The sequence below is a fragment of the Solenopsis invicta genome, chromosome 2 (genome assembly GCF_016802725.1).
Source record: "Solenopsis invicta isolate M01_SB chromosome 2, UNIL_Sinv_3.0, whole genome shotgun sequence".
NCBI classification, from domain to species: Eukaryota; Metazoa; Arthropoda; class Insecta; order Hymenoptera; family Formicidae; genus Solenopsis; species Solenopsis invicta.
Window position 1 is genome coordinate 21105676 of NC_052665.1, and position 72089 is coordinate 21177764.

Consider the following 72089-nt stretch of genomic DNA (forward strand, 5'->3'; position numbering starts at 1 on the left):
TTTTAAGAACAGTGAAATCACAGAACTGGATGAAAAAATCTAATCCTTCTTTGTAAGCAAAAATAAAAGTGTGAGGAAATAAATTGTATAAGACATAAAAATGCTGTGTATGAAAAGTATTTAAGTATAATATGTAAAAAGAGAAAATCTAAAAAATAGAGGAAAAATTGTAGAAAAATTAATTTTTTCTTAATTTTTATAACCAACAATTTTTTTATAAGCAAATAGAAAATCTGAAAAAATTTTAAATATATTGTATATGAGATTATCTGAGAACGTATTAAATATACTGTGTATGATAAAATATAAAAAAATATTATACAAAATATTATAAAAATAAAAAATATTATAAAAATATATAAAAATATTAAAATATTATAAAAATATTAAAAGAAAATCTAACTTATGAGAAGAAAAACTACTAGCAAAACTATATTTTTATTGCATTTTATGTGTGAGAAAACAATCACTGTATGATTAAATATAACATGTTATCTTTGATTTTGATATTTTGATTCTTTTCTGATATTTGCTGATTTTTATTTGCATTCATTAATTTAAAATTGTCAATGAAGTCACGCGATTTTAGCCAACAAATCGCAGCAAAGAGCTTCTGCGCATGCATTTTGATGGTACATGATTCTCCATGCCGTAACGGTCATCATGACTCGTCATTGTAACAGTGCAGTGTAGTTGAGTCAGTTGAGTGTAGTGGTCATGGTCAGTGGTAGTGGTGTAATATTTTGCAAGTGCCGTGTTCTTGTATGTAATATTTTTACAACGAATTGGAGTATTTTGCATAATATCGGATCTCCGTGGATAAGAAAAACCCTCAAGTAATTAAAGTCTGGGTCTTGAATTTGCTTTTATGTGTAGTATATTTATTACTTGATATAAGTATAATATATTAGGAGTACAAATTGAAAACCGCTGTTTTTTGTCAAAATTTGAGGCTTGATTGTTGAAAAATGGTTACATACTTATTCTTGAAAGTATTGTCCATCGCTGGACACTACTTTCGGGCAGCATACGAATCCCGCGTCGAAAAAACTGCTCGTCTTTTGCGGCGATCCACGAATCGACCCAGTTTTTGGCCTCTTCGTAATAATGGAAGTGCTGCTCAGCCAGGCCATGCGCCATTGATCGGAACAAGTGGTAATCTGAAGGGGCGATGTCAGGAGAATACGGCGGATGAGGTAAGACGTCCCATTTCAATGTTTCCAGATAGGTTTTAACGACCTGAGCAACATGTGGCCGAGCGTTGTCGTGCAGCAACATCACTTTTTCGTGTCTTTGCTCGTATTGTGGCCGTTTTTCCTGCAATGCTCGGCTCAAACGCATTAGTTGTGTTCGGTAGCGAGCTCCTGTGATGGTTTCACCCGGTTGCAACAGCTCATAATAAATCACGCCGAGCTGGTCCCACCAAATACACAGCATGAGCTTCGGGCCATAGATATTTGGCTTGGCCGTCGATGTTGATGCATAGCCGCGGTAGCGCCACGATTTTTTTCGCTTTGGATTATGATAATGGATCTACTTTTCATCGCCGGTTACAATACGATGCAGAAAACCCTTCCGTTTTTGCCGTTGGAGCAGCTGTTCGCACGCGAAAAAACGCCGTTCGACGTCTCTCGGCTTTAATTCGTATGGCACCCAGTGTCCATGCTTTTGGATCATTCCCATGGTTTTCAAACGATGTGAAATAGCTTGTTGAGTCACGCCCAATGAATCTGCAAGCTCCTGTTGCATTTGAGATGAATCTTCATTCAGTAATGTTTCCAATTGTGCGTCTTCAAACTTTTTCACCTGTCCGGGACGCTCCTTGTCTTCTACGCCGAAATCACCACTTTTGAAGCGTTGGAACCATTCTCGACACGTTCTTTCACTAATGGAAGCCTCATCATAAGTTTTTACAATCATTCGACGCGCCTCAGCCGCAGATTTTTTCGAATTGAAGGCAAAAAGCAAAACTTCCCGCAAATGACGCTTATTGGGCACAAATTTCGACATTTTCGATCACAAAAGAATATATAACGCCGATAAAAATTCACAACTGCAATGATAAGGAATTGTTGCCAGATGCCCAACCTTACATTTAAAATTTTTGACGTTTGGCGCCAGCATTTACCGCTGACGCCATCTACTGGAAAACGGCGGTTTTCAATTTGTTTTCAATTTCCTAATATTTTACATAACCTAACTTTTTTAATTTGCATTTTTATTTCAATAATTTTTAAACGCTTTCTTCTCAAAATAGTTTATAAGTACTAATTTTTTATTATTACAAAATTTGTACTTATTATTATGATTATTATTATTATTAATAAACTTTATTAAATTTTTGTAAAAGGAAATTAATTTTCTATAACAATTAAATGATAAAGTGTAGAATACTTGTAGAATTATCAAACTTGATTTTCATACTTTGTAAATATTAATTTTTATATATTATTTTTTTCTTTGTTCCTAGGAAATTGTGGAATAATATTGCCAAACATTGAAAACAATACGAGAGCAAGCATTTCATATTTTATTGTTGACAGACCTCGCATATTTTATTTTATAAGTTGTCTCGAAGAGGTGTATGGACGGTTCGTTTTATGACCATATATAAAGTATGTAAGATATTTATTAATTCTACAAAAATGTATGTATTTTTAACTTCAAATATCTTTGTAATTATATTTTGAATTAGAGTTGCATTAAAGTAAAATTCACTTGAAAATAATATTAAAGTATTAATTGTGTACATGTTAATTTTTCTTTTAACCACGTTGCGATTGATCACCAGCCGCACTGCAGTGCTTGAACAGTAAAAAAATTCTAGTAAAAAAACCTAAAATTCACCGTTTGCTGTGAATGGATGCAGTGGTCAATTGCAACGTGATAAAACAAGACCCTTCCATATATTAACAAATTTACAAAATACTATATAAATTTCCAATCACTGCGCATTTCTTTCAAGAACTTTTTATGCTTTTAATACTTTTAATGCTAATTTATTAAAGATTGTATATGATAATATTAATTTTTAATTGTAAATCAGAAAAAAAATGAATAAAAATATTGATATATAATGCATTAAAAGTACGTAAAAAAAATGAGCAATGATTAGAATTTTTGAGTGCCGTATGCATGCATGCGAGCAATATGAGTCTCATTTGCAGAACGCATTTGAGGCTCATATCGCTCGCACGCATGAGTACCGCACGCGTGCGACCAATATGAGTCTCATATGATGACGCATCTGTCGGATGCCGTGAGCTCACACCGTGAGGATAATCTGCACGGCATGCGCGCTCCGTGAATTCACTATGCGCGCATTTTGTTATCTGGGTTTATTTAAATTTCACATTTTTGTAACGCTTTATGCTTTAGCCTATGTGAGTCAAAATCTTAATAAAGAGCATATTCAACAAAAGAAAGGTACTCGACTCATTGTCTTATGATTGTAAACTTGGTTATCTATAAAATCTTACACATAGACAATCAGAAAACTAGTTATAGCCACGACAAGAGTGGTAAAGACTCACATTTGCAAAAGTAAAATTTGCTCTTACTTAAAAAGTGATATCTTAAACTTAAGAAAGGCAGGAAGACAAAAACAAATTTATTTACAAAGTATTTAGTTTTATAAACATCTTGCAATTTATGTGTTCTTGCACAGAATATATTATATTATTGTAAAAACACTCTGAAATCTGTTACGTTACAAAAGAGTGAATTAATTTCACAACATACTAAAATATATCTGTAAGCACATGAAAACCGAGAACATGTATTATATTACATCAGTTACACCATAAATAATAATCAGAACAATGGCTGAAGGACATTTAGCCATGGAATCCGAATGCAATTAAAGATCTGCTACTTATTTTGTAAAAATAGTTTGTTGCATGCGTTTGGCCGTATTTTGTATGAATTTTTTGAAAGTTGTTGACACATCTTTTTAAACTAGTAATTCTATACGAAAAACATTCGCGTTATATATTATATATATAGCCGCGTTAGCACGCGATATATAAAATTTACAAAATAATGGCCATGACCTCTACGAGCAGAGCTTTAAGTGCATTTAATCTGATTCCATAATCAAATGCTCTTCAGCAATCGTTCTCTCTGATATTTTATAGTTTTTTAATCTTTTAGAAATTAAACCCATTTTAGCAGTCATATTCAATCACCATCCAAATGGGGAATCCAAACGTATCACGAAATATCGGATCATCGTACATACATCGAATAAGTCGAATGTCAAACATGAATCGCGTGTCGCAAAATGGCGCTACTGAAAGCTATTAAAAATTTTAATATAATTTCAATGTAATAGTTATATCTAATGCAACATAAATGCTATTTAACATTTTATATAACGACAATATAGATAAAATATAATATCTGTTATATAAGTTTTGTTATGTTGCTGTTATTTCAATAATACACAAAAATAACAAAAATATATAACAGTTGCATAAAATAGTTATATTGTACCCCAAAAACATTTTAAATTGTATTGATTGTGAGGTAACATCTGTTACCTCACAATCAATACAATTACTCCAATGCAATGTTGCAGCTATATTCAGTGTTTGCTGGGATAAAGATTATGAAATCGCTTAAAAGATAGTTGTAATATATGCGTTAAAGATTGTAATTTAATGATATTATTTCTGAAATACAAATTAATATCATAATTTAATTATATGATGCAATCATTGAATATTCTCACAAAATTTTTCCATATTCTAAATCCATAAACATCAAGAGGTTGAATGATTCAACTAGTTTCCTTTGGTAGTTACAATCTGAATATGCTTATAAAGATATGGTTACAATAAAATCCGTCTATCTTATTGATAGAATAATTACACAGGCACACAAAATAAAAAAAGTGTCACGTCCGAGAAACTACACCTGTGTATCCCTATGTATTTTGATGCCCTGCAACCGAATATGACCTCAGAAGTGCTACATCAGATAAAGATTTTTTTTATCCTCAAAAAATGGCAAAAATTTCTTCAAATTACACTATTTTTGAAGGTGAAAAAAAATTCTGACTTGATGAAGCAATTCTGGGGTCATATTCGGGGCGTCAAAGTACATAGGGATACATAGGTGTAGTCTTTTGGACATGACACTTTTTTTTATTTTGTGTGCCTGTTATTTAAAAACTTTTTTTAATTTAAAAAAATATTATTAATTTGAATGAATACAGCTAATTTTAATGTAAAACTTTTGTATAAAACGTTTTTTGATGTCTTAAATAGTTTTTGCTGAAAACCGCTTTACATATTAGGGATTATTTCACTCTTTCAAATCATTTTTGGCAGCAACTGATATTTTCTAAGACTATTTAATTATTTTACCAGCATGTAATAAAGTTTTATTAAAGTCAAAGTGTGACACTTCGCAAGATCACTTGTAAGAGCCCATTTTATGCATGATATTTGTAAATATTATTTACACTGAAAGAGTGAAGGTAATTTGGTTATTCAATTTGGGGTTAATCAATTGACAAGATAATACCAATCGATCCATGACACAGTTCGTTGAGAAGACAAAACCTGCGACGCAATGCATCATATAAGAAGCAAAATTTTGCGATCTCCATAGAAAACGTCATGCGAGTAACGTATTGTATCATAAATGTGAAGTAGGATATTTCGCTTGTAGCGCTTATTTTTTTAACAATCAGCATTGCTAATGCAGCAAATAACACCCAAGCACCAATAATAAATAATATAATTAGCCACTGCATATAATGCTTTTTTTGTTTATTTTCAATGCACCAACGATGATGTAACATTAAATTATCAAATTCATGAATTGTGGCAACAGTGCGTTGAAATGTTGTATAATGTAAGTACGATAGCAATGTTGTCAAGATCATATAGAGAGTCCGTGTGTATCGATTAATTTGCTGTAGAACGCAACCCACATTAATAGTTGTACATAGAGTGGCAAAACCAAATGCGTAATATCCTGCGGCGCAATACACACCGCACGCGATCAATAAGTACAGTATTTTCGTCACAGGACGAAAATTTGTAAATATCGATAATTCATCGATTATATATGGACAACAACCGTAAAGACACGATATGTACAATAACCATCGACAATTTTCTAGCATGGTTTCACAAGAACTGACTTTACTACGTTCTGATTATTATTCTCTGACATATAACTATGTTTTACTCGTATAGCGATAAAGTGCAGATAAATCCTTACTATATCAAACGGACACATTAGTAACAATAATGTGTTTTATCGTGTATAGATTTAGAAAATGGTGATTATTAATAATACAATCACACAAAAAAATGAATTCTTAAAGCAAAGCATAAATGCTTTAACTTAAGAATATTTTATGATTAAAATAGCGCCAAGAATAAATAATCTTCTCGCTTAAAAATAAATTATTCTTGAAACAAAGTGAAAAGATATTCTTATTTAAAAACAAATTTTACTTTAACAACATTCTGATAGGCTCGTATGCAATTTAACAACTAATTGTATAGGCCAATAAGACGAGCAAAAAGGTGTAAGTGTTTGTATACATTATAACCGTTATTTATTAGTATTCGAGACACAAATGTTTTGACTCTACGGAGTTTTCTTCAGTGTGTGTGTATTTCTTACATTATTGACGCAAAGCGCAAACAGAATCTTCAAAACAGCCTAAAGCTCTTAAATACATTAGTCCGGGATTTAAAGCCCATGGTCCAAAACTTCTATAATTGCTTCGTCGATTTCCAATCCGCGAAACAAATCATGTCAATAAATTCCGTCAACATCTTGCTTCTTGTTATATGACTCATGTAAATTAATAGACTTTTAACCGCTGATACTTTAAAAAATACACAACACATTTTTTAAAACATAATGACAATATAATAATCACGCGCGCGAACAAGGGAAATGCAGTGGTTGCAATGGATAAAGAGGACTATTTACAAAAAATGCAACTTAAGAGGAGGGTAGGGTTTTCAGCGTGAAAAAATACACTTCTTTTACAAATTAAAAAAAAAATGATTTGATTAAATTTATTACAACCTCTTGTACATTATTAAGATTAGTTTAAGAATATTCTGTACAATTTTGATGCAAAAATATTCACAAACAAGCCGGTGACAGAACTTTTCCTAGAGCGCCTTTGGAAAAAGACGATTTGCGGTGTTCACTGTATCTCAGTTGAAAATTATCTGAAATCAAAAACCATTTGAATTTAGTTTAAGTATTAATAAATCCTTCCTCCAACGGTCTCAAATAATTTTTTTTTCATTTAAAAATTTTTGCCGGCCATTTAAAGTGAAAAGTGCTATATTTCACGAAAAATTCCGCCATTTTGTAAGTAAAAAACCCCCTAAATAAAAAAAAATTCTAAAACTCACCGTTGGGCGAAGATATACAAGGTAATTCAAAATAACCTATTGGTCCCGAAGCTGGCATATTCGTAATCGAATTCTGAGACGATTTTTCTTTTTGCAAAAATTTGTCCGGAGCATAGTTTTCAAGTTACAATAAGAATTAGTTAGCGTATGACGGGTCAGGTACAAGTGGTAGACAGGGGCGGCGCGACTCACTGTTACACGCGGGTGTTTCCGTGGGGCACCTCCTGTGCTCAAATGACTGACAAAAGTACATGGACAGCACATTTCTATTTAAACTTTCTTTCTCTCTCTCTTTCTCTCTCTCTCTCTCTCTCTCTCTCTCTCTCTCTCTCTCTCTCTCTCTCTCTCTCTCTCTCTCTCTGTCACTTTAATTATGCTACATTTAACTTGTCAAATTTCGATCTGTCATCCGGCCGTCAAATATCGGGATGACCGTAAAATCTTCACTAAGTTTACATTATTATAATAAATGTACGCCCAAGAATAATAAAATTTAATGCAAATTAGATTACTTAAATGTGCACTTGCAAGTTAAAAGTAGCACTTTTAAAACGCACAAAAAGGAAAGGAGAGAGAGAGAGAGAGAGAGAGAGAGAGAGAGAGAAACGGGGGAGAAGGGGGCTTTAAACAAGTTTAAGCATGTTCACTCACGCACACGGCAATCAGCTTATTGTTTCCACGATGCGACAGTTCAATTTAAATTTGTCCTTTATCCATATCTATCCCTCGAAGTTGTTTCATATTATTCCACATTTACACTATTTACTCTGCACTTGATCGATAAACGCGGAACTACGCGACAAACCGATCGATCAACTTTATTAATTACTACTCTAATCACTACAATCATTCAATGCGTTAAAATTACTCGTAGAAACACGTGTTTACGTTACGATTACACAACACGTGTTCACTCGACGATATGAAGCAGTCGACTGGATGTTATTGGTTATGTTGTTATAAGAGTGTCGAACGATTGATTAAAGCCATAAGTGAAAACGCGGCAATTTAAAATAAAAATATTGGTTAATACAATTTACATCAATACAATTTATTAGAAAAATGTTGCAAATGCATGTTTATCAATATTTGTTAAAAATTGTATGATAGTGACTTTATCAAGATAATTATTATTCATTCTAAATATTCAAGAAATAATTTTATCAAAATCAATTTTTTCTAAACATTTTTTTTATTTCTTATTTTTGAATATTTGCGAAAACTGTGAAAATATTTCTCGAAATAAAATATTTGGTTGCCCTGAAAAGGACAGATTATCCGTTGCTGCAAGGAGATTTCAAGAATTTAATCCTTGAAGTTTTTTTTATAATAAATATTCTAAATAATTATCTTGATAAAGTCACTTACAATTTTTAACAAGTAATAATAAACATGCATTTGCCACATTTTTCTAATAAATTGTATCAATGTAAATCGTATTAATCAATATTTTCATTTTGAATTACCGCGTTTTGACTTATGGCTTTCACCAATCGTTCGACACTCTTATAACGACATAACCAATAACACTCAGTCGACTGCTTCATATCGTCGAGTGAACACGTGTTGTGTGATTGTAACGTAAATATGTGTTTCTTCGAGTAATTTTAACGCATCAAATACTTGTAGTGTTTACAGTAGTGATTAATAGTAATTAATAAAGTCGATCGATCGGTTCGTCGCGTAGTTCCGCGTTTATCAATCAAATGCAGAGTAAATAGTGTAAATGTGGTGAACTATGAAACAACTTCGAGGGATAGATCTGGATAAAGGACAAATTTAAATTGAACTGTCGCATCGTGGAAACAATAAGCTGATCGCCGTGTGCGTAAGTAAACGTGCTTAAACTTGTTCAAAGCCCCCTCCGTCTCTCTCTCTCTCTTCTTTCTATCCCTTTTTGTGCGTTTTAAAAGTGCTACCTTTAACTTGCAAGTGCACATTTAAGTAATCTAATTTGCATTAATTTTTATTATTCGCGGGCGTACATTTATTATAATAATGTAAACTTACTTGAAGATTTCACGGTTATCCCGATATTTGACGGCCGGATGACAAATCGAAATTTGACAAGTTAAATGTAGCATAATTAAAGTGACAAAGAGAGAGAGAGAGAGAGAGAGAGAGAGAGAAAGTTTAAATAAGAATGTGCTGTCCATGTACTTTTGTCAGTCATTTGAGCGCAGGAGGTGCCCCACGGAAACACCCACGTGTAACAGTGAGTCGCGCCGCCCCTGTCTACCACTTGTACCTGACTCGTCATACGCTAACTAATTCTTATTGTAACTTGAAAACTAAACTCCGGACAAATTTTTGCAAAAGGAAAAATCGTCTCAGAATTCGATTACGAATATGCCAGCTTCGGGACCATAGGTTATTTTGAATCACCCTGTATATGCAGAATGTGTGTACCAAATTTGAAATAAATCGGTCGAGTAGTTTTAAAATGGGAGTGAACACAGACTTTGAAAAAATGATTTTGAGAAAACGTGTTCAAAGTTTTAAAAGCTAAAAAAGTGAAAAAAAAAAATTTTTTTTTCAACTTACACTAAATCATCGATTCCAGCTCCATAGAGTACAATTCCTGCACTTTGATGTTCTTGGCCTCTTTTTTTTTCGAGTCTTCGCTTTATTCTGGCTTCTTTGCTGTGCTGCTCAGCTCGTATATCGGCCCTGTTGATGCGACAGCTGTCCTCCAATCTTGCGTATTCGTAAGCGCTCGGCCTGAGGCTGACGTTCATATCAGAAAGAAAGCTGAGGAAAACACCAGCACCTTCGTTGAAAGTGCATGCAGCTACATAGGCTGCAAATTCAACAATTTGTTTGCTGCCAGATAATTTTTTTGGTGGGATTCTCCAAATAAGTTGGTTCAAACTTTCGTTTGCATTTTGGGTAAAACCTCCAAGACATCTTTCCAGAAGTTTGTCCTTGCTCAAATCTTCATAAATTGGTTTTATAGCTTGGATGACATCTTCTGGAAGTGGAGTGTAATTGTGCTGGAAATTCTCCACTCCTGTTGTGGCCAGAGCTTTTTGATAAGGACACCACGAATTCTCACCGTTCATATCGTGTTGAAAATTATCGTCTGTCGACTGTTGGTGGTAGTATGTGGCCCAGATCGCATTTTTCATTTTCTCGACCAAATCACAATTATGCCTTATTGCTGCTCCGTAGTATCGACTCAAATTATCGATTACTTTTCCAATAAGTTTTTCTTTGCCGCCAAGTATTTTACTTCGCCGCGTTCTACTTGCATTTTTTCCTGTTTTCACGACTACATCTTCAGTCGTATTTACCAAATCACGTAAACATTTTCCTATTTGTTTCTGTACATGGCCTACACATTCTTTTTTATTTATAGTGAAATTTTCACCGTAAGGTTTTGCTTGCACTAAATTGCCGTAAGTTTTGCTGTCGCCGTCTTCGATATAATTGCTAATTTTTGCTCCATAATTTTCTTCTGAGCAGCGAAACATTTCGATTACTGCGCCTACTTCCATGTTACCTGATGGTCCAGTATGATTGGCATCACATTCATCATTAGCAACGTGTTGTGAGTACCACTCTTCAAATTCAGTAGTCTTCATTTTTTTCCCATAATTTACAAAATTGACAATGCAAACTACTTATGAAAATATCAATCACTTTTCCAGTCCAATAACCAATCAATGAAGTGACGCCAAAGGAGGAGCTGTAGCCTTGCTTATGCCACGTGCCATCGCCAGAAACAGTCAAAGTGTCAGACGAGTTTTCACGTGTTTTTTGCTTTTCTTCGTTTGCGGCGAAAAGGAGAAAATTTTTAGCAGTCGTTTCTACGCTGGAGCAAATCATTTTCATTATTTCCAAATAAGACGTTTTTGATACAAAATTACTTGCAATATCCATGAGACCGCAAAACTTATTATAGCCTGCTAAACCCAAGCCTAATGCACGCATTACAAAAACGAATCGAATGTTGATTTCATAGCGATGACTAGTTTTGTCACTCGACGGTATATAGCGTGGATTACATTTAGCACATTTAACCTGAATTTGAAAACCAAGACCTTCTTTTTTGCAACTTTTAAACTGAACTGAACCATCACACTGAGCATATTTCACTAACGTTGAAATTGTCGAGTAAACAAGCAAAAAATCTACAATTCTATAATGTTTTTCAACGTCTTCCGGCACGCTCGCACTGGTACTTAACTTTATTTTTTTTTATGATGCACTCGACGTACTAGTTTCATCTTTTTTTTGTTTACTTGGATTTGGTCTTTTTTTTGACCTACACAAAAAAGTTCTACTATTTCTTCGCATTGTTTAATAGAAAAGATCTTTACAAAATTATTAAATCACTGAAAACAAGTGCACGATCAAACGTTCCACAACTAACTGACGTTTGTGTTCTTATTTGATGCGCATGCGCAAAAAACCGGGCCCGTCTAACAATACTGCCAGAAGATCGAAAATGATCCTTAAGTAAATAAACTGTATACCTACTCATCAGCTACGTTCTGAACGTCCGCAGCTGTCGGAACTACAGTTTGAATGAGCGGAGACTAACTGCTCGATGACTTTGAGAATTTTGCTCGGATCAACTTGAAATTTTGGGAATATATTCTTGAAATGTTTAACTATAAAAAAAGACAAAAAAATTGATTTTTTGAAAGTGCAAAACCCTACCCCCTCCCCCTTAATGATAAAGACACGTATTCCATAGAAAAAAGGGACCCAACACCTAAATTAGGAAAAACATTAAACAATCGGGTTAAAAAATGGCATGCTAAGGGATACATATCAAAACAAAGATTCTACTCATTACGAGTAAGTGACTGCATGCTACCAAAAGCTTATGTGTTGCCAAAAATACATAAGCCTAACGCGCCTTTAAGAATTATTGTGTCGTCGGTAGGAACTGCCCTTTATCCATTAGCAGCCTTTCTGCAGAACACTATATCGGACAGCATTCCGCGAGTCCTGGGCCACGTCAAGAATAGTTTTGAACTCTGCAAATTGTTAACAAATAAAAACATACAGGATTTCGAAACTTTGCTATCACTTGACGTAACATTTCTATTTATTAATGTGCCGTGACCTTACGATTAAGGGAATTAATTCTAGATAGGAATCCATAGAAAAAAAAACCAATATCCCAAAAGATGAATTTATCACAGCGGTACAGTTTGTTTTAACGTCCACGTTTTTTACTTTTAATAATAAGATATACAAATATACGTTTGGTGTCCCTATGGGCTCACCGTTATCACCGGTAATTGCAGACATAGTGATGCAAGATCTGGAATTTAAAGTTCTGAATAAAAGTAGTTTTACCGTTTTACGTACGTTGTGTGGACGATATCGCTATGGCAGCACCCACCGAAGCGGTTATTAATATTCTAAATGAATTCAACGGATACCACAACTGTCTACAGTTTACTATTGAATGGGAAAAGAAACGTAGCCTCAATTTTTTGGATACCTTAATTAGAGTCAAAAACAACACTTTACATACTGACCCCAATCAGAAATGATCAGTCGAATCAATGTCGATTCGACGTCGATTCGACGTTGATGCGTCGATAAATGGTCAATGGTCGAAAACTAGTCGATATTTTTATCATTTTCTACTTTGTCATAAAAATTGTTTATTGAGTAATTGCAAATATTTTTGTAAAATTTCTATTGACTTTTAATCAATTTTACGTAGATCAACATAAATTGAAAGGCGCAGTATATATATTATTTTTTTATTACATTGTTTTTATGCACTAAAAAGTTGAGATATCAGAATGCGATATGTGTTCTTTTGCATACACAATTAAATCAACATATAACCTGTATATAATCTTGATATGCAAATTGTGTAGAGATGCATATATCATTTGCATGATTTAACAACTTTTTAATAACAATAACTGGATTTTAAGAATTGTTATATCTGTTATAAAAAAATAACACTCGGGAAATTTTTTTTATATATAATCATTGTATAATTATGTACAGTTATATGTAAAATATGTCCATATATATAATTATATTATATGTAATTATATACGATTTTATATAATTATATGTATATTTATTTACATATAAATACACATAACACAAATATGAATTACATGTAAATATATATAATCATATACATTTATTTTTGGACATATTTTGTATATAAAATATTTTTTCCCGGGCATTTACAATGAATATATCACTAAGCTGCACTTTTTCATACGCATATATATTTATAATAATTCTCATATCTTATAACATTTATAATTATTATAAGAATTTATCATATTTTAAATTTTTCTAAAAAGATTTTTAAAAACCTTAAATATTGTCAAATTTTATAAACTTTCTATGAAAATGTAAAATGAGAAATGTAGAAAAAAGATTTTATTATTATTTTTTTATTATTATATATTATTATTAAATATATTCCCGAAATGCGCTCACATTGATCATTATCGTGCAAGCAAGGTCAATAAATTACGACTACCAGGTGTATGCATAAGTTTTTTCCGGTTTTTTGGTAAAAAAAAAACATGAAATTTTCAAGGGAAATTAATTTTTTTTTATTCAAAATATTGGCCATCGGCTTCTACACATTTCGCCCATCTTTCAGGTAATTTATGAATACCATGCCAGAAAAACTGCTTGTCTTTTGCAGCAAATTGTCGAGCCATTTTCCAACTTCCTCGAAATTGCTGAAGTGCTGCTCTGCGAACGCGTGCCCCATTGATGCGAAGAGGTGATAGTCAGATGGCGCCAGGTCTGGGGAGTACGGCGGGTGCGGAAAGATGTCCCATCCAAGAGATTTTAAGGTGTCTTTCACTGGTTTTGCTATGTGAGACGGCGCATTCCCGTGTAACAAAATCACTTTACCATGTCTTCTGGCTCATTCCGGTCGTCTTTCGATTAATGCGTGGTTTAAATTAATCATTTGTTGGCGATAGCGTTGTGTATTAACGGTTTCGCCGAGCTTCAAGAGTTCACAATACACAATACCGCTCTGGTCCACCAGACACAGAGCATGGTCTTCTTGCCGAAGCGATTTGGCCTTGGTGTTGATGGACCTTCGCCAGGTGAAAGCCACGATTTTCTCCGCTTTGGGTTTTCAAAATAAATCCATTTTTCGTTACCCGTCATAATTCGATACAAAAATGATTTCTTTTTGTGGCGTTGAAGCAGCATTTCACAAGTTACTTTGCGATTTTCCATTTGACGTTCATTCAAATTGTGTGGGACCCATTTACCGAGTTTATTGATCTTTCCTATTGCTTGTAAACGTCTGCTAATTGTTTCTTGTGATACATGTAATGCTTCTGCTAATTGCCGTTGAGTTTGAGTTGGGTCATCATCCAATAATTCCTGCAATTGCTCTTCTTCGCATTTTTGTGGTCTACCAGAGCGCTCACTGTCTTTCACATTGAAATCACCACTTTTAAATTGTCGAAATCATGTCTCACATGTTCTAACCGATGGAGCGTGTTCACCATATGTTTCTACCAACAAATGATGACTTTCAACAGCCTTTTTTTTTGATTAAATAAAAAAAGCAATGCGTGCCGCAAATGTTGTTTTTCAGGCTCAAAACTCGACATGATCACTGAACAATAAAACAAAGACGCTAGTTTTTGGCGGACTCAACTTGTGTGTGTTTGTAGTTCTATGTTAGACGAACAAAATGACGTATGTGTCAAATTAATACGCTGCGTACTTTTTGCTGGCGCCATCTCTTAGTGAAACCGGAAAAAACTTATGCATACACCTGATATTACTATTACTATTATCGAACGGCAATGTACGGTAATATAAGTATGCATCATTTACGCTACGCTTTTAGATATGGTGCGAATTGCAATTGTGTCTCTTGAATGGTTGCGTTTTAAAGTTGAGTGAGCGCTCACTGTTATTGATGTATTCCATTGGTCTGTTTGGACATCATTTTTCTTGTTGATTTGATTTTATGTTTTAATTGTGAAATAGTTTATTCTAGTTAAATAATGTTTTTTTTATTTGCATTATTATATTAAGTACATTATTTTTCACAAATGAAAGTAAAAGCCAAAAAAGAATTTAAAGTGAAGGATAGTGAAGTATTGTATTTAGTTATAGCTGCAGCTATTAGTAATTCTCTTGCATGTAAATACAATTTTCGAAGCGATGCCAATTAAAAGAAACCTTTTTGCATATTACTGCTGTGGAAAGTGATTATAGGTGAATACATATTACTTTATAAATTTTGTTTGTGTTTTTTATAACAGTAGGAAAATACTTTGCCTTCAAATATTTCTTATTTGTGTCTAGTAATTTTACACAAAACATTTTATGACTAGGCGCAATTCATAACAAGAGACTTAATGTATCTGTTACGGATTTATCATTATACGCAGGACAATGGTTAAAGAATGCTCTATATCAAAAATAAGATGATGGAAGTTTTTGAAGACGTGATAAAAAGTTCAAAGAAACAGATGAGCATTTTTAATTATATTTTATTTGGCAAATACACATTTGCATTTATATTTTCACTCAACATTTTATTCACATACTAAAGTAATATATTACAGTAATAAACAGCAATTCGATATTACTCAAGTTCACGTTAATATCACTTGTTACAATCCCATCTCTAGATATTCCCAATGAGAAATGATGACAAAATCTACGTCAATTCGACATCGATTCGACATCAAAATGATATTATTTCAATGTCAATTCGATAGATCATTTCTCGCTGGGATTAGTATTAATTCGACATCAAATTGACATCAAATCGACTTGTCGATGACTAGTCAAAATTTAAGCCCATTTTTAAGTCAAATCGACTACAAATTTCGACCGTCGATCGACCAGTGTTATCGACGTCGAATCGACGTCGATTTGACTAATCGTTTCTGGCTGGGGACTAGTTCCATATGGACACCTTTTCATGTAGATATTTAACATACTATTCACACCACCCATTTAGCCAAAAAATAGGAACCATTTATAGCATCATAGATCGGACTTTGTTACTATCATACCCCCAGTATCACAAGAAGAACCTAGAATTTTGCATCAACACTTTAATTGATAACGGCTACCCAATGAAGTTGATTTTTAACAAAATCAACATAAAAATCAAGAAATTGATTAATACGAAATTAAATAACAGAGTTCAAGACCTAATTGATGTGCTGGACACGCTCAAGGAAAGAAAAAAGTATTTGGTCTTCCCGTACATAAAAGACGTGTCTGAAAAAATATCTACGTCCCTAAATAAAAATATAATTAGACTAAGTTTTAGATGTTTAAATAAACTAGATAAGTTTGTTAAAGCGCACAAGGACAACATAAAACAGAATGTAACAACGTTGTCTATAAATTAAATTGTAATGACTGTAACGCCTCGTACGTAAGACAAACAAAAAGAAAACTAAAAACAAGAATCAAAGAACATGTAAACAACATTAAACTTGAAACATCAAAAATATCAAAATGTTATTAACGAACACGGAATACAACAGAGTAGTTCATTCGATTGGGAAGATGTTAAAATCCTTGATTTTGAACCAAATTATTATAAGCGTTTAATTTCTAAAATGATACACATTAATGAACAAAAAAATTGTTTTAATCAAAAAACGGATACAAAGCTGTTAGACGATTGTTACAACATTATTTTGAATAAACTGGTCGATATGTAACAAAGAAAGAATAGGAAATATAATTGTAAACAATGTAATATCCCAGACAACATATGGACGTCCCGAAACATCCGATACATGTCCACAAAAGTTCTTGTAATGTCCCAATATCTCGTACGTTTATAGGATGTCCCAAGGACGTCCGAAGGACATCCTGGTTTATCGTAGCTGTAGTACGACGTCTGTAGGACATCCGCAGGACCTATTTGGGATGATTTGTAATATCTAACATATTATGGATATTAAACATGTTCCCGACCTACATAATAAATATGCATTCAAAAATAAAGATAATTTTTCGTGTTAAAATTATTTAACACAAAAATATATTTAACAAAATATACGAGGTGTGATCAAAAAGTAAGGTGACTTTTCATTTTTATAAAAAAATATTCATTTATTCATCCAAAATTATGTTATCCCCTTCAAAATAATCCCCCTCTGATACAATGCATTTGTGCCAGCACTTTTTCCAGTCGTCAAAACATTTCTGAAATGCACTTTTGGGTATTGCCTTGAGCTCCTCCAGCGATGCAGCCTTAATCTCCTCAATCGTCGCAAGTCTTCGTCCTTTCATAGGCCTTTTTAATTTTGGGAAGAGGAAAAAGTCGCAGGGGGCCAAGTCTGGTGAATACGGTGGCTGAGGCATGATGATAGTATTGTTTTTGGCCAAAAAAGTACTCATTAGTAACCACGAATTTCGCTGACACACGTGTCATACCCAAAACATCCGTTAAAATTGATTGGCATGAGCCAAACGATATGTTAAGATCATCAGCTATTTCTCTAATCGTGATTCGACGATTTTTCAACACAATTTCTTTCACTTCCTGAACATTTTCATCGGTTTTTGACGTGCTGGGGCGTCCAAAGCGAGGTTCATCGTTAACATTTTCTCGGCCCTCTTGGAATAACTTATACCATTTATAAACATTTTTTTTGCTCAAAGTTGACTCACCGTACGCCACTGTCAACATTTCAAGAGTTTTTGAATAATATCATTTTTACACAAAAATTAATACAAATTCTCTGCTCCATTATTTTCAACAGCAAAAAATCGCCGAGCACGCAAACACGAGTCTAACCTTTATGCCTCTCACATAAAAACAACACATGCTATATAGTCAAAACTGTGAACATATGATCGTGACGAGTGTACCAACACAAAAAAAAAATTTTGAAATTAGAGTATACAGAGCGCGCAAAATTCAAAAAGTCACCTTACTTTTTGATCACACCTCGTAAACATATACTATACATTTTGATAATAAAATAAGTTTTAATATAAAGTATATAAATTTTTAATAAAATCAAGAGGCGCGATTGCGTCTCGTACCAATTTAAAAAAAATAAAAGAAAGAAAAGCGAAAAGACCAAGGGTCTCTTTTACGCGAATCAGCGAGTTCAAGCATAACGAGATTAACAGATCTCAGTAATGGCTGAATCGATCAAGTTCTGAGTAGTCTCAATCGATAGCTTGGGAACGAATTGCATAATAAAAGTGTTTTTATTTTTTCTCTCCGTGCTCTATGAGCGGAGATATCGCGATGCAAATCTCTAAGTTTTCGATTTCATGTGTAAGAAACGTCATTGTTTTCATCATTATTGTCGTCGTTGCCCTCAAGAATTCTCCCTTTCACATTTTCGACACAGAGTGGCGCTGGCATACGTTAGCTGTATGCGATTGTGGTGTACTTATGGTGTATGTGGTGTCGTACTTCTTGACATTATGGCCGCCGTGACAAGTTTTCTAACCTGATTATGCGTCAATCGTCAACAATAATAATCTCGGTTCGCGGGGCAGTCCAACACTTTTTTAATCAATTCGTCCGTTTTGTCGTGTAAAACCGCGTCAATTTGATCGATTGAGTCTATTCGTCAATAGAAGGTCGCAGGTAAGTTATTATCGAGAACAGCACGTAGTGTATTAGTGGTGGTCGACGACGGGGAACGACGACGGCGACGGCGACGACGACGGCGACGGCGACGACGCGCGGTAACGACGACGACGACGACGACGGCGACGACGACGACGGCGACGGCGACGACGACGACGACGCGGTAACGATGACGGCGACGACAACGATGACGGCGACGGCGACGACGCGCGGTAACGACGACGACGGCGACGACGCGCGGTAACGACGGCGACGGCGACGACGCGCGGTAACGACGACGACGGACGAACAACGACGACGGCGACGGCGACGGCGACGGCGACGGCGACGGTGACAGCGACGGCGAAGGCGATCTAAGTGTTGACGTCGAGGTGATCCTCGAGATCTCAAAAAAGCGGGTGTGTGAAGTTGGCACCCCTATGGTACACAATCATAGTTCCGTTCAGAGTTCTGGATTATTTACAACAAAAGGAAGAGTTCTTGATAGTTTTTACAAATAGTTCTGCTATTATAACAAAAAAAAATGAATTTTGAAAAATGGGGGTGCTAACTTCACACCCAAAAGTAGCACCGCATAGTTCTGAATAATTAATTTGATGCTTTTTAAGGAGTACTAGAGTTCTCCGTATAAAAAAAACTTTTTTGATTAAAAGAAAAAAAAAGAAAAAGAATTAAAAAATGCATATCAAGTCCGAATAGTTCTGAATAGCGCATACGATTCCTTTCGATGAGTTCTAGAGTTCTCCATAGATTTTAGAAACAGATCTGCTCAAAAAAGTAAAAAAAATCGCAATTGAATTCTCGAAAGTGGTATGAAAAAAATGAAAGAAACTTCAAAAGTATCAGTTTTACATAATTTTCTCATTAAGATTTTTGATAGAACTCCGCGACGCCTATTCAGAACTCTCAACAGAACTCCCAGAACGCTTAAAAAATTTTTTTACGATGTCGACCTTGTATTTTTAAAGTTCGGAAAAATTTTTTAAGAGTTCTGGTAGTTCTGTTGAGAGTTCTGGGTAGTCCTCGATGAGTTCTATTAAAAATCTTAATGACAAAAATCTGTAGGACTGAAAACGAAAATGTTACGGACGATCGCAGGTGTGTCGATTTTATATTTTTCGAGTGTGAAAAATTTTTTAAGAGTTCTGATAGTTCTGTTTAGAGTTCCGGGTAGTTCCCGATGAGTTCTATCAAAAATCCTAATGACAAAAATCTGTAGGATTGAAAACAAAAATGTTATGGACGATTACAGGTGACGACTTCATACTTTTCGAGTGCGAAATTTTTTTTAAGAGTTCTGGTAGTTCTGTTCGCAGTTCTGGGTAGTTCCTGATGTGTTCTATCAAAAATCCTAATGACAAAAATCTGCAGGATTGAAAACGAAAATGTTACGGACGATCGCAGGTGTGTCGACTTTATATTTTTCGAGTGCAAAAAATTTTTTAAGAGTTCTGAGAATTCTATTGAACGTTTTGGATAGCCACTGCAGAGTTCTATCAAAGTCATTAAGATTTTTAATAGAACTCATCGAGGACTACCCAGAACTCTCAACAGAACTACCAGAACTCTTAAAAAATTTTTCCGAACTTTAAAAATACAAGGTCGACATCGTAAAAAAATTTTTTAAGCGTTCTGGGAGTTCTGTTGAGAGTTCTGAATAGGCGTCGCGGAGTTCTATCAAAAATCTTAATGAGAAAATTATGTAAAACTGATACTTTTGAAGTTTCTTTCATTTTTTTCATACCACTTTCGAGAATTCAATTGCGATTTTTTTTCCTTTTTTGAGCAGATCTGTTTCTAAAATCTATGGAGAACTCTAGAACTCATCGAAAGGAATCGTATGCGCTATTCAGAACTATTCGGACTTGATATGCATTTTTTAATTTTTTTTCTTTTTTTTTCTTTTAATCAAAAAAGTTTTTTTTATACGGAGAACTCTAGTACTCCTTAAAAAGCATCAAATTAATTATTCAGAACTATGCGGTGCTACTTTTGGGTGTGAAGTTAGCACCCCCATTTTTCAAAATTCATTTTTTTTTGTTATAATAGCAGAACTATTTGTAAAAACTATCAAGAACTCTTCCTTTTGTTGTAAATAATCCAGAACTCTGAACGGAACTATGATTGTGTACCATAGGGGTGCCAACTTCACACACCCGAGCCACGCGATCCGTTCCCCTACAGCGAGCACTCCCCCTCCAATTCGAGCCGCCGGCCAACTTCAGGGACGACTGTCACCCACCTCTGGCGTAATGCGTTACCTTGTATGATGAGAGATTGTCGATGGTCTCGCACAGGGGGTAAAGCATCGTTAAACAAAAGCATCATCATACAAAATTTCTTTTATCTTCTTTTGTAAAAATTGTCATAATTATTATTATTATTACTATTATAATAATTATTTCCCAGTTACTACATTTATTAATACTATTTAATACTACATATATTAATAATAATATTTACCTACAGAAAAGACGTACGAGCAATTAATAGAACTCTTGGAAACCTATTTGTGCACAAAACCGAATGTAATGGTACAATAACATCGTTTTCTTTCGTGCATTCAAAAGCCGGAAGAGAATATCGCATCATACATTGCGGAACTAAGAAAATGCATTGTGTCCTGCGAATTCAAATGCAATTGCGGACGCACAGTGGCAGACATCTTCCTACGAGCATAATTTATTCGGGGACTTCGAGCTGCAACGATTCGAGAGAAACTATTGCAGACAACAGACCTAACCTTCAAAAAAAGCGGTGGATACAGCTCTCGCACTGGAAGCATCAAAATTAAATAACGTCGAAATATCAGGAAGAAAGCAACCGAAACTGTAAATTACATTTCTAAATCTAAATTCAAAACTAAAAAACGTTCAAGCCGTCCAAAAAAGCGTGTTTATCTACAGAAAAATTGTTCAAATAGTCAAGCGCATTCAAAAAGTAAAATCGATTACTGTGCATTAGGGTTAGAAAATGTATGTATACGTTACGGGCGAGATAATCATAAAGTTCAAGACTGTTGTATAAACTACAATAGCGTAAAATGTCCTGTAGTAAACCGGGTCACGTCGAAAAGGTTTGCATTTCAAAATTATTGAAAACAAAGAACAGTAATGTACGTAAAGTCGAAGCAGAAATCCAGGAAAGTAATAAAAGCTTATATGATACTAATAGTATTAGAAATTTTCACGGAATTAGTACTGTAATTGATATTTATGAAAAATCAGCTCATAAAGCAAACGAGACAAAGAAATTCTATACAAATATATTAATTAATGGTAAGAGTCAAAAGTTCGAAGTAGACTCGGGAGCAGGATTTACCCTCTTGCCAAAAGATTACCTTGACGAGCTCAAAATATCAACTCCGATACATCCAACAGATATCCGGTTTCGCTCATACACCGGAAAAATTTTTTAACCAATAGGCGTTATGGAAGTTTTAATAGAATATAAAAATTCAAAAACAAAAGAACTCATGTTCATTGTAGCAAAAGGAACCCCACTACTTGGCAGAACGTGGATACGACATCTCAAAATAAATTTACTCGAACTTGACACAAATAGTCATTCTGAAAGTTCAAACTCGGATTCTATTTATTTTCTTAGCACGCAAAGCGATGACACAAAGAATATTTTAAATCAATTCAAAGATATTTTTGAACAAAAAGTAGAATGCATTCCAAATTTTACATGTTCCTTGAAATTACGAGATAATGCCAAACCAGTATTCTTAAAAGCCCGCGATATCTCATTTGCCCTTCAAAATAAAGTCGAAATCGAACTTAATACGTTAGAAAAGGAAGGAATTATCACAAAAATAGACTGTGTTGACTGGGGGTCTCCATTAGTAATTATACCTAAACTAGATGGTTCCGTCCGACTATGTGTCGACTATAAAATTGCAGTAAATCCACAATTAAAAGGAACCCATTATCCAATTCCTAAAATTAATGACGTTTTGAATAATTTTCGAAATGCAAATTTTTTCTGTAAATTAGATATATTTAAGGCATACCTTCACATAGGCGTCGATGACAAAAGCAAAGCCATTCAAACCATTTCAACTCATTGTGGCACGTACAAAATAAACCGATTATCCTTCGGAATCAAAACAGCCCCAAGCGAATTCCATAGGATCTTAGATCAAATATTAAATAGGCTTGAAGGAACCATCGCATATTTCGACGACATTGTTGTATTCAGCCAAACGTATGAAGAATGTAAACAGCGTTTTATTACTTGTCTAGAAAGACTCAGAGCATATAACTTACATTTAAACATAAAAAAGTGTCGATTTTTTGAAAAAGAAATTTCCTATTTAAGGTATGTCATATCAGAAAATCAAATTTCAAAATGCTCAGAAAAAACTATTTTAAAGTCACCTAGGCCAGAAAATGTTGACGACGTAAGAAAATTTCTTGGATTAGTCACGTATTATTCTAGGTTTATTCCAGATGTTTCGTCAATTACATATCCTATCCGGGAATTATTGCAAACCAAGAAGAAATTTGTCTGGTCCTCAAAATGTGAAGCAGCATTTATTAAGCTTAAAAAGTTGCCAGCAATCGCCTTTTGATCCGTCCCTGCCAGTCACGGTATCATGCGATGCAAATCCAGTAGGAATTGCAGGAGTACTGTCCCATATCATCGACGGCGTTGAAAGGCCTGTAGAATACATGGCTCGTGCTCTCACGGCGGCCGAACGGAATTATAGCCAGCTGGACAGGGAAGCTGTTGCTATCGTATTTTCAATTCAGAAATTTTATAGATACTTATATGGCCGTTCGTTTACGCTAATAACGGACAACCGTCCACTAACAAGAATTTTTCAACAAGACGCAAAGCTACCTGCTATCACATCGACACGATTACTACGTTATGCAGCGTTTCTAAGCAATTTTGACTACAAGGTAAAACATCGGAAAGCAGAGGAACACGGTAATGTCAACTACCTGTCACGAGCTCCGTGGGAATCCAGTCCGGTGATCCAGGATGAAGATGAAGAAATAAACGAACAAGTAATCAACCACATTTCAACTAGTGCAATCACAAGTGAAATTATAGCAGAAGAAACGAGCAAAGATAAAGAACTTTCAAAGCTAAGAGAAGAACTTGCCTCCGGGAAAATCTATGATCCAATCTACAACCTACATAATAACATTGTCTTCAGAGGTCGACGTGTTTTTATACCCGCTTCCTTGCGCTCAGAAATCTTGAAAGAACTACACTGCACTTATCCTGGTATATCAAAAATGAAAAATTTGGCCAGACGATACTGTTATTGGCGCAATATCGACAAAGAAATTGAAGAGCTAGTGCGCTCATGTCCAGAATGCGCAAAAATACAAAACGAGCCAAAGAAAGTTAGCCTTCATCATTGGGAAGATCCTAAAATAAATTTTCAACGCGTTCACATAGACTACGCTGGACCATTTCAAGGACATCAATTTTTTATTCTTGTAGACGCAAAATCGAAGTGGCCAGAGGTCAGAGTGACAGGAAGGAATCCAACATCTACTTCAACCATCCATTTTCTGGAAAACATCTTTAGTTCACATGGATTACCGGAGGTGATGGTATCTGACAACGCTACAATTTTTAAAAGCGAGGAATTTAGGCAGTATTGTAAAAATAATGGCATTTTTCAAAAATTCATTGCTCCTGGACATGCTGCTACAAATGGATTGGCAGAAAGATACGTACAAATTCTCAAAAGAAAATTAAAAGCCATGGAAAACAAACCAGGAACAATAACTGCGAAAATAGAAAAAATTCTATATCGTTTTCGGGCCACACCATTACAAGAAGGGAAAAGCCCATCAGAACTCTATTTAAACAGGCAAATTAGAACAAAGTTAGACTTATGGCACCCCTCACATACAAGCCAGAACTTGATCAAAAATTCAAATACAAGACAATTAAGCGTGAGAAACAGAGTGCTATCACGAGCATACGGAAGAACCAAACGTTGAGAAACTGGCTCAATAACACAGAGGCTAGGACGACTACACTATATAATACTTTTAGATGATGGCTATATCATAAAGCGACACATCAACCAATTACGGCTGTCCGGGATTCCCATGGACAACGTAGAAGAGAAATCAGTCTGTGTTAATCCAAAAATCAGGTACTGGTATCCAGTACAAGATGACGAACCGGAAGTACAACCGCCGCATCAACAAGCACAGGATCCTGAAGAGATGCCGATTCCTCAAACACAGAGCACCCAAGCGGCAAATGAACAGAACATGTCTCGAGGAAACCAGAAACCAATTCTTCATAGATCTGAAAGAATCAGAAAACCTCCGACACATTTAAAAGATTTTGTTCAGAAATAAGATTGTTTCCATGCTTCATATTTAGTTATAAATATGCGAAGTTTCCATGCTTCATATTTAGTTATAAATACCGTAAGATTTTTTTTATTTTACTATACCAAATTAGATTATGGGTTGCGAGTTCAATCCCAGGCATATACTGTTGTATATACGAATTTTTAATTCGTATTTTTCCCGTAGGGGTCTGGAGTCGTTTCGGGGCCTCCCGAGGCTGCGGAACGACTCCAGATACAGGAATTGGCGTTCCTGCGGTTTCCCGAGCTCGCTAGGGGATTTGCGGTATCTAGTAGACTTCAGACTCAGGGATCTCAGCGACCCTGGCGCCCGAGCTGACATACCGTAATCCATCACGTGCTGAAATTATGTGCGGAATGGACCGGGGGCCTGGGCTTCACCGCCTGGGCTGTGAGGAGTCAACCTCTATAAAAAATCCAAGGGTGGCGTCTGGAACGCGGGGTGCTGCGCCGTGTAACAGCGGCGCGAGGCCTCGTGCCTCGGACGCCAACATAGTGATTTGGTTGGCAGCACGCTGCTGCAGTGGAAGTGCCGGCCCGGGGGAGTCCCGGACGGGCGCTCGCGTTCGCGTGGGGTCTTTCCGGCCCAGCTCCCCCCCCCTGGATTCGTTGTCCACCGACTGCCTCGAGCTGACGGTCCCCGGACACCGGCCCGAGTAAATTTCGGGGCGAGAGTAGAGTGTCCCTCGTTAAATAAGACCCCATTTATGAATTCATGGACGACAATAAAAGTAAGTTACCGCGCAGGGGTAATTGGACACTCCATGGCCAACAAGGGGGGGGGGGCTAGTGTCTCGGGTCCCTCACTGTCGATATCCGGTGATGGGCGGTCGAGCGGGGTGCCCACAGGCTCCGCCAACCATAGGGCTACTGTGGGGAGCGGGGATTGCGACCTCGGTAACGCCCGGCCGGTGGCAGACTCGGCGCGGATCTTGCAACTGCGGGAGCGCTACGGGCCCGACGTTGACCGGGCAACTCAGGAGGAGTTGAAGAAGCTGGAGCTAATCGACAAGGAGTTGTTCAGGGACAGCAATGATTTGAGCTTCTCCGACGAAGGGAGCGTCCGATCGGAGGGTTCCTTCTCCGACTCGGACCATGAGAAGCCCGTTCCACGCTCGGGTGATGGGTGCAGGTGTTAATAAATTCAGCCCTCTCGTATTCTTCACTTGACCGTGATATACTGAAAACTGAACGGGTTAACGAATCAACGCGTATTTGTACGTACTTGAATATCACACAGATTCCTTTATTACGTAACGACTTATACATGAGACATCAGATACAGAGACGAAGATAAGTAAACCTTCTTTTTCAAAAAAGGAGTGTTGGTACACACAAAAAGTTAAAGAATCTAGACCATAGACAATAATGCCAACTCTGATTTATAACCATATAGTGACTCAAGCGCCATCACATTAATAGTAACTAGACCGCGACCCCAGCGCCATACTCTTGTGTGATTGTTAAATTCAACAGCGGGTTCGAGCCGGCCACTCAGGCCGTCGCCCCCGCCCCAGGGAGGAAACGGCCTCGCTGCCTGGTGGGCGGTCTGGAGTGGAGCCGGCCGTTCAGGCCGAGGCCCCAGTGCCTCCCACTGGGGAGTAGAGTCCCTAGAAGCAGAGAGTCTGGACATCTCGGGGTTCCACGTGATTGGATGCACGTGATTGTGCACCTAAAATGGCAGCACCAATACGATCCCTATTTAATCCTCTTTAGCCAATGCGATAACAGCATACAACACGTTCAAGTGCACACAATGATAAACATACACACACATAAAACTCACGTACATACACTAACATATTCATCACCGACATTTTAGGGGCAGATGTCCAGACTCTCTACTTCTAGGGACTCTACTGGGGAGCTTTTAGGCCTGCCACCTGGCGGACGCCGTGAGGCGGACGTCGGTGGACGAGGCCTAGGTGGCGGGGCGGGTCGCTCGCGCTTTTTGTCCTCGGGTCGGTCGTCCGGTAGACGCCGTGTGGCGGATGCCGGGAGACCTGGCGAAGACGATAGGGCGCGGCGATCACGCTCGCCGATCCGCTGCCGCTCGAGAGGAGAGGGTGGGGATGACTCACCCGGTAAACCTGCCCGAGATGCACCTACGGGGATGGGTCGGTCGGAGGCAGGGAAAGGGGAACGACTGGAGGCCCGAGGGAGCCGGTCGCTTCTCCAGCTGAGCCCGTGGAAAAGATGGTGGTGACTCCGGATATCCTGGGTGTGCCAATCGAATCCCGGGAACAGCCAAGGAGGAAGCGTGCTCGCGGCCGTCTTCGTCTGGATAAGAGCGGAACTTTTAGGTTTCCGTCTCCCGCGTCAGACGGGGCGGACATAGAAAACCGGCTCCGTTGCCGCGCCCCCTTTCCTCGGGGCCCCAGCCGGGCAAGAAAAAGAAGAACAAAAAAGAAGAAAAAAGAAATCAAAGGAGGAGAATCTGGGGGGGGGGCGCTGCCGTCTCAGGCGGGGGCCGCTGTCTCGAGAAAGGTAGGGAGGCGGAACCCAAAGTTGTCCGTGGTCTCGATCACGGTGGATCGGGAGGTCGCCTCCTACACCAAAGTAATGAAGAGGGCCAGGGGGGCCATTGACCTGAGAGACATCCTCAGGCCAGCCTTGGCTTTCGGGTTCATCTCTCCTAGGTTGGGGGCCTCCTTTGAGAGATTCCTGGCACGGAGAGTCGACCGGCGGCAGAACGTCTCGCGTCGGACATGACTGGGCGCTAGGCGAGGTTTTTCTCTCCCTTGGCGTCCGGCCCGGCCACGTAGAGCGCCATGGACGGCAGTAGGTAGGACGGGCGGCTATGATCGCTTGTCCCTGGACATGGGGTTCGCATCGGCGAAATGCCGAGAGCGGCCCTATGGCCCTAAATAAGCGGGGAGGGGGGGGCGGAACGGACTTGGCCCACTAGCTAACATATCTCAGCTGGGCCAACAAAGCCCGACTCCTAACTCGGCGAACTGGGGCGTAGGGGAGCTCCACGCTCCAACCCCCTGTGGAGGGACCGAATGTCGTCTTACGGGTTCCCGGACCCTCCACACAGTGGGGTGAGGTAAAACTCGGTGGGTTTTTAGTGGGTAGGCGAGCCGGAGCTTTGCTTCATTTCTACCACGTAAGCGCTCTGTGCCGGCGAGAGTACCCGCGTTCCGACTTCGACACTCCCAGGTCTAGCCAACCTGGGGTTCTTAAAGGATTTTCCCATCGTTAAAAAAAAAATAAAAAGATTATTATCCATCGACATACAGGACAAAATGGACGACTGATCACTGTGGTGAGAATAAAAAGATAGATAAAGTGACAGGCAGACAGTAGGAAGAACGTTCGTTCTGTCTATTAAGCCTGATTGGTTGCTGGGGCCCTTAGTAGCGTATTCACTAAAGTCAGATCTATCTCGATGATTACAACGCTGCGAACGCTGTTCATGTTGCATTTTACTAGATAAATATTAGTCAAAATAATAATTAAAATTACAATATTAATAATAATATAATATTAATGTATAAATATTGTTTATACATATATCCTACGTCGAACAATCAATGTAAACACAGATATAAGTTTTAATTGCATAAAGGCCCTTAATCAAATTAGTCGCTACTTCTTATCGTTCTCTTTCTACGTCTGCGCAGAAAGTTTTGATCTCATGTTTCGTCAAGTTCTATGTCGATGATCTATCCCCATGTGCCAGAACTCTAAGACTTCCTGATTTGATTGTATGACAAAGAGAGGAGCCCTGTTGATAGGCCCTCTCTTTCTTAGCATGCTTTCTGACGACTAGTGCCTATTCCAGTATTATTCGACTATGAATACCAGCATTAGATTTTGATACAGCCACGAAGATTTACGTATCTGAAGCGACCATGTTTTTGAACGCACCAATCCCATTCAAAGTAAAGAACTTTATCTAATAGATGGGGAGCTGGCTACATGAGATGTGACATGCTTCGGTGCATGAAATATTTAACCTGGAAAAGGTTTGATTGCTGCCAGCAAAGCGAAAGCCCGACCGTCAGAAGGCGCGCTGGAAGCTAAGTGCGTGGACGGACGATCAAACGTTTAAATTTTCCAACTACAAAAACTGTCGATGTGCACAGCTGAAAATTTACATATTATAGATATCGAGGATCATGAAAAAAAATAGTAAAAAAATTGTCAGAAGGGTAAGCGGAAGCTAAAAGGTTGTCAGAAGCTGCCAAAATTGCGAAAAATATCGAAAAATTTACATTTTAAAGAAAACTTCTGACAATTTAAATTTACACTGTTTACGTATAGAGCAAAGTATATGCAAAGTGGCAGAAGTTAAAGTAGAAGAGGTTTTGACAAAATCGGGTGCAAAGTGCAAGAGCGTATTTCGGCACGCGGCGCAGCATCGAGCGCTTTTCTTTTGATTTTCGCACCGTACATATTTTAGAGCATTTCTGACAATTTACCTGATTAATTAAGGGGAACTTGAGAAAATATTATTAAAATGTCAGAAGTCAATGAAGAAAAATTCATAAATTTAATTAATAATTTATTGTAACATTTGCAACATTCTGCGTGATTTTTATTATGTTTAAACAAAGCATATTGAAATGTTTAAATACAAGTGAAAACTAAATGTCTGAATTTTCGAGTTTTCGAGAAAAGTACGAAATAGTCGAATAGAAAGTTTTATGAGGGGATCGTTATAAGAAAGATGTATATTAGCTCTGAATGTCGTTCGGTCATTCATCTGCGTTTCAAGTATACTAATAATTTCCTTTCCATGGTCATAACTTTAATTTGTGAGTTTTGAGTCTTTTTACTAAATTTTTAGTAATCTTTATTATTTTAGTTTTTTAAATATTTTATCTCTAAAATTAACTTTGTTTGCGCTTGTATATTTTTTTGCTTTAATTTTTTCAACACTTTATTGTAAACAAACATTGACTTTATGTATTTTATAATTTTCGTATTTAAATGTGTGTTACGTCCAGGGTTGAAGAAGGATAGGTAAGATATGGAGGGAGAAAGGAGGGACGTAACAACTTGAGAATGTGCACACGAGGCACAGGCAGGCCGCGTCGATAACCTTGAATATATGGGTCAATAGGATCACAGCGGGGGCCCAATGATGAACATTCAGGGTGTTCCGCGTCCCTTGGTCCTGTTTTGAGGCAACAAATCTAATTGCTTTACCTCGGGATCGGACCTAGTGCTTATCCTAAGAGCGAGAAATGGTGGTCGTGGTTGAAAAATTAGGACAGATTAATTGTTATACATAGTTTATTCTAATGAATAATAATAAAAAATACAATGTGGACTTACTGGGCAATTTAACATTTCATTCTCATGATTACTTATTTAAATGAACAGATTGAATTAGCGTTGGTTTTCCCCTTTTACACACATATATATATATATATATATATATATACAGGGTGTCCCAGAAAGCTCGCATCCCATTATAAGAGTAGATTCTTTGGAAAATTCTAAGAAAAAAATCCTAATACAAAAATGTCGAGGGTATAATGATTTTCAAATTATTCGCGATTAAAATTTACGAATCATTGAGCTGACATTTCGCGCGCTTAGGCATGGTGACATGACAAAGGTACCACAAGGGTACCTCTTGATATTAAGATTGTCATATAAATACGCAGTGACATTTATATTAAGAAATTACTACTATAGGACACATATTTGTACATTACATATGCACAATTAATGTTTTCAACAAAATATCAATTCAATAACAAGATGTTACGATAGCCGTTGGGTTAGCTGTCAAAATAAATTCATTACCATGTTCATATGATAAGAACTTTTATGGTAACATATCGATAATATCAATAGGGAGACGAACAATTCAGCCAAAAGGTTCGAAGGTCCAATGGAGAATGGTCGCCAGATCCCAAATATGCCGGTTTTCACTATAGCACTTTCCGGCCGAGACTTGTGCTCCGCACGAGTTTAGAGGCCGCGGATCCGAGAGTCGCAGAACTCGGGCATGCAAGATGCCACGGAACTGCGATTCGGAAAAGGAATGAAGACTAGACTGCACTCTCCGCTAGAAGACGCACCTATTTATACTATTTTTTATCTATGATTCCTTTTGTCCCATCGAGGGCCGTGTGCACCACTTTATTCATTAATACACCCACGTGCAATATTTGCTTTTACGACTTTTTTATATTCCTCGGTAATTGTTATCCGAGAAAGCGGCAGGTTTGATAATTGAACTCTCGAAAGCATTAAATGTCAAAAATTCTTTGATTTGTTGCTATGCGGGTGTCGGACATTCAGAACACAAAGTGGTGCACACGTGCGTCTTCCAGCTCTCTGATTTTACTATCTTTGGTGTTTCCGACGTTGAGCAACGGTGTCACCTCAGATCTCCATAATTGGTGAATTTATAACTACTTAATTCGTGACAACTGATTATTGCCGTGAGAGTCACCGTATTCTTGGGATCGGGGTGAGATCACCGTCGCTCAGCCCATTAATTAGAATATCCGCTGGTTACGAAGGAAAAAATTGTTACTCCGCAGGACGTAACATGTGTATATCTCCGATTTCAATTGTTGTCATTGAAGAGGAAAGCAGGAGCAATTACTTATTTTGATCTGCTCGATTGTTTGCTGTCTCTCTTCTTCCCTCTCTGTTTCGATCCTTCGCTTTGAAATGACAGTTTGCTATTTGAAAACAGAAACCAAGGGAAAGCACACTTTCGTAGGGGATCGAGCCGGCAATTTGGCTTGTAACTCGGAGCCTACAACATCGCAGATTTAGTTTCTGATTTTAATTATGTACTTGTAACAAACCGCCTCCGCGCGACCTCCCCCCAACGGACCGGTCATCGTCCGCCAAACGCCGGCCGAACATCCGCCGAGCGGCAAACAAGGCGCTACGCGCCGATAAACAATTCCAAACGCGCCAATGCGTGCAGCGAGGTATCCGCGCGTCGCGGTGATCGCGCCGCGCACGCGCACCGGCCCAAACCGGCACGCGCTACGACGTGCTCGGTCGCCTCTGTCCGCCCACCACGCAACCGATCTTGAGCGGCGGGGACGCTGGCTCCGACGCGAACCGAACCGCCACCGAGCGTTCCCGACGTATCGAGATGCGGGTATAAAAGCGCCGGAGCAGCGAGATGCTGGGCTTCTTCTCCGCCGACTGTTCGGACCGTTATTCCGCCGACCGGTCTCCGAAGAAGTCTCCCGAGATAGTCCTGGGGTCAAGTGTCTTGGCCTCTGCCGAGCGTTCTCGGCGGCTACCGCTCTCACACCCGTCTCTCCTCGCCGAAGCTGGGCTCAAGCGTCTTGGGCTCAGGCAAGCGTACTTGCCCGACCGGCTTTCCTCGAAACCGATCCGATCCTACCGCGGCGGCTACAGAAAAACGAGGTAAAGCATCTTTGCCTCCGTCGAGCGTACTCGACGTAGCCGTCGCATCCTGCCTACGAGTAATACCGCGGTATACCAGCAGCGGATTTAAAGGGACGCTCAGCCGAGCGCCGCCCCGCGCTCCGCTACCGCTCCGACGACCGCGAAAGCCGTGCACGCGACCTCGCAAGGCCGATAAACACGAGGCTGCCCGGCGCACCGAAAAGAACGCCGACAACGTAAACAACGCACCTGTCGTGCGAATAACGGCAACCGCGCCGACGACGTTCCACGCGCCGAAGCCGGTACCCACCGGTATTCGCGATCGCCGCGACCGAGATAACCGTCACCCCCACGCGATACGGCCGACGACGTATCGGCGATGACGCTCGCGTAACCTCTGTAAATAATGGCGTTAAGACATTTGTATTCGTCCGTGTGCTTCACTAAATAAAACCTGTACATATTTTATACGTCAAAGCCACGAGTCTAATTCTCTCTTAACCCGGATCGTGCCCTGGAATTCCCGACGAGCTACGTCCGTGCGCGATATCTAATCAAGAAACACGGGTTGTTACATGGCGTACTTCAAAACGACAAAATGAGTTCTAAGCTGACATGTGTTTTTAAGTGTGAAGCAGTTTCCGGTAAAATTATAAAATTTACCGAAGAAAATTTGCAGCAGTGCCGCGAAAAACTTCGTATTCGTATTGCATTAAATATGAAATATAGTGACATCGTTTTTTCTGATTGTGTGGACGATGTTCACGGATACCACTCCAGTTGTCAAAAAAATTTCTTGGCAATCCCGAAAAAATATATTGAAAAATACGAAGAGCTTCAAAACACTTTCACTGAAGAAAATGCTAATCCTGCTTTAGTTGATGCAGCTTTGACATCGTTTGCAAGTATCTCAGGTAATTTAAATTTTTACAGTAACTCTTTATATTAAGTATAAATAATTTTATATAAAAATTAAATGTATTTTTTACAATACAGTTTTAATTATTTAAATATTTATAAAACTAATGCTAAAGATTTTTGAACTATCACGATACGTAGAAATTTATATGTTATATAATTTCAGATACCGCCAATATTAAACAAGGGAAAGAATTCACGCAATCTACATCGAGCAAGTGGCAAGCAGGCATCAAGTGTGCGAGAAGAAGCGAGCGACTACGATGAAGCAAATAACGACGATAACGTATATAATCAGGAAAGTGGCGAACAAATTTGTTTTTTTTTGCAATAAAAGCCCGAAAGTGTATAATTATCGGGCGGTACCTCTTCACTCATCAGTGGTCGAAAAATTGAGAAACGATATTTTTGCAATTGTGAATGAATGTGGAGATCGTGAAATGAAAAGCAAATTAGAAGCTGTAGGCGTAAATGGGACAATTTACTATCATAACCCGTGCAAAACCATGTATTTTAAGAAAAATACTATGAAACCTGCAACTGATACTGATTGGCATAAAAAAAAAAAGTTCAAGAATTAACGTACGCGGATATTTGCGGATTTGTCAAGAAAAATTATAAATAACAAAGAATGCCATTTATTGCAATTTTTAACAAATTGTTATAATCAAATTTTTGAGAAATATTATGTTCAAGAATTTGAATCTTTTGACGTTAAATATACTTCTCAACATCTTCTGGAGAAATTAGAAAAAACTTTTAACGACAAAATCCAAGTAATGTTAATTCAAAATAGAAAAACTATCGCTCCTAGACATGGCTGCGTTATTGATGACGAAACTTTTTCTCGATTGGAAGATTTTGAATTGCTATCACGCGCTGCAATGCTATTGAGAAAAAAAATTTTATTAATTGCGAAAAAACCACTGCCAACAACTTTAAAACTTAGCGACATTATTGCTGGGAAATGTGAAATTCCGAAAAAACTCGAGGATTTCATGCGAAATCTTTTGTGCGGTATCGATTCGAGAACACTAAAAAGTTCCGATTGCGCGCGTAAAGTAAACTCTATTTCGCAAGATATTATTTATGCAATACATCACGGAAGAATGAAAATCTCAAAACATAACTTTCGGAATGACGCTTAAAAGCATAACAAGTAGTCGAAAAGTCGTTGATCTCGTGAATAGGTTTGGACATTGTTGTAGTTATAATGTTATTGAGGAACTTGAGACAGAAGCTATGTCTTCTGTATGCAATGCATTCAATGTTTCTCCTGAGGATGCTATACTAGCTCCAAATTATTGTACAGGTGTTGCGTTTGATAATTTTAATCGGTTTGTTGAAACAACAAGTGGCAAAGATACGTTGCATGATACGGTCGGTATTTTTTATCAAAATATTTGCGAGATCGATAGCTCTGCATTGAACAAAAGTCAGGAAAGTACAAACACTGAAGAATATCAATCAGCTGCTAAAAGAAGAAGAAGCTTAGATCCTATTATGCCCGAATTGCAACAGTACACTAAAACACCTGTATTTCGCGAAAAATTATTACCCATTGATAGCGGTTTACGTGTAGTATCAGCCGGTAAATATGATTTTTATAAACAATTAGATATTGCATGTGTTTTATCGCATTACTGTAAAGTACCGAATACTCCGATGTGGGTTGGATTTAATCATAACATTATTCAAGATAACACTGCCAAGCAAAAAATCTCGTATCTGACGCCGATCAATGCATCGCCCACGAACCCCCCCCTCTGTCGTATACGAAACGATGAGACGAAGTCAACAGATTGCTAGAGAGTGTCAACAAACTTACATGCAAGTTACATATGATTTAGCGATTACGAAAATCGCTTATCAAATTCAATCTATGAAAAAACCGAATTTTGATGACCTTTTTATACATATGGGTGCTTTTCACACAATGATGTCCTATTTTAAGGCCTTAGGAAAATTCATCGACGAGTGCGGATTAACTCATATGATGGTCGAAAACAATTTGTTAGCTAGTGGCTCGGTAAGCGGTTTTATAAGCGGCAAGCATTTCAATCGATGCAAACAATGACATCCATTAGTTTCCTTAACTTTACAAATTTTACATATTCAGAAATTCCTTAAAACTAATCAAATAACTATTTCCGAAAATGTAATAGATTATTTAATAAAAATACAGTCAGAAAAGTTATCTAATGATGAATTGACCGATATAGAGCTTTTAGCAATCATTCAAAAGTATTCAGAATTCAAACTAGATACACTGAATGGAATGTATGGAAAGACAGCGCAGTATTATGTAATGTACATAGAATTTGTTAATTATTATTTAATGTTTACAAGAAGCATTCGCGTAGGAGACTTTGATCTATACACATTTATAATTCCTAAGTTATGCAATTTGTTCTTTATGTTTAATCAAAATAATTATGCACGTTGGCTCTTAAAGTATTATGATGATTTGTTGACAATCGAGCAAAAGCTTCCGCAACTTGCCAAAGAGTTTAAAAGAGAGATGTTTGAGATAAAGATAACGTCTAATTCTTTCTTGCGCATGTCAGTAGATTTAACACTAGAACAAATTGTAAATGCCGATGCAGCGAGAAGATTAACGGGAATAAGGCATTTTACTAATTCGATAAGTGCTCGACAACGATGGGCAAGGACTCATGGCTTAAGATCGACAATAATTTCGTATGTATTTGACCTTAGCGGATTAAAAAAAATTCAAGATACGACCTCTAGTTTGGCGGATTAAAAAAAATTCAAGATGCGACCTCTAGTTTGGAAAAAAATCAAATAATGAAAGATTCTGCTCATTTACTTAAATTTATTAATGTAATGAACAAAAATATAAATCCTTTCGATAGCATTGAAATGAGCAATAATTTATTATAAAATATAAAAACTGATCGCTATGCGCCTGAAGCCGTGGCTGATTTTCTTCTTAATGTTGAAAAAAAGGACAGGAACTGCGAGACAAATTTCTTTTCGAGTGCGCACAAGATGATCGCAGATTTGAAACTGTTATAAAGCAGAATAAAATAATGAATTTTACAACTTGTAATAAAAAGCAAAAAATAACAATCAACCTTAAAGTACAAAAAGTTCGCATGCAACGCGATTTATTCGGCCGACTGTTAGAAATTTCGATGGAAGGGGCGACAGATATAGAAAAAATGTTTTTGTTCCCGATGACTCCGATACCAACTTCATTTTGTCATTTAGATGGCATGATTTGCAAAACCGAAAAATCGACTATGATGAAAATTTTGCGAAATAACAGTGCTCTACCGAACCATATCGATGTTGTAATTGTTGATGGTTTTTTTTTAATTCACTCAATGAAAGATGTGCCGCAATCGTGCGGCAATATTTCAAAAAAAATTTTGCAAATTCTTGCAAACTATAATGCTTTATGTGTGCATGTAGTATTTGATCGCTACTGGTCGCCGTCTATAAAAGACTACGAACGTTTGTTAAGGAGAGGTTTTGACAGTACTCATGAGTACGTTATCTCTGGTCCGGATCAAGCTAGGACGCATGATTTTGTTAAAAAACTGAGGAATGACAGATTTAAAGAAACTCTTGTCCTTTTCCTCATTTTACATTGGCAAAGTAACGATGTAGCCGCTTTTATAGGCAATAAGACTATTTCATTAAATTTTATTAATTGTTATTCATTCAGCATTGTTAATGATAATGTTGTCAAAACGGAGAAATTAGATTTTTTTTGTCCTCCGCACGAAGAGGTCGACACTAAAATTATTTATCATGCGTCTAAAATAAATTCTGGTTCAACTGTTGTCGTAAAGTGCTCTGACACAGATATTGTTATTATTATGTTAGGTAATTTGCATAAAATAAAAGCAAAAATTTATATTGAATGTGGCGTTTCAAGAAGTCGGCATATTATAGATGTAAATGCACTTCATGAACTTTTAGGATTAGATTTATGCAAAACATTGCCGGGATTTCATGCATTTACCGGTTGCGATTATAATCCTGCGTTTTTTAAGAAAGGTAAAAAGCGCCCATTTCAAATACTCGCAAAAAACGAGGAGTTTCAGCAAGCGTTCGCTAGTTTAGGAGATACGAGGATCGATATAGACAATACTTTTGCAAAAATAGAGGCATTCGTTTGCAGTATGTACGGATATGAGACACACAAAAAAATCAATAACGTCAGATATCGAATGTTCCTCCGAAATTATAAAGTTAAAAATACTGATGAAGCCTTTTTAAAAGCAAATTTGAAAAGCTTCGACACTTCCTGCTTGCCACCTTGCTACATCGAGCTTCTACAGCAAATGAGAGGGGCACACTATATTGCACACTTGTGGAATAAGGCAACATTACAGGATCCAATTGAATTTGAGCCCGAAACATCAGGATGAACCTTAACTAACAGCAAATATGAATTTTTATGGTTTGAAGGCCCACAGTTGCCACCATCAGCAAAAGATGTCATTTTAGATAATCAGGATTTGGAAGGTAATTTTTGATTTGCGACTCTTCATGGTATATATGATTTACTTAGTTTATTTAAACATTTATTATTTTTAGTTGATGACGAGGAGTCCAAGTATGATAGCGATGAAGATTCGAAAAATGAAGAACATGCACAACATACAGAATATGAAACAGATTGATTATTTTAATATTTGCTACAAATAAAATTTTTTTTTCTTATAAAAATTAATATCTTTTGAGTTGACTTCTGACATTTTAATAATATTTTCTCAAGTTCCGCTTAATTAATCAGGTAAATTGTCAGAAATGCTCTAAAATATGCACGGTGTGAAAATCAAAAGAAAAGCGCTCGATGCTGCGCCGCGCGCCGAAATACGCTCTTGCACTTCGCACCCGATTTTGTCATAATCTCTTCTACTTTAACTTCTGACACTTTGCATATACTTTACTCTATACGTAAACAATGTAAATTTAAATTGTCAGAAGTTTTCTTTAAAATGTAAATTTTCCGATATTTTTCGCAACTTTGGCAGCTTCTGACAACCTTTTAGCTTCCGCTTACCCTTCTGACAATTTTTTTTACTGCTTTTTCTCATGATCCTCGATATCTATGTAAATTTTCAGCAGTGCACATCGACAGTTTTTGTAGTTGGAAAAATTACACATTTGATCGTCCGCCCACGCACTTAGCTTCCAGCGTGCCGTCTGACGGTCGAGCTTTCGCTTTGCTGGCAGCAATCGAACCCTTTCCAGGTAAAATATTTCATGCACCGAGGCATGTCGCACCCCATGTAGCCAGCTCTTAGACTATAAGTTCGTCATCATTGTAATTATAAAATTTAAAAAGAAAAACATAACCAAATTTAATAAAATAAATTCAAGTACCACTTCCTACAAAGCGTTACGCCGCTTTAACATTTTAACTTTGTACTTTCTTATTTAAAAAATATTTAATAAAAAGATATATAAATATAAGAAATAAAACGTAGGAAATGCGAGTCAGAATGCGGTAATTAGTGCGTTAATAACATGTACAATATATTTAAGATTTAGTACATCGATGTGTATACATTAATTCGGACGCGTTTCGACTTCCCTTGAAATCATTTTGAATGATGCAATTCCATTTAAATAACCGTTATGTAACGTGGTGATCGCGTTAAACAAAAGAAACAAACATTTCAAGCCCGGCATACGTTGTCTTTGACTCGAGGGCAAGAAATTGACACATCGTGTAGTCGCTTTTTCATGTACAAGAATTCAGACCAAATTTACACATTATAGTCCATCAATGTTGACCACCAAGATAGACATATAAACAATCATGCTGTAATCTGTGGTGGATCTTTGACTATATAAATATGGACTGCTAGTTGGCTCTTTTAGGCTGTAAGAAACATCTACAGCGCCATCATCTCCTAAGCGACGATTTCCAGTATTAAATAACATATGGTGTGGTGTGTGACTTTTATACGAGACAATAATAAACATTTGTGCGATAATACAATGGTAATATATTGCTTTATAAATGGTTGTAAATCAACCAAATATAAAAGTGTAAAGGAGAAACACATTCCTGTACCATTTTTTGGATAAGTTATTAGTTAATTGCATTGTAACTTAAGCTTTTACACATTTATTATTTGCTTTGAATATTAATGTTGTTATTATCTTAAATATATAATAATGTATAGTTAAGTGATGTGAAAGCTCAATAGATTAAAACAACGACATTCATAAGAGGCTAATGGGCTCTATTATAGTATTAATTTAACTTATAGAATTGAATAGATTTCCAGCGAATCCAATTTTACGAGATACATGGATAAAAGCTCTTATTACTAATGGCCATACACAAGAACATGTGGCAAAAATTTCGAATTCTGCTCGAATATGTAACCTACATTTTGCAGAAAGCTGCATTGAAAAAATTGGCTTTTTATCTAGCCGATTAAAACCAAACTCTGTGCCAACAATATTTCCAAATACATCAAAAGAAAGGTGATAATACTAGTATTTTGTATACACTTTAAATTAGTTGGAAATTCTGTTTTTGTAAATTTTTCATTTAACTATATATTATTTGTATATTTTAAATGTTGTCTCTTTAGTACGGATGATATTGAAAATACTAATAATTACGTTGATATGGAAATTGCAACACCAAGTATGTCAACTATGAATACAGAAAGTGCTGCTCAATGTGAAGTCATCACTCAAACTCCAAATACATCAAAAGAAAGGTAATAATATTAGTATTTTATATACACTTTAAATTAGTTGGAAATTCTGTTTTTGTAAATTTTTCATTTAATTATATATTATGTGTATATTTTAAATGTTATCTTTTCAGTATGGATGATATTGCGAGTACTAATAATTATGTTGATATGGAAATTGCTACACCAAGTATGTCAACTATGAATACAGAAACTGCTGCTCAATGTGAAGTCATCACTCAAACTCCAAAAAAAAAACAATTAGGTACATAGGTGACATTTCTGAAAATGTGGAAAATATATCACCAAGAACCATTCTTAAATTAGTAAATATGTATAAGAAGTCTTCCGAAAAAAAAGACAAAATAATAAATAGATTGAGAGTACAGCATTATCGCCAGAAAAAGAAAATTAAAAGCCTAGAGGATTTATTATTAGAACTTCGTTCAAAGAGTCTCCTTTCTCCGACTTCATCAGATATTATAATATACAGGTATAGATATAAAACAGTAAAAACACGTATTTGTGTAATTACTTATACATGTAATTATTATACATACATATTTCTACTACATTTATAATTATTTATACATAATTCGCACTGAGCAATCATGTGAAAGTGAGAAGAAGTTTATTATAAAAATGTATAGTATATAGAAAATAAATAATAAATATGTATTATATATTATAAATATATATAGTATATACTATACATTTATTATATATATAATAAACATTTTCTGAATTTCACAATTACTAAATGTAAATTATGTATAAATAATTACAAATGTAGTGCAAATATGTGTGTGTAATAATAAATATTGTATAAATAAGTACACAAAATACGTGTTTTCATTATACATTAAAATATATGCTATAGTATACGCTATATATATATATATATATATATATATATATATATTTATTTATTTCTATATTTACATGAATGTTATATAATATTATAATTATATTATATACAATGCCATAGTATAAAAGATAATTATGAAAATAAATTGTACATACTTAAATCATTCGATTTTTCTATTATTATATTGAATTTGTGTATATATTAATTTACAATAAGTTTATCTGTAACTGTACTCATAAACGTACGTATAATATATAATTATATATTATAATTATTTTAATTATTGCATATGAATGTTGTGAATGTACATGTATGTTAGTAATAATTATAATAAAATATATTAAAAATATATTACCTAGATTCTTCAATTTATGTAAAAAAAAATGTTACATGAATGCAACTATTATTATTTCACTTTATTTTTGTACAATAGGCTATTGTAGACGAACGCACGATAATAGGGCACATTACACAAGGAAAGATTAAAGGAAAATATTCTCCGCAATTAAGGGCATTTGCTTTAACCGTAAACTTTTATAGTCCCAAAGCTTACAATTATATTCGTAACGTTTTTCAAAATAAACTGCCGGCACCATCAACAATTCGATCTTGGTATAGCTACACTAAAGGATCACCTGGTTTTACCAAAGAAGCTGTAGAAATCTTAAAAAGAAGAAGTAAAGCTGCTGGCGGAAAAAAATTATATACTTGTTTAACAATGGATGAAATGGCTATTAGAAAGCAGGTCCAATGGAATAAAACCGAGAAAAGATTTATTGGATACGTCGATCATGGACTTGTTATAGAGGATCCAGAAGATTTACCTCTGGCTAAAGAAGCTTTGGTATATCTTTTAACCTGTATAAATCAGCGATGGAAAATACCTGTGGCTTATTTTTTTGTAGCTGGCTTAACGGCTGAAGAACGAGCCGAAATTACCAAAACTGTTTTAGAGTTTATAACACCATCTGGAGTTGAAGTTATTGCATTAACCTTTGATGGACTTGCGGCAAACATCTCTATGTGCACACAATTAGGAGCAGATGTTTTTAATGACAAAGCCTTTTTTAAACATCCAACAAATGGACACAATATTTCCATATTTCTAGATGCTGCTCACATGTTAAAGTTAATAAGAAATGCATTTGCATCAAAGCGCATATTACAGGATGCACATGATCATGTAATTAATTTTAAATTTATTGAAAATTTAATACAATTGCAAGAAGCTGGATGTTTTCATCTAGCAAATAAACTTAATAAAAAACATTTGCAGTGGACAAAAAATAAAATGAATGTAAAGTTAGCTGCTCAAACGCTCAGCGAAAGTTGTTCAATAGCTTTAGAGCAATTGCTAGATGATAAACATCCAGATTTCATTGGCTGTGCTACAACTGCAAAATTTTGTCGAATGTGCAATAATGTTTTTGACTGTCTAAATTCAAGGAATATATTTGCTACTAATTTTAAAAAACCTTTAAATTTAAATACCGCTGCAACAATTTTTGATCTTTTTACGAAAGCCATTTACTATTTTTCTAATATCAAATTAAATGGAAATTTAATAACAACAACAAAAGTAAAAATTGGATTCCTTGGATTTATAATAAATATGAAGAATTTAAAAAATATGTTTCATGAGTACGTAGAGACTGGTTATTTGCAATCCTCTCCTATAAATTATCGCAAGATCATTTAGAGATTTTCTTCTCGTGCATACGATCTATGGGAGGATATAATAACAACCCAAACTGCATGCAATTTTCAGCAGCATACAAACGGTTACTCAATCACAATGAAATTAAATCTTCAGCACAGGCAAATTGTATTGCACTTGATAATACAAGTATTTTAATGATTTCGTCGACAAAATTGAGTATGACACAAGATGAAGAGACTGTTCAAAACGAAGAATTTAATGTAATCGTCGATGATATTCCTCTAGAAGATATTAATTTTAGTTTACACCACACTGTGTTATATATTGCAGGCTTCGTCGAATTTAAAATTTTAAAAAAATTAAAATGTGATACATGTTTTCAACTCTTTAATGAGTGTGATCAAGTTGATTCCCAATTTATAAAGAAAAAGAGCTGTGGTTTTCTGCAATATCAAGAATTGACACCTACAAAATAGTAACTATATGTGAAAAAATTTTTAATTTTTTTAAATTAGAAAATAAAAATGAAAAATCTAATCCCTACAATGCTACAAGAAACATTAAGAAATCTAAGATTAGATACATTATTTATTAACTTTGATTCACATATTAAAGATCTTAAAATATTAGACAATCATAAATATGTAATAATAAAATTAATTATTACGTATTATTTTAACGTTAAATTAACTTATAAAGGTAAAATAATTACGTTGAATGAACACAAAGACTTCATAAGACGTAATTTAATTAAAACTGTTATTTTCAGCGGGCAGTAATTTATACTGTACACTTTATTACCCGAAAATGTCGATCTCTAATGAGGCTTCCTTTTATTTATACGACATTACTTATTTGTTTTTATTTTTAATTACTTTTTATTTTTTGCTTTATATATTTTATTATTATTATTATATATAAATATTGATTATATAATTTTTTTAAATATATCTTTAATAATAAAATGTGTATATTTTATATTTATTTCCTTTTAATTTAGTTAAATTAATTCTTATTTTACAGAAATATAATCGCATATTTTGGAGTAAACGTATAAATTCAAAGCGATATATTGTATTCCGTCTCTTTCTTTTCTGATCTTCTACTATTGCTGTCTCGCTTTTTTGTTTCACATTTGTGCCACTTAGGACATGGAAGCGTTGCAGATCTTTCTTACACGAAAACATAGGAAAGTGGGGGGGTACTAGCAGTCCATATTTATATAGTCAAAGTGGTGGATAGTTACGGTGACCGTCCGTCCTTTATTTTAGAGGACAGTCCTTTATTTCAAGTAACTATCCTTTAGATTTATTTATTTCTTGAAAACTTAATTTTGTCCTCTTTTTTTAAATTGTATCTTTTATATTACAATTTTGTCCTTTATTTACAAAATTACAATCTTAATTTGAACACAGTTTCTCTCAGGAAAAGTGAAGTTAATTCTGATACATTGAATTACTATTGGCATTTTTGCGAATTTATTCGATTACTTCAACTAAAGGTTGTTGAAAGAAAAAAAATGTTTCAAAAATTATAGAATTTTATTTATATTTTTCTGACTCAAACGCTCCTACTAAGGAAATGTTATCAATAACAAATAATATTTGGAGTAGAAAAAAAACTCAACTTGAAATTAACACTCTTGAAGCTGGTATTATTTATACAAATTATGATGTTTAGAATTTTATGAATTTTTTAAACAATTATCATCATTCTTTAAAACATATACCGGGTGTCCCAGACCACCCGTCCCACCCGATTTTTTCGTAAACGCGACATTTTAAAGAAAAATGTTTCAGACAAAAGTTGTAGGGTTTTAAAAGATCTATTTACTGATTTTATCAGTTTGACCTTGGATGGCGTCGCCAAGGTCAGATCAAAATAACATTAACTTTTTTAAATAGGACATCTCATTTTTGGTTCCAGAATCTAATAGCTGGTGTCAAGACCTTTCCAAAACACTATAAGAAAGTTTATTTTTGTTGAGTACTTTCCGAGTTGTGAGGCTTGAAAGTTACGGTGTACTGTTACCTTCAAGCGTCATAACTCGGAAAGTCCTTAACCAAAATAAACTTATTTATAGTGTTTTGGAAAGCTCTCGAAATCGACTACAAGAAAATACAATGAAAAATATACCTGTTTCAGACCACCCGTCCCACCCTTTTAAAACGTAGGGATGTGCTTGTACAAAAAAATGGCTCAGACAAAATTTGCATGATTTCGAGGGATCAACCTGATGATGATCTTGAATTCGACCTTGAGATCAATCTTGGGCATAAAGGTATAAGTCAAAGTAACATTTTTAAAACGTAAAAACGAAATAATCGGTGCCGCCTGTAGGTATTAGCGTTACCTAAGGTGTACCACGTGTAGGTAACAAAATCGTACTTACACCTTATCGGGGTGCTTTTTTAAGGTGGTTCCCCTCGCCGTCACCTTTGTCGGGGTGCTTTCATAAGGTGGTTCCCCTTGCCGTCACCTTTGTCGGGGTGCTTTCATAAGGTGGTTCCCCTTGCCGTCACCTTTGTCGGGGTGCTTTCATAAGGTGGTTCCCCTTGCCGTCACCTTTGTCGGGGTGCTTTTTTAAGGTGGTTCCCCTTGCCGTCACCTTTGTCGGGGTGCTTTTTTAAGGTGGTTCCCCTCGCCGTCACCTTTGTCGGGGTGCTTTCATAAGGTGGTTCCCCTTGCCGTCACCTTTGTCGGGGTGCTTTCATAAGGTGGTTCCCCTTGCCGTCACCTTTGTCGGGGTGCTTTTTTAAGGTGGTTCCCCTCGCCGTCACCTTTGTCGGGGTGCTTTCATAAGGTGGTTCCCCTTGCCGTCACCTTTGTGCATACGCATGTTGTTCAGTCTCGATGTTCAAAATGTCCACCACGTGCATTTATACAGGCTGTTACCCTACTTTGGAAATCATCCGTCGCCCGACGAATTTCGTCAGTATCTAGAGACTGAATGACTTGTCGAATTCTGTTTTTCATATCTTCTGCAGTCGTAGGTCGTTCGCGGTATTCAAGGTCTTTTATTCGTCCCCACAAATAATAATCTAAAATTGTAAGGTCCGGTGATCGTGGTGGCCAATTATGTGGACCATGTTTACCTATCCATCGGCCGCGAAATATGCGGTTCAGTTGATGACGAGCAATGACAGACGTGTGGGCGGGACATCCATCCTGTTGAAACCACATATTTAGACGTAATTGGAGTGGAATATCTTCAAGTAAACGTGGAAGTTCGTTTTCGAGTAAATCGGCGTATAAAAAACGGTTTAAATTCTCTTGAAAGAAAAATGGTCCCATGATATGCGTATCAACAATTCCGCACCAAACATTGACTTTCCAGATACGTTGATGATCCATTTCTCGATACCAATATGGATTCTCTTGTGCCCAATAACGAAAATTATGTGTGTTTATTTCGCCGTCACTTTTAAAGGTGCACTCATCAGAAAATAAAATACTTCTATGGAAATTAGGTAATTGTTGAGTAATCCAATTACAGAATATCAGTCTTTGTCTATGATCGTTCAATGTCATGGCCTGGTGAAGTGACATTCGATATGGATGGAATGAATTTTCACGAAAAATTCGACTGATCGTGCTTCGACTTATTCCACTATCTCTTGCTCGTCGCTTTAAAGAATCATTCGGGGTTACAAAGGCAGTTGCAATTACATCAGGTGCTCTTACTGAACGAACTGATCGATGAATTTGCCTTCCCTTATTATGATCCGGCTGAACAATACCTTTTACAATTATTCGACGTTGTAAGCGACTGAAAACTTTGCGCGAATGTGGTGTATGATCGGGATATTCATTTCGCCACATTATTTCAGCTGCTCGAAAACTTCCAGCTCTACCCAAAACTGACATCATTAACGCAGCTTCTTCGTTCGGGTAAGGCATAACTACAAATTACGCTTACGACCGGGTTGCTTATTAGAAAACGTGAATTGGTGACGAGTTGCGTAATATTATGAATTCTAAGCAATGACTTTTAGGAGTGGTATGTAAGGGTGCTTTTTCGTGAAAATTACTTTATTGCTACAATAATCAACATTAAATGAAGATTAATATTAATAAATCAAGAATAAACGGCATCATAGAGCTGTACCGAATGTTAGAGATCTCGGTAATTAGGTATCTTCAAAACTCTACGCGTAGGACTATAGGTACACGCACCGGCAGAAATGATGTCTCTCGACGCTAGCGCTCGGCTGCCGCACACACGCGGAGCCGCGCTCGTACGTGTGTCTAGGCTGCGCGGCGACGATCGGGGTGCGGGCGGAAAGTGGTGGGGGGCTTTACGATAGTGCATCCTCCTCGCTCGACGCTGGGTCGAGAGAGAAAGCATTATTCGACGTGATACCATGGGCGAAGTCGGTGTCCTCTGCTTATATTTTTCATTGCATTTTCTTGTAGTCGATTTCGAGAGCTTTCCAAAACACTATAAATAAGTTTATTTTGGTTAAGGACTTTCCGAGTTATGACGCTTGAAGGTTACAGTACACCGTAACTTTCAAGCCTCACAACTCGGAAAGTACTCAACAAAAATAAACTTTCTTATAGTGTTTTGGAAAGGTCTTGACACCAGCTATTAGATTCTGGAACCAAAAATGAGGTGTCCTATTTAAAAAAGTTAATGTTATTTTGATCTGACCTTGGCGACGGCATCCGAGGTCAAACTGATAAAATCAGTAAATAGATCTTTTAAAACCCTACAACTTTTGTCTGAAACATTTTTCTTTAAAATGTCGCGTTTACGAAAAAATCGGGTGGGACGGGTGGTCTGGGACACCCGGTATATTTTTTTTCAGAAATGCATTAAAAACTTATTATTATTGTTAAAAAATATATATGTATAAATACTATTGTTAAAAATGTATAAAATATAAATATATACATAAAGATAATTTTTGGATATAATTATATATTTAGTTAAAATTCAGATTGGATCCGTTTTTATTTTTTTGTTATTTCGAACCTATTTCAAATTTAAAGGATTTATTATAATGCAATCAAACCAGTTTAAAATTATTAAAACATTACAAAATGCTTTATTTTAATATACAATACAAAAAAATTTTGAAATGCTTTGATTCCTACCATAAAATGGTTTAGAAACATTAGAAATAAACCCTTAAAATTTTGTCCTTTATTTTCTCGAAGAAAATATGGTCACCGTATGGATAGTAAACATAAATCTTTGGAAGTTATAAAATAAAAAATTCAGACAACTCACCAGCACTGTCAATTCAAGCCATTTTATAAGGTGTTGACGTCACATCGTAAAATAATAAATTAACACAGATTTAAAAAGAAATTAGACGTCATTGAGTCGGAAATAATAAAACTTATAAATATAATAAATAGAATGGCACAGAGTTAGTCGGTGTTTCCTCGTCAACGGTACAAACACAAATGAGAACAAAATAATAGGCGATATGTATCAGAGAGGTCACAACCTGTCTAAGATCGCCAAGTAGGCATGGTCGAGAAAGTCCGTGTCTGTTTATAAATTCAGACTCTCTATCTGAGATTTGATATGTAGCATCTCTGAAGTAAGCCGTTTGAAAATATTCTTTTCAACATCAAGAACTTGTACATTGTCCCAATCAAAATCATAACCGCAATGCAATCTATGATCATTAATAACAGAATTAGTTGTCATGTCTACGAATATGTCGGCGATGTTCTGAGATTCTCATGTTTAATTGTCTCCCGATCTGGCCCACATAGAAAACATCACAGTCATTGCACAATATTTTATACACAACGTTCTTTTTGGAGATATCCTAGAGAGGATCCTTATGGACTTTGATAAAAGTGCCGAGTTTGTTGAGACTGTAAAATGCCAATCCAGAGTCAGTATTATTTGTGATGCTTCTGAATTTGTTAGACATTGAATCAATAAAGGGGATCGTAAACCAATTTTTTATTTGTTCAGATTCAGAATCATTAGTGGAATTATTCTATTGGGCATTCCGATTATGGATCAGACTTTTTAATCTTGTTTTTATAGTTTTAAAAATAAAATCTAACGGATAGTCATTACTCAAAAGAATGTTCACTATTGACTCTAGATATTTTTGGTGAAATTTAGGATGCGACAAAAAGATGGCCCTATCAACCATGCCCATAATAACATCTCTCTTTTGTGAGAGCAGATGCTGAAACAAAAAATTTAAATATTTTTCTGAAAATGTAGGTTTGTGAAACCAATCAAATTTAATCTTATTGTCAAAAATTAAAATAGTAGTGTCTAAAAAATTAATTTTATCATCGCCGACTTTAATAGTAAATTTTAACCTTGGATGAATCGTGTTGAAACTATTCAATAACGTATCAATGTATGTTAGTGGCACCGCAGTGACAATGTCGTCTATGTATCGATAATAAAAAGCTACAAGAAAATCAATTGTCTCAAGCACCTCTCTCTCTAAATCCTGCATAACTGAATCAGCAATGATAGGCGTTAGCAGAGAGCCCATAGGAGTCCCAAAATTTTGTTTGTAATATTAATTGTCAAATTTTAAAAAAGTCGAGTTAAGAATAAACGCAAACGGCGCCCACGAATTCGTCGAGAGAAATCTTGCAATGTTGCGAAATAAGGTTCCATCTCTTGTGAATACTGTTTACGGCCAGTTTTGTGGAAACGTTCGTAAACAGTGACACAAGTCTAACGATATTGATCGGAAATCACTATTAATTTGTGAATTATTCAACTCTTTTACAAGCTCAAAGCTGTTGTCAATGTGCCCACGAGCTGATGAGATGCTAGTAGAAAGTATTTTATGTAAAAACGTTGCCAACCCATATAACGGATTGTTAATCAATGACACAATGATCCTAAGAGGGCAGTTCGCCTTGTGTATTTTCGGGGGACCTTAGGCTCTAGGTATTAAGCCATCGTTACAGAAAATTCTTTTGTAATTAGAATCCGAGATATAATTCAGATTCTTCCACTTTGACAACAGCGTTCTAAGCTTACTCGCCAAGTTTTTTGAAGAATCTTTTTTTGATTATAGTATAAGTCTCATTGTCCAACAATATCTCATTTAATTTATTCGTGTAATCATCTCAAAGCAACCGTGATATTACCCTTATCAGCCTTTGTGATTATTAAATTCAGATTATCTTTTAAAAAACTTTTAGTAATCTTAACTAAATTTGAAAATCGTAATTGATTCCTATAAGGAGAAAAAGATAAAAAATTGTTGAGTAAGAAAATGGAATGGTTTCTGACTGCCATTTGTACTGGATCTGGAAATTTTTTGATATTCCGTTCAATATTTTTTATAAATTCAAATATAACAATTTTTTTGTTACTAATTGGTAAGGAGAAATTCTCACCAAGTTGTAACAAACATTGTATATTTATAGGTATAACTGTAGATAACAGATTCAAAAACCATTTGTTCCTGATGGTAACAAGAGAGGAAGGGGGAATATTGTTACAAAAAAAGAGGAGGAAATCCCTCGATCAAGGGAAATAATGAGGTCAGTGGAAATGGAATCAGACGATGCTGTAGAGGCTGTGTTGACGTTATTTAGTAAACTTAAATCATGTGGACATTGATAAGTCATATTATTATTACTCCAACAATATTTAATTCCATTGATGTTATTGTTGTGGATTCTTTGTTGTTTATTGAATAACCAATTTATCTTTTTGTCCAGTCTATGTTGTTCATGAGCAAAGGAGAAATATAAACTCCTTTTCTGTTTAGAGAAAAACGAGTTGCATAGATTGATCGGAACAAAGCGAGAGATGCAGCGGACAAGTCAAAAAATTCAAATTCTTGAGAAATAAAATTTTCTATTTGTGTCATTTAATTCCAGTTTCAAAATCCTTTTGACAAAAAACTTTTCATATAATTAAATTTAGACAAAGAGCAGTGATGGTGCCACTCTAATTCAAGATTCTGTATGCGACATAAATGTGTTGGTATAATATTAAGTCGTATACAATAATTAATAAATTTAATCCGCAACTGGCAACAATAAACAATTTTTCGGTGCTTAATCCATTATATATAAATATAATATAAAATTAATGGCCTTTTTAATACTTTTGATATAATACTTGCATATTTTACAGCCTAAAAATGTGGCAAAAAATGTGGCCTAAAAAATTGAGTGGAAAATGTCAAAAATGCCATATGTCCCTACTGTAAGTGCGTTCTGATATTTACAGTAGGTAGTAGTACCTACTAGTAGTACCTTATTGTTCCGACAGTAAACACATATACGCGATAGTAAACTTCCAAAGTATAAGCTCATATGGCTCCATAAATTTTGTCGTCACTTCCTACTTTCGTTAATGCAAGTCGCGAAATGAGGCAGTCGCAATAAAAACATGGCGGTTGATGACATCATAAGATAGTCTTAAATATAAAAATCAACTATGAATACCGGCCGTAGATGTTAGACAATAATAAAAATTATAAAATCTTATTATATCCGTTGTTCTTCTTTTTCTTCTTTATTGCCCCGGTGAAGATTTTTCTCATAATTTTTATATGAATTAAAACATTTATCAGAAATACTCAGAAAGCCTGCATCTTCCCTTGTCGGTATTTTTCATACATGTGAATTTTGAAATATTCTGAAATTTCTGATTTCATAATTTCTAAAAAAATATTTTTAACATTTTTAGATTTATAACATTTCATCAAAGATTATGGAACTAAAAATATTGGAAATCTTGGAATATTTCATAATTTATATATATAAAAATTTCTGAGAGAAAATATGTAGATTTTCTAAGTTTTTTCTGAGTATTTTTGAAAAATGTTCATATACAAAAAATCTGAGAAAGTTCTAAAATTATACAGATACAGAAGGGGTGTGAGGAGGTTAGAGTGGAAAATCAATAGGATATGGAAAGGAGAGAAGTAGATAGAAGAGTGGAATGAGGAATTAATTGTACCAATAAAAAGCAAGGGAAAAGATGGAGGAGTATAGGAAGATAACATTAATGCCACCCCAGAAAGTAACATGTCTGTATTGTTGCTGATATATTGCTTACCGTATTCTAATGCATATGCCAATAGATTTGCACCAACTCAGTCTGTATTTGTTGACAAATTGTCATAACAATATGACATACAACTTTTGATAGCAACTTATCAGCGATTTGTAGGCAACTTTAAAATCGTCATCATCAAAATTCGTACTGTTGTTACATTTCCATAATAATTATAGGGTTCATACAGTACTGCCATATTGCCAATAATATAAAGTAATTCTGATGCTGTTATCGTGCCATTAAATTGCTAGTAATATGTACATATGGTATATTGTTATTTGCGTGTTACTTAAATTCAAAATTGTTGAAGACAAATATATATATGGCAAGTTGTCAGCATCACAGATTTAAGTAACTTTACGAAGAAACGCTTTGCTATCTAGGATCTGTATATAAAATATATGCAATGATTTTGAATGAGGAATGGAAAGAAAAATAGAAGGAGAAAGTAAGGTTTTATAGAATCAAACAAAGTTTAGGAAGAAGATGAGTATTAAAGATTATAGTTACGTTCCAAAATTTAGTGCGAGTACTGAATATCTATTATGTACTGTGACGTGACATCCCGTTTGGCTGTCCGTCACAGGGATCGTAAGATCCGAGCGAGGAGCGCACGCTGCGGCTTTACGTCCTCTCAGCTCGGAGACGGACGTGTCGGCGCGTGCGCTAATAATTCCGCGTTTTGGTTCTGTGCGCTTGTGTTCATCCGTTAATTTTAGCGACGTTTTGAGGATCGGCAGCTAGCGGCCATTCATTTTTTTGTATCGACGAAATCTCACCCGGCAAACAGACTGCAAGAAGGAGGACCTTCCGCCACTTGAGATCTTTTGGATCGTACGCAGGATCGCAGTAGCGCGCACGACAGGTGATCTCTCTTCATTTAATTACGTATCTCTTACCGTCGCGCCTGTACGCAACAGTAAGGCCGCTGAAATTGCAGGACGCAAAGAGGGAAGGTCCGGCGCATGGGATGTCGACACTCCACGCAGAGCATCGCGTAGGAGACCCCGGACGAGGAGCCGCGAGAGAAAGTTCCTGACGTGGTCCCGAGCGCGGGGGTACCGGATGTCGAAGAGTCCGTAGGGATAGCCGTCCGGCCACGGAAAAACCGCGGGAAGAGTCGCGAGCTGCCCGAAGACACCGACCTACCTCAAATTGCGCGCCGCGGCGCGACAGCCTGATTAGAGGGTCGCGAGGACCGCGTTGTAAGGCGGAACCAATAGAGCGGCGCGAAGAACCCCCGTGCGTGGGGCGAGAGATCCTGCGTGCCGCCTGCCGAATTTCCTCGCGCTATCGATCACTTCACTGTGGATCGCCCGAGAAGCTGCCACGAGCTGGGACGACGGAAGCCGCTAACGACCATTTTTCCGAGCACAACCAGCGTCGTGGTGAGACGAACGAGACTTGTGTAAAGCCACCGATTTTGCCGGTCGGATAAGTCGCGCGTGCGATAGCTGCATTTAGAGTTATCGTTCGCCGTAAAATCTTCCGCCGGGAACACGCCAGTGATGTCCGCGTGCTCAGCCGCCGTGCGCCTCATCTGATCAAGTCGCGTCTTAATCTTCTTCGGTTCCGTTTATTGAGAGCGTCGCCGACACCACAGCCAAGTCGCGTTAATTGTGTCATATTCTGGTGTGTCGTCTGTAGTAGCGTTTGTATGTGTTTCTGTTTGGCGATCGCGTATTTCCGAACGCTTGCTTCGTATCGAGTCGCCATAGAATTTCGCGTGAAATGGGAGTGCGTGTGCAGAGCTGCGAGTGTGCACGGCGTGTTTTGTCCGCCGCTACTTAGAATGGAATTTTGACTCTCTCCGTTTGGTGAGCTCGTACCGACGACCGCGTAGTATTTTCCGACCGCGCCCGGGTCGCGAGACATCGTCGCAGAACCATGTGAGTCATGTTAGAGCTCGGAAATACATTGTCCATTTCTTTATTAAATTGAAGTGTTTTCTTTAAGTTCCCTCGCTCTCCTCTACCACCCCGCCCGCCGCGAACCACCCCCTCTGCCAATTCCGTGGCTGAGCTACCGGTTAAAAGAGCCCGTTATTGCCCGTGACAAAGTAAAGTATTTTCGCGTTCCTTTTCCCGGCCTGAATCGCGAGATCGGTAACGTCATGATCTAAGAGTGGCACGCTCGCTCGTGCCTGGCGCCCAATCGTACCGTCTAACTTCGCGCACTTGATGTGAACGACTTTGCGAACATCTTGGCTACCTAACTAGCGTCACGAGCAATTAACGTAGTTGCACCACGCTTGTGAGTGCGGTCGCAATACGTAACGTGAATTATAGATTTTCAGTACTGACAGTGTATCGACAGTGTAAATGTTTTAATAAACGTAACTAATATATACGTACTGAATTACTGGGTAAATAAGTAAATATGTAAAGAAAGTGACATTGTTCGTTGATTTGAAGGCGGCATTTAACTTGTCAATTAATAGGGAGGTTCTAGGAAAAGCAATGAGAGGGGGTGGGGAATAGGAGAAATATTGGTTAAGAAACGCAAGGACATGCTGAGGGAGACAAGGAATAGAATGAAGGTTGAGGAAGGGGTTAAATGAGATGTTTTGGACGGATAAGGATATGAAACAGGAGTATTCAACTGTCCATTAAGTCCAGGATTATTAAATTTTAACGGTGGATTTGGAGAAATACATGAATAAGAGAGGATGGGGAGGGGTAAAGTTGAAAAGGGAAAGGGTATATACACGAACATACGCGAATGATATTGCGTTGCTGGTGGAGAAAAAAGATAAAATAAAGACGATGATAAGCGGCTAGAAATATGAAAAAAAAGGATTTAAAGTAAATGTAAAAAAGCCAAAGATTATAGGGTTTGGTAAGGTAGGAGGAAGAAGAAAAAAGATAAAGATAAGAAGGAAGGGAGATTAAAGAAGTCAATAGATAATAATATTTAGGATACGTTTCTTAGAGGAATAGGAAATAGGAAGAGCAGGTAAGGAACAGGGTAAGAAGAGAATTATAAAGATAGGACAGGGACGGGATATAGGGAAGAGAAAGTTTGGAGGGGAGTAGGGAAAGAAATTGTTTAGTGCACTGGTATAAAAGCGGTAAAGTAGAAAATTAGGGATAGAGAGAGAGAGAGAGAGAGAGAATAAAAAGAATGCAGGAAAACAGGGAATGTTATCTTAAAAAATAATGCATTATCGTCAACGTTATTTTTGTAAAAACTTGTTACTGTTATTCGTTACTGATTTAAAAAAGTAATGGGTTATCATTACCGTTATCATTACTTAAAGAATAACAGTTTATTACTTTTAATAATGTTACGGCCGTGAATGTTGTAAAGTGTAGATCAATTAAATGAAGAGACTGTCGCTCGTTAGCGACGTGTTGTTGTTATGTTCGGACTTTTGGTTTTGACAATTTGTCTTGCCAATAAAGTCGTTCTTTCTAATAAAAGCCTGTTCTTTTATTAGTGTGCGCGTGTGTTACTGAGATATGCGAGTGCGAGAGTACGAGGCGATTCACCCGGTCGTAACATTTCGGGGGCTTGTCCGGGATCGAGACGGACTATCTTTTCGTTTACGTGCAAACGAACTTTGAGCCATGGCTTTTGCACATATTCCACAGAGCCCACGGAAGGGTATGTGCACGCGTTTCTCAACAATTTCTGGACATCCTTTGGGAGACAAAGAACATCCATGCATGCGGCCTTCGGGTGATACTGTCGAGCGAACAACGGAAGATGTCGTCGAACCGACGGTGGGTAATAAAACGACGGGCACTGTGGAGTTACTGCGTGCTGCTTTGGAGGAACTCCGTAAGATGAAGGAGGACCGTCTCCGTTTTCAGCAGCGTGAGGAGGAGCTTTGTAAACGGTTACAACGAGCAGAACAAGGCCAGTCGTTCACCAATTTTAACTTCGATTTAATTGTTGAAAATAATATTGGATTTAAATTAAAGCCGGATGTATATGATGGTGGTGCTCCGTTGCGCGAACTTCTCACGCAATTCCATTTACTCGCTCGTGTGAATAATTGGTCTGATTCGGTTAAAATAGCGGTTTTGGCTTCATGTCTATGAGGGAAGGCACGTTCGGTTTTGGATGGAATTTCAGATTTAGAAAATTTACAATTTTCCGAATTAAAATCGCGTTTAGAATTACGTTTTGGAGAAAGTCATTTAACTCAATCATTTTACACACAATTCGTTAATAAAAAGCATTTTGGTGAAGATATTCCCACTCTAGGAGTTGATGTCGAACGATTATCTCGTCTTGTTTATCCAGAATGCTCCGCGATAGTTCAAGATAAAATTGCGTGCTCTCAATTTATTACTGCGCTTTCAAATAGTTTTGTTAAGCGGACCCTTCAATTGGAGGGAATAATCTCTTTACATGCAGCCGTAAAAAGAACAATGGCTATTAAAGTTATTAAAGAAAATAGTTTTTCCAGATTTCCAGAAAAATCAAAATTTTTACAGAAAAGTACAGAAGGGAAAGATTCTGTTAATAAGTTTTTAAAAATTAAAAATTTTAAGGAAAGAAAAAATTTTTTTGAAAAAATATTGAATGCTGGTAATGTGGTTCCAAAGGACATTTCTGTTCAGAATGTCCATCACTTACGTTAGCAATTTTTCCGAAGTGACGTAGGGTAAATGCCGAGACGGGAACTTGGGGAGTCTCTCAGGAGACGCTGAGTCCACGGGAAAATTTATTCCCCCCCCCCCTTGTCCGAAGAATTAAGAAAGAAGTGCTCAAGACTCAAAATGAAGAGTGATAACGAGCCACTCAAAGACGAAGATACGCAGCTCAGAAATCCCTTTGCAGCAGCTTGGGAAGAGCAAGAAGTCTTTCGGGAGCTCCCTGTCGGTTGTCGGGACAACAACTTGAAAAAGGGGGGCAGTGTTACGACCGTGAATGTTGTAAAGTGTAGATCGATTAAATGAAGAGACTGTCACTCGTTAGCGACATGTTGTTGTTATGTTCGGATTTTTGGTTTTGACAGTTCGTCTTGCCAATAAAGTCGTTCTTTCTAATAAAAACCTGTTCTTTTATTAGTGTGCGCGTGTGTTACTGAGGTGTGCGAGTGCGAGAGTACAAGGCGATTCACCCGGCCGTAACAATAATATTAAAGCTGTTTATTAGATTGTAAAATTAAATTATTTAATAATCATTATTATACATAATAATAAGTGTTAAAACTTTAAATTCTCTAAAGTAGTTTTTACATGGAATATAATTTTGCTTTATATTAAACTTGTCTAATAATTTTTCTAGTTCTTGTCTTTATATTAATATCTTTATTTTGAATATTTTTAGTTTGCAATTTTTATAGAAATTTAGATTAAACATTGTTTTTAGAAATTGAAGTCATTATTAAGAATATATTCCAATATTTTCAGTATTGGAATATATCCAATATTGTGAGTACTAAATATCAATAGTGTAATGTGATTTATAGGTTTTTGAGTACTGATGTTGAAAAGTAACTTAAAATATTAAATATTAAAAAATAACAAACAGACCAGCTCGTTTATGTCAACAACAAATTAATGGAAATAGTGGGCCAATTAATGAGCATATTATAAAATAAATTAAAAGTAGGTATATTATAAAATAGGAACGTAAATAATATTTAATTGCGGTAACTGATAGATTTAATCTGATAGATACGTATTACGTTGTAACACATTTTAAATTGTGAATACATTTGCAAATACAATTATATTTGTACATTGAAGAAAAATATCAGTAAAATTTACCTGCGGTCCATTTTTACGAATTTAATAAATACGAGACAAGTTACGCTTTCACAATAAAACACGTAATGACAAAATGACATGCACGACAACACTTCATCGTCAATCTGTCATATTTTATGCCTATTAGTTCTAATTTTGTCCGTGACGGAATGTCGGTACCATCAACGCGGAGTTCTTCGCTGAAGTGCCAGGAGCTTTAAAAAAAAAATGAGATGTTAAGTTCTTATATAATAATAAGTTTAATGTCTTAAAAAAATCCTACATAATTTACATGAAAAAAAGTTATCGATCAATTTATTTAAATTTTTATCAGGAATGTTAAACTTAACATATTAAAAATTGACTGATAACTTTTTTTTTCATTCAAATCTTGCAAGATTCTTTGACATGAAAAAAAAAAATCTATTCATTGCATAATAAAAACACACATTCCATGTACATTCAAGAATATAACTATCTTTGAATTTTGTCACAATTGCGATTCATAATCACATAAATGATTGAGATGGGTTATAGATAAGATTTTTAATAAAATCAATACAAAAAATCAATTTTAAACTAATTTAATGATTAATCGTACATTTAAGAACATTTATCATTGCACATGTTACGTCTGGTGCCCAAAAATTTTCCTTTAAACTTACGCACCATCCGCATACATCCGTTAACGTAAATTTTAAAATAATTAAACCCTCTAGAAAAATCACAGAGACAAATAATTAAACCCTCTAGAAAAATCACAGAGATAAATTTTGACACATAAGGATAATGTAACGTAATTAACCATTTCAAACTTAAAAATTATAATAGCAACGCACAATCGCCCAACTTTTGTAACATTTTTTCCGTAAAAATGATAATAAAATGATAAACCCGTGATCACGTGATGATTGCGTGTACTAGGTGCTATTGCACCGTACATGCGAACCTGAGATCACTAGTTAAAATATAAATTTAATTAAATTGGAAATAATGCGCGGAATGCGATACACAACGCTCGCGCGCGGTCTCCCCGTGCCTCGCGGCTCCCGTCTGCATCACCAAGCGCCCGCGCGCGCGCGTCGAGTCCCAGGATTTATTCAGTTATAAAGAAAAATAGTTTTCTCATGGTAGAAATAATAAACTTGCAAACTTCAACGTGCACTTTTGTAGAGCGCCCACCCCACTATCCTACTATGCACACGCAACTAGAAAAACAAAAGAACTGAGAGCTCTATAAAGTATAAAAATCAATTTCACCCAAAAGCAATATTGAAATTTAAATTTTTCGGTAACGTAACGATTCAGAAAAATCGGCACTACCATCCTGTCAAATCAAAATTAATATAGCTCAAGAGTTGTAATCTACAAGAGTAGGAAGACTATGACAGTTCTAATTCGGGAGCAATGAGGGGGGGTGAGGGGCGAGGGGGGAATGTAGGCGCGGGGGTACCTGCGGTACGTACCGCGGAGTGGGTGGTTACCCGCAGGGTCTGACGTGGGAGGTGGGGGTCAGCCCGCTGAACTGACCCGCGCGTGGGAGTCAGCCCGCGGTCCTACCCGGGAATGATACAGGGAGTGGGTGGTGACCCCCGAGACCTAACTTGGGAGGTGGGGGTCAGCCCGCTGAACTGACCCGCGCGTGGGAGTCAGCCCGCGGTCCGGGGAATGATACAGGGAGTGGGTGGTGATCCTCAAGATGCAGAGGGTGGTGTCACCCACTGATCTAGAGGTGGGATTGAAAGGTGGGGGTAAGTCGCGCGGCAGAGCGGTATGTACCGCCGAGGATGATGTTGGGGAGAGAGAGGAATCCCATGGCTTTGAACCGGCATGTATTTTTAAAATACCGCGGCGGTTTTCCGCGGCGTATTTTGCGGCGGTTCTCCGCGGCGTATTTTGCGGCGGTTTTCCGCGGCGTATTTCGCGGCGATTTCGCGGCGCTCCTCCGCGGCGATTTCACGGCGGTTCTCCGCGGCGATTTCCGCGGGGCCCACCGCCGCCCGCGGGCAATTTTCGTGGGGCCCGCCGCCGCCGCCGCCGCCGCCCGCGCCCGCCGCCCGCCGCCCGCCGCCCGCCGCCCGCGCCCGCTGCCGCTAGCGCGCGAAATCAGCGGACAGAGAAAATAAAAAACGTTCGAGAGATATAGAATATTCTTTATTAGAATTATATTTGCTGATGCAGCTCTCAAGCATGGTCTTGCCGTGTATTTTGACGGCGGCTCATCACAAAAGTATCGAATTACATCGAAGACGAAGCGTACGCCTTGACTGAATGCTCGCTGTTCTATTGTAATATACACATGTGTTTACTATTATATTATTATATTATAAATGTTTTCTACCTAATTTTCGTTATTCTTTCTGGATCCAATTGAAAGACAGTATTCCAATTTGTATAACTTTTCAAGTCTCGTAATTTTCTAGCCTACCGTTCGAGAGATATAGAATATTCTTTAATCAAGTTATATTTGCCGATGCAGGCATGGCCTTGTCGTGTATTTTGACGGCGGCTAATCACAAAGGTATCAAATTACATCGAAGACGAATCGTACGATGTATCATTAGCCTTGAACACGTATGAACAGGTTCGCACACGCCGCTGCAAGTATGCGCGCAAGTCTCCCTCTGCTCGATCGAGATTTGTAATGTAGAGTGTCACACACGGATGCAAATGTATACGAATGATCTAGAATATTCTATGGGATCTTCGAGTGGTGGGGATACATCTTTCATGCCCCCCCGCTAGATGATGCAATTTTTCGTCAGACAAAAGAACGTATAATAGATATGTAATTAGCGCTCGGACATCAGTAGATGTCTTTGAAGCGTATCGAATCTATCATCGGCGGTCAAAGAAATTTCGCTGGATCCAGTTGATCAGTGGCCGGAAATAATAATGCGCTTTTTGGAAGTTTACATCAAGAACGCGTTCTGCACATACTGTAATTCGTGTAAATAAAAAATTTGCGAGTGCTCCGAGACATCGTATAGTACGTGCTAATAATTGAAAATGGAGAACATTGAACGCGAACTGCTCGAGCAATGCTCGCAGATCGCTACTCAGGAGGAGTGTCGTGCATGGGTGGAACGATGCGAAAAGTGCCTCGCACATCTCGAAGAATGTTGTAGCAGTGCCAAACGTCCTCGACTCACCGTTGGCTCCAGACAATCTATAGTGGCGAGAATCGCGCGACTCGCGGGTGCAAAAGCGCAATTAGAAAGACGTTTCGTGCACGTTGGAGGTGGTGCGCACGCTAGCACCAGTGGTAAAAGATCGCTCATCTGGCGCGAGACCGAGGTTGCGTTTGAATCACGTATTCTTACGGGTGCTGTCATAAACGCCGATTATATTGAACCGCGGCATTTCCTGGAAGACGCTAGTGATTTGGTGATCGAGCAAGTGCAAGACGCTATCACGAAACATGGAAGTGTAAAGGTGAATACCGTATTCAACGGTGAATTTGTAAACATTCGTGACGATCGCGATAATAAAAGTCTCGCGACGAAGAACTATGAACTATACAGAGCGTCAAATTTGCGCGAATGGTACGAACAGCGTGTAATCGAAGTGATATTAGCGATGCTCGACGAGTTTCAAGAACGCGATAGCGGCTGGGCGTTACACCGAATCCAAAATTTAATGGTGAATATAAACAAGCTTAATCCCATGCACGCGGGATGTTACTTCAAATTGTCGAAGGAAGCAAGTAACAAGCGTGCAATAATTAATGTGCAATCACAAGACAATGCTTGCTTTGCGTGGTCGGTGGTGGCTGCCCTGTACCCCGCTAAAAGAAATGCCCACCGGGAGTCGTCGTACCCACATTATTCGACTGTGTTAAAGTTTGAAGACATTCAATTTCCAATAAAAGTAAAAGACATTGGAAAATTTGAACGTTTAAACGACGTGTCTGTGAATGTGTACACAACCGAATTGGACAAAAAAGAAAAGATAGAATATGTTGTGCCGTTACGACTGACCGAAGATAAGAAGGAGAAACATGTCAATCTCTTCTATGTGGAAGATGAACACGACGTCACCCACGGCCACTTTGCGTGGATTAAAAACCTGTCGCGACTGGTCAGCTTACAACTAAACAAACATGATGGAAGAAAGTACATTTGCGATCAGTAAGTGTAATAATATAAAAAAATTTTTCACACTTTTAATTATTGTTTAGTAAAAAAATAATTTGTTTATTACAGTTGCCTGCATTACTTCCACTTAGAGGAAAAATTGCAATCGCACGAAACGGAGTGCAAGAAAATAAATGACTGTGCCATCATACTACCGAGAGAAGACCAGAAATGGCTAGAATTCGACTCATACAACAACAAGGAGCGCGTACCATTTGTAATTTACGCTGATTTGGAGTGCGTATTGAAGAAGATGGAGAAGAACGAAACAGAGAACACGTCGAGTTTCGCGTATCAACACCACGAGGTATACAGCATAGCTTACTATGTTAAATGCTCGTACGACGATGCGTTATCGATGTATCGTTTTCGCCGCGATAAGGACTGCGTCGCGTGGTTCGCGAAAGAGTTAGAAAATCTTGCGCACGATATGAAAGCCCGAATATCCGCCAATGTTCCAATGGAACAATTAACTGTACAGCAGAAAGAGGCATATTTAAACGCGACAAATTGTCATATATGTGAAAAACCGTTTATATCAGATACGGGCCTTACCCGTAACGAGTGGCTTGATAATCGGCGGGTGCGTGATCACTGTCATTTGACCGGCAAGTATCGCGGTCCCGCCCATAATAAATGTAATTTAAATTATAAGAATACGTACGTTATTCCAGTCGTTTTTCACAATTTGAGCGGTTACGACGCGCATTTTATAATAAAAGAAATTTCTACCGCGTTCGAAGGCAAGATCGACCTACTACCGATTAATAAAGAAAAATATATTTCGTTCACTAAACACATCGCAGCTACCGGTGTAGGAACAAAATCGGGCGAAGTACGAAATTGTATACGATTTCGATTCATCGACTCATATAAATTCCTAAGTGCGAGTCTCGAAAAATTGGCGTCGTTTCTAAGTATTGAACAATTAAACATTACTCGTTCCGAATTTTCCACGTTGTCAAACGAGGATTTCGAACTCCTCACGCGCAAAGGCGTTTTTCCGTACGAGTACGTTGATGATGCCGAAAAGCTTTTAGAAACGCGTTTACCACCGCGCGAATCTTTCTACAGTTCACTGAGCGGACAGACGGTATCAGAGCATGATTACGCTCATGCCGAGAACGTATGGCAACGGTTCGCAATTGAAACGCTGGGCGAATACAGCGATTTATATTTGAAAACAGATGTCTTATTATTAGCCGACATTTTCGAAAACTTTCGCGACAAAAGCATGCAGAGTTACGGTTTGGATCCCGCGCATTACTATACATTGCCAGGCTACACGTGGGATGCAATGTTGAAGAAAACGGGTATAAGATTCGAGTTGCTCACGGACATAGAAATGCTACTTTACGTGGAACGTGGAATTCGTGGCGGTTTAAGCCAGTGTTCGGGCAGATATGCGAAGGCTAATAATAAGTACATGAAATCGTACGATCCGTCAAAACCATCGACTTATTTGATGTATAATGATGTGAATAATCTGTATGGGTGGGCAATGTGTCAACCGTTGCCATACGGTGAATTTAAATGGGTCGAAAACGTTGACAATTTCGATGTAAACGCGATCGCATTTGACTCGGACACCGGATATATACTGGAAGTCGACCTTGCATATAAGAATCAGCTGCACGATCGACACAGTGACTTACCGTTTTGTCCTTCGAGCGATAAGCCTCCAGGGTCAAGGCAGAAGAAATTACTAGCGACAGTGCATGATAAAAAGCGTTACGTCATCCACTACCGCAATCTTCAACAGTGCACGCGTCACGGGCTTCGAATCGTAAAGATACATCGCGTACTTCAATTCGCTCAATCCACCTGGCTCCGCGATTATATAGAATTAAATACAGAGTTTGGACGAACGCGAAAAATGATTTCGAGAAAAATTTATACAAATTAATGAATAATGCAGTTTTCGGTAAAACCATGGAAAATGTACGTAATCACGTTAATATAAAATTAGTAACGCAATGGGAAGGTCATTACGGGGCAGAGGCCATGATTGCTGCTCCGAATTTTCATAGTCGCAGCGTTTTCGCAGAAAATCTGGTTGCCATAGAAATGCGTAAACTATTGGTAAAATTTAACAAACCAATATATGTCGGTATGTGTATTCTCGACATTTCGAAAATCTGTCTTTACGAATTTCACTATGATTATATGCTGCCATTGTATAAAGATAAATGTAAGATACTCTATACAGACACAGACAGCCTCATCTATGTCATTGAGTGTGACAATGTGTACATGGATATGAAACGTGATATCGCGAGATACGACACGAGCGATTATCCTGCCGACAATGAATATAATATGCCTCTTGCGAATAAGAAGGTTCCAGGGCTAATGAAAGACGAGAATTGCGGCAAGATTATGACCGAATTTGTAGGGCTAAGAGCAAAAATGTATGCGGTGAAAGTAGAAGGAAAAAACGATACAAAAAAGGCGAAAGGTGTAAAGAATAGCGTTGTAGAACGAACTATAACGTTTGAAGATTATACGCGTTGCTTGTACGACGGGATAGAAATGACTCGTCAGCAAGCGTGTATACGTTCGAAGCTCCACGATGTACACACAATCAAAGAGAAAAAGATTGCTCTCAGCCCGTTCGATGACAAGCGTTACATCTTGCCTGATTCTACTGAAACATTGCCTTGGGGACATTGGCGTATAACATCGTAACACATTTTTTATACTTTTTTAATACTTTATTTATAACATTGCGTATTACTATAAGACAATTAATGCGATGCTTATTACTAATTTAAGTTGATTCTGCGTGACTCATTAAACAATATATATAACAATGTAAGTTGATAATATTTCATGACTTAATATTATTGTAACAATAAAAGGTGATACTTTTGTGTGATTTATTATTGTAAAAAAAAAAAGGCGACAATTTTTGCGTGACTTATTGTTGTAATAACAGTTAATGTAGATTAATTTTGCATGACTTAGTACGAGTATATTCTTTCCGCTCTTTTGTATACGTTTGTGTATATTTAACGTTGCTTTGAATATATTTTTTACAATGTTTTTTCTTACAAATATATGTGTGTATAAAATCAAACAATGTCTCTTTTGTTTATCCACGAATTATGCGATCCATCGAATCCCAGCCATTTCACGTAGACTTTATCTCCTTTCTTTCTCAAAATTTTCTCGACAAGGAAAACGTCCGGATACTTCGCTTGATGTAATTCATATTCGTAGAAAGCGCCTGCGATGCTTTTTCCACGATAATCTTCGAGGAGGTATGTGACGGGGTTCGTTCTTTGCACTTTAACGATCGTAAACACCTCGGTGGTCCAATTTGGTGTAAAGTTTTTCTCAAAAATTGTCTTGTGCTTGCTCACGCGTACCTTAGCTCCGACCTTGAATTTTGCAGGAGCAGCGATCTTAACGTGACTATATACGGTGTCCAACAGCTTTTTAGCCAACGCCGGCGTTACATCCACAGGTCGCATGCCTATCGTTCTATGCAGCGTGTCGTTGTATTCGGAAACCAGACGCGGTAGCAAGTCGACCCACTTGTAAGATCCTTGCAACGTAAACATCTTCCACATCTTTTCCTTCAAAGTTCTATTGAAGCGCTCGATTATCGATGCTTTTAACACCGAGTACGTGGAATAATGATGAATATGGTGGTTTCTCAAGAGTTTCTGCACATCGGCGTTGTAAAACTCTTTGCCCATATCCGTTTGCAAGTTGCGTGGACATCTTCCGCTCTTCCGAATTATCTCGGCGATAACGTCAGCCGTCTCTTTTCCGCTCTTACTCTTCATCCCTACTGCCCATGCGAATTTGCTCAGCGCATCAATCATGGTAAGTATATAATGATAACCTCTGTTAATATTCGAATACGGCCGCATCTCGACGATATCCGCTTGCCACAAGTCGTCGAATCCTTTGATTACAACACGTCTTCGTGGAAAATGTCTTCGAGCAGATGCATATAATTCCTCGACGAGGCGTCGTCTCTCGGAGCTAATTCTCTTCGATGAACTCATGTTTTTTCGGTGTGTAAACTCCCGATGTAATGTATATCAGCTTCGTTTATTTTCTATCATCCTTCAGTAACCATTCCTTGTCTTCCGGTCTCTGTCGATTAGATAATTTTTCATACTCATTCTTCACTCGGTCTATGACTGTTCGATATCCATCCTTTACACGGTCTTGAGTCTTTTCATAACGATCCTGAGCCGTGTGATATTTATCCGTCAACCGTTCTTGAACCGTCCGATTTTTATTTAAAAACCGTTCGAAATCATTCGTCAGTCGTTCGTACCCGTCTTTGCGACGTTCCTCTTTGCCACTCATTTTTTATTACAATGCTCGCACGTCCTTCTCAAACAGAGTCAGTCTCTCGTCTGACTCCTTTCGCGGGTACACGATTTAATTTATAATAATGCCGGCCTCACGAAGTTCCTCGATAATGGACAGCATCTCGTTGCCATGGGCGTCGTTGCCCGCTCTATATGAAGCTTCGAGTAATCGTAATCGATCCACTAGCTCGTTGGGATCGTCCCAGTGTACGTAATCGATCTTGTTATCGTTTAGTATCATAGCGCGAGGTATTCCCTTTCCGGATTTATTCTTTCTCTTTGGTGTAGATTCACTTGACATCAATGGCGCAATCACGTATTTATACTTGTATCCTCTGTTGCCCCGTATTCGACTCTGCGCGGTGAAATTTTTTCTATGTACGTTTGTAGCCAACAATATGCTCTTGTACTTTTGCAAATCGTCCTCCTTATAGAGAACATCATCGGGCAATCTCTTAAAAATCAACTCATAAAGACCGGGTGTACCAACGTATCGCACGCCATCGATAATAATGTTATCATTGATGTCCACGTCAAACTTTTTATTACCAAGCATCATTTCGTCCCTGTCGAGACGAACGCCATATATGGTGTCTATACTTTTCTCGGATCCACCACCGCTGAGAAACTCGCCGATGTACTTTTGACCAAGCGGACCCAAATGTTGCGACAACGTTTTTTGACCTTCCAACGTTTGCATTTGATGGTGAATAGTTGTTCCGAATGAATCGTCTGTGGTTTCGAAGACGTCCTCGAGAACCTTATTCGTTGATTTTGCCGCTCCAATCGTAGGTGTTTTCGTCGACGGTCCTGGCGATTCTATCATTGTAGAATGAAGCACAGGTGAATCCAACGCGACGTTAGAACGTTTCCGTTCTCCCGATGGTAATTTTGAATATTTGTGAGATGCTCCATCATCGTCGTCGTCGTCGTCGTCGTCGCTATCCCTGTGTTTTTTCTTAGTATGTTTCGACTTTTCCTCCTTGATATCCTTAACCTCTCTCTTAATCGGCTGGGATTCCTCGACAATCTGTTTCAGAGGTTCGACGATAGGCTTGAAACGTCTCTCCATCGCGATATCCTCCTCGATTTTACCGGTTTTTAGTGCGCGATGCTTCTTGCGGATAGCCTGGCTCGTCTTTTCAATTTCTTTCGCGAGTTTCTCGCGATTACGTATATTAGCCATGATGAACGTCTCTGTTCAAGGTATCGAGAACAACTAATCGTTTCGCGGTACCGCAAACTCGTTAAATCCTCTTCTGTATCGTCCATTAGTGAGCGAGCTATCCTTGTCTATCACTAGAAATCCGAATTCGCGCTGCCAACAATCACGGCACAATGAGCAAAATTCGTCGTACGACATGTCGGTGTTCACGTGGTCATTGTAAACGTGTCTCATGTTGGTACCATCCTGTTTAAACAGGATTAGGAGATTGGCATTATCGCGAATCAGATGTTTCGGTATCCTCGCGTACGTTTGACAAAGGTAAAAGCAGTCGACTGAAGAGTGGCGACCCATCGAAAAGTATTCTCTGATCGCATCTTGCTTATCGCACGCAACGTCGTCGAAGACGAAGATCGAATTCGGACGAGCCTCGATTGGCGGAACGACATCGCTATTATTTGAGAACGTAAAGTATCCAATTTCGTCGATCGATGTCAACAGATTTTCGAGATATCGATATTTTGGCTGCTGTAGCGACTTTGAATATACGTAAACATTCTCGAAACGTACACCGTGCGGACTCTCGAGCAGACTTATAAGAACGTTAGTCTTGCCGCACGAAGATGGGCCCGCAATTATGGCGCGGATGGTACTCGGCAGCATTTCACCGTGTTTCCGCAACTGCGCGCTCTCCCCCATTATTCGCAATTTCTCGTCGCAGTTTGTGACGCGTATCGTACGCGATTGCCGCACGAATTTCATGTTTACAACTAAACTCGCGTGGTACCTCGAGCACCTATATATAGACGCGCGAAACCTTGAAGCGCTCATTAGCGAAAAAATGTTTCTCGCGTTGTCATCTCCCTGCCATGTTCTTGATCTAAGCACTGAGCAGTTGGAGTATATACCGAAGATTGTACTTTTACGCGTGTGCGGCAACTACATCGATCATCTTTGGCCAAGACTTCCGAAACATATACAGACGGATCCTGAGGTTGGAACGTAAAGTCGCTGCAACGAGCATCACAATCAGCCGTGGCAGCGGACGCACATTGACGGTCCCGCGCCGAGAATTAAGGACTGCGAGGAATGTCAGCGTCGAGCAAAGGCTGCATCGGAGGTCTGCTGAATCGAGCGATAAACGCGCTTCCTTTCGAATTACATATTCCCGGCTATCAGTTTTGCGGTCCGGGCACTCGGTTGAAGAAACGATTAGCTAGAGGCGACAGAGGCGTAAATCCATTGGACGCAGCGTGCCGCGAACACGATATTGCATACTCTCTTAGCGACGAACTCGTCGATAGACACGCAGCGGATAAGGTGCTCGCCGATAAAGCGCTGGGACGCGTCATCGCAGGAGATTCGACTATCGGCGAAAAAGCCGCCGCTGCAGCCGTTTGGACAGCGATGAAGGCCAAGACCAAGATCGGCATGGGTATGAAGGCGAAAAAGAGGAAAACAACGACAAAGAAAAAACGAATACTTCCGTCGGCGAAGCGAGGCGGTATGTTACCGATCCTGCCAATCTTGGGCGCGATTGGATCATTAGTCGGAGGAGCAGCCGGTGTAGCGAAAGCGATAAACGCCAACAAAGCCGTGCGACGCCAGCTCGAGGAGCTGCAACGCCACAATCGCGCGATGGAACAGGGTCGCGGTCTACATTTAGCTCCATATAAAGACGGACGAGGATTGTACCTGGGCCCATATAACGGTGGACGAGGTTTATCAGCGAAGAAGAAAAAAAAAACGCCGAAAAGACGATAAGAATGCCCACAGGCGTGACTACTGACGTGCAGTTGAAACAACTGGCGAGACGTATGCGCATACCGTATTTTAGAGGTGTTTTCATGCTCGATGCTTTACCGTCGAATGGCGTGCGTTTAAACGAGAGCGCCATCGTTAATCTAGACAATACCACGGGGTCTGGTACTCATTGGGTAGCGTTTGCAAAGAGGAGCAACCGCGTCAAATATTTCGATAGTTTTGGCAATCTGCGACCACCTCGAGATCTCGTGCGTTATTTCGGAAACAATGTTACGATTGAGTACAACCGAACGCCCTATCAGACATACGCTCAGAACTTCTGTGGGCAAATGTGCTTGCGTTTTCTTCAAAGAGTAAAATTTTAAAAAGATCGACGTGGTGCCGCAGACTCTCAGTGTAAGTCGAGCGCTTTCTCCGTCATGTCGTTGACACTAACGCTCAGCGGAACGAGCAGCGTTCTCGCTGCAAATTATTCACCGCCAATAGATTTGACCGATGGAGACTATGAGCTCGGTCTGACGCTCTTCGAGACTTATCACACGATACCCAACGTGAGCGCCTCCAACAATAAGTTCTATTTCGGCAAGGACGACACGGAACTAACGATACCCGAAGGATCGTATGAAATACCGGCCATAAACGAATATTTGAAACGTGCAATTTCGCAGAGACGTCCACGACGCGATGCACCCAATGCGGATGGCAAGATTGTCGATGCCACTGTCCGCGGCAACAACGACGATGTGGACGAGGAAGCAGCGTTCCCGATAGTGATTCGCGCAAACCATAACACGATGCGGTGCGAGATTAAATGTGCCTACAGAATAAACTTTAGCAAACCAAATAACATTGGATCGCTGCTGGGATTCTCATCGATGCGTATACTGAGACCGCGAAGATGGCACGAATCGGACGTGTCGATAAACATCATGAATGTGAACATTATACGCATAGAATGCAACTTGACCGCGGGAGCTTACAGCAATGATGCGCGAGTGCACACGATCCACGAATTTTCACCGAGCGTCGCGCCGGGATATAAAGTCAGTGAAAAACCTTCTCAAGTCATTTACTTGCCAGTGCTCATACGGAGCGTTAGTGACATCACCGTACGCGTTGTCGATCAAAACGGACGATTACTGGACTTTCGCGGGGAGGAAATCACAGTTAGGCTGCACGTTCGAAGGCGTGTGTGATGCTGGTAATAAACGGAGCCGAGCGAGCGCAGAGAGCATCATTTACCGGGCAATCGACTTTATCGGTCAATAATAGATTAGCTGAGAAGAAAAAGCTCAGCGCATCAAATGTTAAATTTTTGCAATCACTGGGATTCGCGGTACGAAAATCTTAAAATGACTGATATTCTAAACGTCAGAGACGAGCCGATCTTTGACGATCGCATCGTCAAGATTGAAACCCACGCTTATTCGCCGTATGCAAACACAACGTACGGGCACAGCGATGAGATAAGAATACCCATACAACAACAAGATTTGTATACATTGCCGTACGAGAGTTTCCTATACGTCGAGGGGAGAATTACGAAACAGAATAGACCTGAAGGGGCCAGCGGTGACGTGGTATTGGGAAACAATTGCGTGGCTTTTATGTTCGACGAGATAAGATACGAGTTGAACGGCGTCGAAATTGATCGTAATAGAAACGTGGGCATAACCAGCACGCTGAAAAACTATGTAACGCTGTCATCCGACAAAAGCGTGATTCTGCGAAATGCCGGCTGGGAAACGCAGATGACTACCGCTGACGGGTATTTCAATTTCTGTGTCCCGCTCTACGTGTTGTTGGGATTCTGCGAAGATTATAAACGCATAGTGATCAATGCTCGTCACGAGTTGATCTTGATACGAGCGCGCAACGATAACAATTGTCTGAAGGGTAATTCGGCGTTGGAGCCCTTTCTCGAGTTGTTTAAAATTCAGTGGCGAATGCCGCATGTGCTCTTGAGTGATATAAATAAACTTTCGATGCTGCGCACTTTGGAGAGCGGACGATATCTCAGCATGGCTTTTCGCTCGTGGGATCTTTACGAGTATCCACTATTGCAACGCACTACCAAGCATTCGTGGGCAATCAAGACCGCTACTCAGCTCGAGAAGCCGCGATACGTCATTTTCGCTATGCAAACCGGCCGAAAAAATAACATGTCTGAGGACACGAGCCGATTCGACCATTGCAATTTGACCAACGTGAAACTTTATCTGAATTCTGAATCTTATCCCTACATCGAAATGGATCTTGATTTTGCCAAAAACAAATGGGCTATTCTATACGAGATGTACGCGCGTTTCTGTAAAACCTACCTCGGATACGAGTATCTCGAGCCGAATCTCACCGTCACCAACTTTCTAAACAGAGGTCCGTTCGTAATAATTGATTGCAGTCGGCAAGTTGAATCGATTAAGAGCGCAACCGTTGACGTGCGAATAGAATTCGAAACTAAAGATAACGTGCCGGAGAACACCGGCGCGTATGCACTCATAATACACGATCGCGTGATTCAATATAACCCGTTGACAAACATTGTGCGCAAAATCACCTAATTCTGCGCATATATATATATATTATATATATATATATATATATATATATATATATATATATATATATTATACGATATATCGACATGAACCACAGTCTTCGTTTCGACCGCGACATGTCCGTGCCGACGTTCGTGGATCTGCAAGGTTTCCCCCTTGGACGATTAAGAGGTTTCATCGTAAAAGAATTTGCGGCGTTAAGAGGGGGAAACGTTCTCGCGCATTATATCTTTGACAGTCCCCAGCCATGGGATTGGTTGATGAAATCCGAAAGATCCTGTGCTTCCTGGCTCACTGCCTGTCATCATGGACTAAGATGGGGCACCGACGGAGTGGTTCCGTATCGGAAAGCGAGACAAGTGATTACGACTGCAGTACTGGGTGCTGAAAATCCTGACGACAAGGAGATTGTGTACGTCAAAGGGCACGAGAAACGAGAATGGCTGGGAGAATTACTTCTGGACAGTCGACGAGAATACGCATACATCGAGAGCCTGGATGTGGATTACGAAGACATGGATAATTTAAATAATCTAGATGATGCTAATACTTTTCAATGTGGACAACACCGTACGAATAGACATTGTGCTTTA

The 72089-nt window shown here is 37.9% G+C and overlaps 2 protein-coding genes across 2 annotated transcripts; one reads left to right on the forward strand and one right to left on the reverse strand.

Annotated features, from left to right (window-relative positions):
• Nucleotides 1-2267: 2267 nt before the first annotated feature.
• Nucleotides 2268-12296, reverse strand: LOC105204411. The gene is made up of 2 exons (XM_026139673.2): nt 9942-12296; nt 2268-7208 (listed from the first exon to the last, which is right to left on the reverse strand). Exons 1-2 carry the CDS (start codon nt 10979-10981, stop codon nt 7205-7207), a joined length of 1044 nt encoding a protein of 347 aa, XP_025995458.2. The 5' UTR covers nt 10982-12296; the 3' UTR covers nt 2268-7204.
• Nucleotides 12297-23420: 11124 nt separating this feature from the next.
• On the forward strand, nt 23421-25307 carry LOC105204412 (uncharacterized protein K02A2.6-like). Its single transcript, XM_011173480.2, has 2 exons — nt 23421-24933; nt 24994-25307. The coding sequence occupies exons 1-2, from the start codon at nt 23421-23423 to the stop codon at nt 25305-25307; spliced, it is 1827 nt and encodes a 608-aa protein (XP_011171782.2).
• Nucleotides 25308-72089: the final 46782 nt, after the last annotated feature.

Bases quoted from the DNA above. Each gene is read 5' to 3' on its own strand.
- LOC105204412 (XM_011173480.2), top strand. From the start codon at position 23,421: ATGTTTCGTCAATTACATATCCTATCCGGGAATTATTGCAAACCAAGA. The intron at 24,934-24,993 runs GTTGAGAAACTG...TAATACTTTTAG, and splicing joins AGCATACGGAAGAACCAAAC to ATGATGGCTATATCATAAAG.
- LOC105204411 (XM_026139673.2), bottom strand. From the start codon at position 10,981: ATGAAGACTACTGAATTTGAAGAGTGGTACTCACAACACGTTGCTAAT.